At 38.8% G+C, this 67,509-nt stretch overlaps 2 protein-coding genes across 3 annotated transcripts in view; both read right to left on the bottom strand.

The window, feature by feature from the left end:
* Window positions 1-8,176: 8,176 nt before the first annotated feature.
* On the bottom strand, window positions 8,177-50,588 carry LOC121388265 (phosphoenolpyruvate carboxykinase [GTP]-like). The gene is made up of 13 exons (XM_041519539.1): window positions 50,495-50,588; window positions 45,611-45,754; window positions 44,231-44,352; window positions 37,416-37,600; window positions 36,419-36,622; window positions 27,331-27,518; window positions 26,618-26,744; window positions 24,134-24,345; window positions 22,064-22,244; window positions 20,637-20,732; window positions 16,193-16,296; window positions 12,788-12,950; window positions 8,177-11,231 (listed from the first exon to the last, which is right to left on the bottom strand). The coding sequence occupies exons 2-13, from the start codon at window positions 45,743-45,745 to the stop codon at window positions 11,017-11,019; spliced, it is 1,932 nt and encodes a 643-aa protein (XP_041375473.1). The 5' UTR covers window positions 45,746-45,754; window positions 50,495-50,588; the 3' UTR covers window positions 8,177-11,016.
* Window positions 50,589-65,919: 15,331 nt separating this feature from the next.
* LOC121388556 (phosphoenolpyruvate carboxykinase, cytosolic [GTP]-like) overlaps window positions 65,920-67,509 on the bottom strand; it is a 14,216-nt gene continuing 12,626 nt past the window's right edge. For both annotated transcript variants that reach the window (XM_041519938.1, XM_041519939.1), the window contains exon 9: window positions 65,920-67,509. This exon is cut by the window's right edge and continues 1,412 nt beyond it. The gene's annotated coding sequence lies outside the window, so the exon portion shown is untranslated.

Below are 67,509 nucleotides of genomic sequence, written 5' to 3'. Positions count from 1 at the left end.
AAACTTATTTGTATATTATTTTTATAGTCATTTTGTTTTTAAAATGAGCTTATAATGTGGTTACGTGTCATGTTTCCTTTAAAAACATTATTTACAAGGACTGAAGTAGGGTTTTTTTAAAAATAAAAAACAAAAATGAATAGAAAAAAATATATTGCAATTGTAATTAACGTTTTTATAGGTCAAAGAAGAAATATCTCAAATCCGTAAAATATGATTTAATAATCTTAAAAACACCATTTACAACGATTGAAGTCAGTTTTGTGAATAACAATAATGAATAGAAAAAAACGATTACAATAAGGGTTGTGACTGAACTGCAAGTGCTACGAATATATTGTAATTAACGTTTAAAAGTTTTATTTATTGTTCGTTTGTTCGTTAGGCCAAAGAAAATAAATGTTAGTCTCTGGTCAGCGCGATTATTATTATCAATTTATCCTTGTAAACTCTATATTTGATAGTACAGAGTTAGAAATCAGTTTTGCGAGTGAAGGATAAATATACATGTATATATCTATATCTCGAAATTGTTGGCGTCAGCCAATAAGTTTGAGATATTGTTACATTGGAGATAATTAAACATATGTATTTTGTGGGGGAAATAAAACAAAATAAAAATGACTGTAAATTGCAAGAACACATTTTTTTTTTTCAGACCTTGAACGTGTTGGTGAGCGAGACAGTTGTTAACGTGTTTTTCGTTTCTTTCCCTTTCGTTGTTCCAACATCTTGTCAAGGGCACGAGGCAGAACACCAATCACTGAACATTGCAGACGACATACACGCAGTCTCGTTATTGCTATATTGGATTTCATTTGCTTCAAACTCCTTGGTTTTGCAGACTGATAATTAGCAGCACCAACGTAATCTGTTCTGGTGTGGTTACAGCAGACGAAAGCAGTTTAATAGTTGTTGTTTGCTGATTTTACCAAATTACTACCATGACACACCTTCATAGAGTACGTTCTGGCATGACGCGATAGATTATAGGGCCTATTTAATTTTCTATTATGATCATTTTGTTCCCTGTACAAAACTGGTTTTTAATATTGACATTTTAAGTATGTAATCTCCCTGAAATGACTGCAAAACGGTATTTCAGAGCCTCTAGATTTTAAAATTTCCAGGGAGTATGCCTCCGGACTCCATAGTGTCTTGCGCCTTCCATGCTCGTTCCAAGAATTCCCTCTGCCCCCCCCCCCCCCCCAAAAAAAAACCACACAAAAAAAAAAAAAAAAAAACAAAAAACACACACAAAACAACAACAACACCAAAACACCCAAACAAAACACCCAAAACCCCAAAACAAACAACAACAACAAACAAACAAACAAAAACAACCCCAAACAAACAAACAAACAAAACAAAACAAACATTCCTAACTACGGCCCTGCTGTAGTTACTCATTTGTTGATCACTGAAAGCACACCTAAGTAATCCTATACAATGTTAGCTGTTTTTGACAAGTGCAGCAATTTCGGAGGCCGTCAGTTCATTAAGTTGATTGTAAGTTGATTAAACTATTAATACTTGGCAATACCAATTATAAAAACTAATTACTGTACCTTGTAACAATAAATGTTTTTATATGTTAATTTAAAGAAACAAGTTAAGGCACTACAAATATTGTGCTCAAGTAATTGGTATCTATGATCAAAGACAAAAATAATAAAACTAAAATATGGCCTTGGCTATTGTTTCTGGAACTAATTTTATTATATTTGTAAATTGTTATATTTTACTGGAAATATGTTTCAACTTCAAGAAATATATATAGCAAATATGTCATTTGGGACCACATACCGTAAGTCATTTGAGATAACGTGTATCTTTATGTCAAAGTTTAAGACAAACATACAAACCCTTAATTCGAGTTAATTCGAGATAGTATAAGTCTATGACGTTTGAGATACGTTTATTGTGCATGTCTATACAGCCCAGCATGCGCGGATCCAGTCTGGATCCGTGCCTACCCAGGAGAGTATCCAACACAGGCCAGAAGGAATATATGTTATAGTGTTGCTATTTCAATCTGTAACAGCAGTTTTACGTGATCTGGAACAATAATAAGATAGTCTCTTAAGACTTGCTCGGTAGTTGTTCATGTTGGCACCATATTTAGATGGGGGCGGGACGTAGCCCAGTTGTAAAGCGCTCGCTCGATGCGCGGTCGGTCTGGGATCGATCCCCGTCGGTGGGCCCACTGGGCTATTTCTCGTTCCAGCCAGTGCACCACGACTGGTATATCAAAGGCCGTGGTATGTACTACCCTGTCTGTGGGATGGTGCATATAAAAGATCCCTTGCTGCTAATCGAAAAGAGTAGCCCATGAAATGGCGACAGCGGGTTTCCTCTCTCAATATATCTGTGGTCCTTAACCATATGTCTGACGCCATATAACCGTAAATAAAATGTGTTGAGCATGTCGTTAAATAAAACATTTAATTCCATATTTAGATGTGAAAGAATGAGACAGTGTGGTCTTTCTAGACTAGGCCCTGCTTACTATATGCATGTCCGTTGTCATATGCATATGAATTAAAAACCTCTCCAGAATCATAAAAAAATATAATACAGTCAAAAATATGAATATCAAATTGCACTCTCTCTCTCTCTCTCTCTCTCTCTCTCTCTCTCTCTCTCTCTCTCTCTCTCTCTCTCTCTCTCTCTCTCTCTCTCTCTCTCTCTCTCCCCCCCCCGACACTTGGGTTTGGAGTAGATCTCTCAGAATTTCTGTTACCTGAAAACAAAGTTAACAATTCATAATTCTTAAAGAAGCTCTTTTTAATTATATCTGAGACCTGTTCACTGATTTATACTAGTCTGCTAACGTTAAATTGATTCTGAATGACATGTAACTATAGACTAAATAATGTTAAAACTCCTATTAAAAGATTATTTAGTTTTAAAACTATACCAACTCTTGTAATATTTTTTTTTTACTATACGTTTCATGAAAATTTTATGAAAAATGTTCATCAACTATAGATAAAATTTCATCTTTTTATTAAAGGGAGGGTCAACTCAAATATGAGCCTGATGTGTCGGAAAGATGCATACCCAGATGACCAACACATACGGACACTTTAAGAAATGAAAAATGCGTAATTTTAGAGTTAACTAAAAAACCGTGATTATTCCTGCTAACTGGGGGCAGCCATTTTGTTTCATTTTTGTGACGTCCGGTGGTATAGCTTGAGGCGAAGTGACGTCAGCTCCGTCCAACACCTCTATGCACAGTGTAAATAAATGCTCTAATTTACAAGGCGCTTCGCTTTCATCAACCTGACTTGTAAAACAACATAAATGATTTGATAGTATAATAAACTATTTAACTAAATATATTTCAATTTGCATCAATAGAACGAAATGGAGTTATAGTATTTTACTCTTTTAAAAAATCCAAAGAAAAAAAAAAGCATATTATTAGGCCTTTTTTTAGGGTACGTTTGAACAAAAACGACTACTCACGATACCCAAATGATAATAGTCTTTTATTTGGGACTACGTAATTAGTCAGTTTTGTGATTTTAAATGGGAAAGTTTACTTAATCAACGGTTTTACAGAATTACTTACAGTAATAAAGCAGGACGGCTGATAATGTTCATTACGATTTGAGGGGTGTCCGCGCGGTTATCACACAATACCCTGTGATATTAATAAAAGAGGCACGTCTTTTTAGTGTGTCTAGACACAGTGTCTGGGGACCGTCTAAATATATACCTGCCAATCAGGAACCACAGGTACAGGCCACGGAAAGAAAAGACCAATTAACAAAGAAAACACTCCGATTATTATTTCAATACGTGGGTTAATTTATGTACAAAACATAAGACAGTTATTTTGTATTTGAAAAATAATATATACTTAGTGCTGGCTTACCGGGATGGATATTATTACAGAACATTGCGATGCATCCGCAAAAATCAGGTATGTTTTGTTTCTTCAGTTCGAAGACTAATTCCTGACGTGACACGTTAGGTATTACGTAACCACCAGCTCGCCAGAGGGTGTATTCACTGAGATGGTACAAAATGGCTGCGCCCGTTATATATAATAGCCGTCACATTTAAGCATTTTATTAATTAACTATACGATTATACTTGTTGATATTAAGCAATAATGTGCATTATATATCGTTGAATATGCATACCAGGCCAAATACCTTAATTGTGCCTTCCGTTAACCGTATGTCCGACGCCATATAACCGTCAATAAAATGTGTTGAGTGCGTCGTTAAATAAAACATTTCCTTCTTCCTTCCTTCCTGATCCTATATGTAATTAAAAGAAGATATTAAAAAAAATAGCGATTGTAGGGTCTAGGCCTATCCCAGTGAACACAGATACATGCTCTAGTGGTGTTAAACAAAACAAACTTCAATACAATACTGAAGTCATGAAAGGAACACACAATTTATTCTCTTCAATTCGTATCAAAGGCCATGGTATGAGCTATCCTGTCTGTGGGATGGTGCATATAAAAGATCCCATGCTACTAATGGACACAAATGCAGCAGATTCCCTCTCTATGACTGTGTCAAAATGACCATAATATGTTTGACATCCAATAGCCGATGACTAATAAATCAATGTGCTCTAGTGGTGTCATTAAACAAAACAAACTTCTTCTCTTCAACTCATCTGTAATCACCACTTGGCATTTGACGCATACTGTTGATGAATACGAATGATTTTAGAGAGAGGAGGTAGTTCATTAAAAATTCTGCAGAATTAAATGTCTCGCCTACCATAAAACGTTTTAGTGCACTGTGATGAACATCCATAGGTGCAACTATAAACCAAGTTTCACTGACCAAAGTTTCTGAGAGACTGATCTAAATATGAAATGCAAAAGTTGATGTTGTCGCCATCAGAAAAGGTGAGACAATAATAGTGCCCATTTATCAATTTAAATTACATCAACCAAGAAGAAAAATCTTTGAAGGAAAAGACGGCCTGATGTAGCCCAGTGGTGAAGTGCTCAGCCGATGCGCGATTGGTCTAGAATTGATGACTAAGTGCTCGGCCGATGCGCGATTGGTCTAGAATTGATGACTAAGTGCTCGGCCGATGCGCGATTGGTCTAGAATTGATGACTTGTTTCCTGTTTCTATAAAATTAAACCTAGGTCCTCGGATTCTTAATGTCTACTACTCAAAAAAAGAAACGCAAGTTTGAATTAGGTATGTTACGTTTATGATCTTCCATTGGATGTAGAAATAACACTAGAGAACTGATATTGTTAAAATTTGGCAAGGACACCCACATTCACGTTAGCAATGACATGAATAAAGAAATAATGTCATACGTGGTGGCGTACAATGTCAAGGTCAGTTCAAATCAGTATCGGATATGGCCACCAAATGTGTCGATCACTGCTTGGCACCGCCTGCCCATGGACATTACCAAAGTCTGCATAACACGTTGGGGGTATTGCAGTCCATGTCTCTTGCAATGCCTGGACAAGCTCTTGTAGCGTCGGAGGTCGGTGTTGACGTAGTCGCAGCTGTCGATCCAAGTGGTCCCATATGTGTTCGATGGGGTTCAAATCTGGGGATCTAGAGGACCAAAGTAGTGTAACGACATTATTTCTTTGCAGGAATTCCATTGCTACTCTAGCCGTACAGGGTCGAGCATTGTCGTGTTGAAAAATGACGTTATTTGCGTTCACAAATGGAATCACATGTGGAGCTAAAATTTCGTCTCTGTCCCTAATGCCGTTTAAATTGCCTTGGATATACCTACCAGGTCAGTCCTTCCGTTGAAACAAATGGCCGCCCACACCACGACATTCCCATCGCCGAAGCGATCCGCTTCCTGAATGCAATTTTGCGCAAAACGTTCATTATGACGACGGTATACACTTACGCGTCCGTCGGATCTGTGCAGCGTAAAACGCGATTCATCACTATAAGCTATCCTCCGCCATTGGTCCCTGTGCAATACTCGACATCTACGGCATCACTGGAGTCTTAGGATACGATTACGTGGCGGCAAAACTATCCTTTGAGCGGGCCGTCTTGGACGTAAACCATCTTGTCTTAGGCGGTTCCTTACAGTCTGGTCCGATATTCTTCGCAACCCTGGTATGGCTGCAGTGGTAGGGGCTGCTGTCAAGAACCTATCCCGTAAATGGCGTAACCGGATGTAGCGATCTTGTGCAGCCGTCGTGACACGTGGTTTACCGGATCTGGGTCTATCACGGACATTTGCATTTTGGCTAAATCGATCCCAAAGGCGAGATATTGTGGTCAGGTGAACATTTAATAAACGTGCAACTGCTGAACGAGTCTCTCCTGCTTGCGATATTTCGCTGGTCATTAGTAAGATGTGGTATGACATATAGACAGCGTTTGACCAACAGCGAACGCATCAATAACGAAAACCCTTCCACTTGAAGGCAACGTGCATTTTGAGCACGATAAATTTGTGCAGTTTGTGCACGCAGGCCTCACGAACAAAAATGACTTTATTTAAACTCGACGTCGAAAGCTGCATTTCTTTTATGTTCCTTACGTTCTAATGATGTTTGGCATGCATGGAATAATGTGCCATAATTTATTTCATTTTAAACAAAGATGTAGTCGTACCATCAGAAATAAAAAGGTTGCGTTTCTTTTTTTGAGTAGTATATATACTTTTAATAAAAGACCATGCTTCATACCAGACCATATGCCCTTCTGATCCATCTCTTGACCCCAACCCCTCTACCAATCTCCCCATCCTTCTCTTCTAGTCAGTGCTTCACAGCTGGTTTAACACAGGTATGTACTACACAGTCTGTGGGATGGTGCCTATCAAAGAACCTTTGCTACCAAATGAAAAGCGTAGCCCATGAAAAGGAAGCAGGTTTTCTTTAATTGTGTGGTCCTTGACCATATGTCCAACATCATATAACCATAAATAAAACAGTTGAGTGTACATCATTAAATAAAGACTCCCATGGGTTGCTCCCTTTTTAGAGCAGAACTGAAAAAAATATCACCCAATCGATCAAGACCTCCGAAGGGCTAAAAATATTGGCCAATCACAACGGTCCCCAATAGATAAGGTTCCTGCAACAGCTAAATACCTCACGAAATTGCGCAAAACTATTTTAATTTTGGACCTAATCCTAATAGACCTAAACCAAAATACCACACCCGTCCATTACCGACCTTGGTTGGGCGGTTCGTGCTCACATGCACATGCCAACACGGCCGATCCACTCTCCTCCCCCCCCCCCCCCCCCCCCCCCTTCCAACCCATTTCCTGTTCTGGATGGAGGAGCCGGCGAAATCAATTTATCCACCTAATATATCAATTTGATTTTCATTCTATCCAATTAAGGTTCAAGCATGGTGTTATGGACACACCTCAGCTATATGGGCTGTCTGTCCAAAAAGGTTTGTTTTATTTAACACCATCACTAGAGCACACTGATTTTTTAATCATCGGCTATTGGTCGTCAAACATTTGGTTAGTAGCAAGGGATCTTTTATATGCACCATCCTACATACAGGGCAGCACATACCATGACCGTTGATATACCAGTCATGGTGTACTGGCTGGAACAAGAAATAGCCCAATGGGCCCGATGATGGGGATTGATCCGAAACTGACCATGTCTGCCGAGAACAGTGGATAAATGGTTAGTGATTAGTGAGTATATTGACACTGCACCTCCCCAATGAGGTGTTAATGGATGTTTAACGACACCCCAGCACAAAAAATACACATATGCTCTTTGATGTCAAACAAAGGTACTGTAAGTATATGAAAGAACACTTCGACTGGGTAGGAACTGGTACATGGACTTGAACACAGTACCTACCAGCCTTAAATACGACAGCTTAACCACTATGGCACCAACACTGGTCAAACAACTGGATTTTTGTTTCAGGCCCCGTGCTTATAAACCTTTAATAAAGTCCAGACTTTAATGTCATGGCAACGCCATTCAAATAACATTACGTTTAAGTCTGGACTTTATTAAAGTTTAGACTTAAAGTTTTATAAGCACGGGCCCTGATTTTATACATCACAGAAATAACAAAATGTTTGACATTCAATAGCTGATGATTAATAGATCAATGTGCTCTAGTGGTGTCATTAAACAAAACAAACCATCTAAAATCACATTCATATCCACTAACTCTTCCCTAAACACAAAATAATCCAGACTGTCAAAGTGATTTTATTCTTTTAATACAGATTGAAGATTAAACTACATACAGAATACGATTACAAAACATACACAGTATACCTAATGATATACAAGTAAATTTAATACCTAATGATATATAAGTAAATTTAATACCCAAAGTAAAAGTACTACTTAAAGCAAATAGTGTAACAAAATACTGAATACAACAATAAAAACAGAACGTATAGTGTACGATGTTGAGGACATCGACAAGGTAGATCTGCAATATCAGTTCTTGTTTCACACTGGCTCATCTGACTATCAGACAAAACATTATGAACGGATGACATTTTAAAGAGTAGGTCTTCTGAACTGAAATCATAGATTTCTCTAGGGAAAAAACCTGTTTCCAATAGTCTTCAATTGCAGCAAGCTGCCTGTTGTAAACAATGTTTAAAATGTTATCAAAACAGCACTAAGAAGAATTTTAACAAACAATTAACAAGTGAATAAAATGAAGGAGATTGTGTTATTATTAGCATGATACTTGTGTACAATTGGTATTTCTGATGTACAGTCAGTGATATCGATATACAAATGGGTCGATACTGGGGTATAACTAGCAATATTGATGTACAATCATTGCAATACTAATTAGGGGATTATGATGTACAGTTGGGAATACCTGAAGTATATTGGGAGTAAACCATCATGATGATACTGATGCACGTCCTCAATATTAATCTGTTTAATTTCCACTGGCTACAGACGAATACAGTACACACTCAATTTTTTTTTTAAATAACGAAGATATTTGTTGTTACAACCTGAGACTACTTTTACTGCTATGTAAGCAAGCTGTGCAAAAGCTCCAAAATTGACTCATGCATTCATTGTCAAACCAAAACATTCCAATAGCAATTTCAAACAAAATAGTCCAGCTTTACAAAACATGATAGAGAGCTTATTATTCTTGTGGGGGGTTTTGTATCGTCTGTATCATATATTAGGTATAAAAATAAGGTATTATGTCCTGCAGAGGATAAAAATAAGGTATTATGCCCGACTGAAGCTCATACAATACAATTTTCACAATACTGAAATGCACTGTGGTAGTGAATTCTCTGTATCAAATAGCATGTTTAAGTACATAAAGTCTGACACTAGTAAAACACAATGTCTTGTACCTCGGATGGGCGTATGTCTTCTGAACTGAAATCATAGATTTGCCCAGGAAAAACCAGTTTCCAATATTTTTCAACTGCAGCAAGCTGCCTGTTGTAAACAATATTTTAAATGTCAAAATAGCACTAAGAAGAATTTTAACAAACAATTAACAAATGGCACTGGAGAATTTCATGTTAAATGGTCACATTAATATTATACTTCTTCTGAATTTCAGCTGTCACAAACAACATTAAGAAACATTAGTAATCTGTTTTTGAACGACTGTGTGATGCTAATTTTTGAAGTGTTATGTCATTCAAGGAAAATGACAATAACAGAAGGCAGCTGAAATGTTGGAAGTAAAACTAATGTGGACAAGTGGCCCAGGGTTTATTAAATTACCAACATTATTATTTTGACTTTGAATTCATAAATCAACCACTAAACTATCCCTCAACTGAGTTCAGGGAATGCCAAGAAAAATACCATCTTTTAGATTGCATCAACAGTATTACAGTATAAAGTATTGCATATAATACAGCACCTATTTGGATCTTTTAGTAACACTAATGCTTGCAAATTGAGCAGAAAAATGGTCCTCAAAATTGTTTTAATGTTTTTAGTTCATTTGAGCAAAAATATGAAAACCCATCCATTAGACTGGGCAAATAAAGAACACACAAATACATGTTTTAATAGTGAATGATTAAACAACAATCTAAATACTGTTACAAACTGTTACATGATCCAAATGTCTCAAATTATGCTCACAATAGTTTTCAAATAGAAATAAAAGCCAAAAGGCTAAACTAATGGCAAGAGAGCATATTTAAATTTAAATTCTTAATTTGAGGAACGTTCTTATATTATACTTTAGAAAATACTCTTCCATGATTGAACACAAGTCATTTCTACATCACATTAAAGTCACAGGCCCTAGTTTCAACCAATGAAATGGTTATTCTACATGTACAAACCTTTAACACATTTGGATAAAGTTACAATAGAGAGAAAAATTTATGACTTTGAATAGGGAAATATCCTTGAAAAGTAGGCTAGATCTCGTCTCCATAATTGTTACTTCTCAGATGTATGTGCATTTAAAAAATATATGAAAAATGCATTTCGTGGTATTAAAAACACCAGGATGACCAAAAATCTAAGTAATGTCTGATTTTATTTATCAAAAATATGCCACAGTGTTTAAAAACTAGGGTCTGTCACTTTAAACTAGTAATATATCTATCAACAACTTCAAACAATTTTAAAAACATAATTCAGTTATTTCTACAGACTGCATTAAAGTGAGGGGAAAACACTCACCTATCAACATATACAGTAATATATATATATATATATATATATATGGATACATGTTCCAGCTACAAATGTATTTAACAATAACTAAATATTAGTTTAAAATATTTATCTAAAAAATCCTGAAGCAAAATTATTCAAAATGAAGAAAAATAAACTTCAAATAATAATGCAAAAAGTCCAGATCCAACCATCACTAGGTAATTTAAATGACACACAACAGCTGATACGTCTGGATAACCACGAGAGTCATGACAATAACCGTCAAACTGATACGACCTGCTGACAACAGCCGGTCTCTACGTCTGTGAACACAGTTAACTACTTGAAACACTTGCTAACAGGGCTTGTCACTGGACGTGAACATCAGTCTTGGATGAGTAACCCCGTTGACATTTCTCTCAGTCGGTCTCGCTGATCTGACGTCCCGGCATGCTACTGAACTCCTTCTCCTGCTTGGCCAGCAGCTCCCACATCTTCTTGGGCGTGTCCTGGCCGACCTGGTCCTCGAGGAAGCGGCGAGACTCGCGTGTGTCGTCCATCCAGTAGTGCTTCGGCAGACTGAACAGCTGGTCCCAGTCAACTGGCTCGCTCAGCCCAGACAGGTCAATGTCACCTGAACAAGGTAGAGAACAATGTTAATGTAACCCAGAGAGGTCAATGTCACCTGAACAACACAGAGAACAATGTTAATGTAACCCAGACAGGTCAATGTCACCTGAACAATGTAGAGAACAATGTTATGTAACCCAGACAGGTCAATATCAATGCAGTCCAGACAGGTCAATGTCACCTGAACAATGTTAATGTAACCCAGAAATGTCAATGTCACCTGAACAAGGTAGAGAACAATGTTAATGTAACCCAGACATGTCAATGTCACCTGAACAAGGTAGAGAACAATGTTAATGTAACCCAGACAGGTCAATGTCACCTGAACAACATAGATAACAATGTTAATGTAACCCAGACAGGTCAATGTCACCTGAACAAGGTAGAGAATAATGTTAATGTAACCCAGACAGGCCAATGTCACCTGAACAACATAGAGAACAATGTTAATGCAGTCCAGACAGGTCAATGTCACCTGAACAAGGTAGAGAATAATGTTAATGTAACCCAGACAGGTCAATGTCACCTGAACAATATAGAGAACAATGTTAATGCAGTCCAGACAGGTCAATGTCACCTGAACAAGGTAGAGAACAATGTTAATATAACCCAGACATGTAAATGTCACCTGAACAAGGTAGAGAACAATGTTAATGCAGTCCAGACAGATCAATGTCACCTGAACAAGGTAGAGAACAATGTTATGTAACCCATACAGGTCAATGTCACCTGAACATAGAGAACAATGTTAATGCAGTCCAGACAGGTCAATGTCACCTGAACAATGTAGAGATCAATGTTAATGTAACCCAGACATGTCAATGTCACCTGAACAAGGTAGAGAACAATGTTAATGTAACCCAGACAGGTCAATGTCACCTGAACAACATAGAAAACAATGTTAATGCAGTCCAGACAGGTCAATGTCACCTGAACAATGTAGAGAACAATGTTAATGCTGTCCAGACAGGTCAATATCACTTGAACAACGTAGAGAACAATGTTAGACATTGTTAATGCAGTCCAGACAGGTCAATGTCACTTGAACAACGTAGAGAACGATGTTAATGCATTCCAGACAGGTCAATGTCACTTGAACAATGCAGAAAACAGTGTTAATGCAGTCCAAACAGGTCAACGTCACCTGAACAACGTAGAAAACAATATTAATGTAGGCTATGTAAACATTTTGTTCCAGTGACCTTAATATAAAAGAAGCAAGCAGAAAGATTATTTTGTTTAATGACACCACTTGAGCACATTGATTTATTAATCATTGGCTATTGGATGTCAAAACATTTGGTAATTTTGACATTTAAGTCTTAGAGAGGAAACCCAGTACATTTATCCATTAGTGGCAAGTAATCTTTCATATGCACCATTTCACACAGGATAGCACATACTACGACCTTTGATATGCCAGTCATGGTGCATTGAGAAATAACCCAATGAGCCCACCGACTGGGATCGATCCCAAACCGACCATGCATCAAGCAAGTGCTTTACCACTGGATTACGTCCCGTCCCTTCTTGGTAATTAGTCATTCAAGCGTTGCTAACCTTTCTTTGGCAGATAACCCACGGGACTCTTGATGGCATCCACTGTTCCATCACAGCGCTTCAGAATCCAGTCGAGCACACGGATGTTGTCACCAAATCCAGGCCAGAGGAACTTTCCATCTTCGTCGACACGGAACCAGTTGACGTGGAAGATCTTGGGCATCTATCAGACAAGACAAAAAATAGATATGTTTCACACTGCCAAATGTTTCATGTGACACAGCATATTGCTGGATGTCAAACATTTGGTAATGCCGACATGTAGTTATCAGAGGTAACCTGCTATATTTTTTCATTAACAGCAAGGGATCTTTCATATGCATTTTCCCACAGACAGGAAAGTACATACCACGGCCTTTGACCAGTTGTGGCATACTGGTTGGAACTAGGAAAAAAAAATCAGTCGAATGGATCCACCGAGGTGGTTCGATCCTGTGATCCACGCGCACCTCATGCGAGCGCTCAACTGACTGAACTAAATCTTACTCCCACCATATTGTAGTTTGTCCTGTAAAATCAACAAACATCAATAGTTGGTTAATATATAAAAGATACGGTGTTATTAAACAAAACAAAAACAAAAACCCCTAAAAACCCCAACTTACCACCCTTACAAAATGACCAGCTATTTTAGAATTTCCCGTCTGGATTGAATTTCTTACTGGCCATATTTAGAAAATATAGTTATCATTTTAACAAGCATCAGACCCAACACATTTTCTCCTAAGTTCAAGGGCCATAACTCTGTGAATGGATAAATCGCCATAAAACTCAAACTTGATCTGTAATAGTACATAATAAAGGTATGCACACAATTTCAGCTAAATATCTTGAGGCATTGTGGGGGGGGGGAAAAAAAAAAAAAAAGAGTCCAAAAACATGTATTTGGGACAGTAAGTGAGACAGACAGACAGACAGACAGACAGACAGACAGAAGGCTGGTGACAAAACTATAGTCGCCTATGGTTGGACCAGAAGGGGACTACTGAGCAGGAAAGGCAAAGTAATACTTGTGTAACGACACCTCAGCAAATTTTAAACAATAGGGGCCAAATTTACCTGTTTACCAGAGCCTGTTTTTTAGACTGACATGCGTGTGACTACATAGGGCCTACATTTACAATGCTTAAACACCTGCGTTTGAGAAAAACGGGCTTCATAAATTTGGCCCTAGCTGTTTGCTATTTATTGTATAGTTATGCTGACACAATGTAAAGACAGGATTGTGACAATGAACTGCAAGAAGTGAAACAATATCTGCAGTTAAAAGGTACGGACAGAGTTTGTATGTATATACCGTATCTTTCGGCCTATAAGCTGCTACTTTTATTACTGTGAATTGCAAGGTGTGGCTTATTTATGAATTTTACGTTAACTGACATTCATATAAACCGCTTCTTTTTCACATATAAACCACACTTGTTTTTCTTAATTCTCATAACAATAATATAGCATACTTAATGGCGGTTTATTAAATATTATGATGAAATGGTCCTGTAAGTCAGGCCAGAAATAATACAACACTGGTGATTTGTTACACTTACAGTGTCAAAAATAGACTTGACTGCAAAGTTCCTTAGTTTGATTTCTCTAACATTTAGGCCTATTGTTAGTAGTGCATCAAATGTGTTTGATGTTTTAAAATGAAGTCATTCTCCTCATATTTCACAAAATAATATTGTTATAGTTTGTAGCAAACACACTTGCATGTTCAGTACTCCAGATAAAAAGCCAGTGGCAGCCTAAACAATGTCAAGTGACATAATTACAATGTCACGGCCACTTAAGGCTAATTGTAAAAGCCATCAAAACAGTTTCTTGATCTCTTTAATGCCTCTGTTTGATACCTGTTTGTAATGTATGTATTTAATGTAAGAATTTAAGTTCAGTACAAAGCTTGTGAATTAAAATCACATAATCCGAGCACCTGTAATGTTTTTATTACAAATCTACATTCCCAATCTAATTAGCCCGCTAATTTATGCAGAACATAATGTTGTGCATAAACATTTGTATAGACAATGATTTACAGTTATGGGAGGTCCCCATGTGAATAATTTGTTGTTGTAGTCTAGGCGTATCGCTAATTTAGATTGGGAAACTAATATACAATTGAACTATACACCCGTGTTCCGTTTATGCTTGTGCTGTACATGTTACACCACTTTAATGTTTTGTGCATATCCTGTTTTGTTTTATTTCATTAAATTACACATAATTATATATATTATAAATATGCATATAATTCTCAGCAAATATCTTGAAGAAAAGGCTGTCGTTTTTAAAAATGATAAAACAATGTCGAAACAGTAAACGATCGGCAGGACCGTGCTTAGTTTCGGTTCACTGCGACTGGCCTATATATCGAGCTTGACCCAACCGCATCTGAATATGTAATTTTTGCACACGGCATACTAGTTAGGTTACAGAGAAACACATGGTAATCGATTTTGAGTACTTACTAAGTAATTTTCACATGTACACTATTTTTTTCTTTTTTTTCTTTTGTTCATGCTTTGTAATCATACTGGAACAAATAAAATGTCATGTATTTTAATTTTTTGCAACTAATGCAAGATTACACAAAGTGCGGTTTGTGAACGTTGTGTTTTGTTTACCAAACTGGCTCATTTATATGGTATGAAACTAAAGCCACACAACCAACAATTATTTATTGTTTGCATTTTAGGGAGAATGGATCTCTTTATTATTATTAAATACAATCAATTATTAACTGTAATTAAGTTTGTGGTTTTGTTTTAACTGCAGCTTGTTTAGGTGCAGTTTATGTATGGACGGAGTTCAGAACTTTGCCTAAAAACAAGGGGTGCTGTTTATATACCAGTGCGTGTAACAGGCCGGAAAATATGGTATATACATAGCCTGGCAGTTTGCATTAATTTATTACACCACCAAAGATATTTTAGCAGTGTAACTGGTGAAATATTTTCGAAAGGATTATCACTGATAACATTAGGTTGGAAGTCTGGTCACTGAAAGCAAAAAATGTTTTCTTTTTTTAAATATCTCATAACAATATTGGCATATTAATGGTCAATATGAGTTAGGCAGAGGAATAGAATTAATTTTGTTTTTTAAATCATTATAGTCAACACTATCTGGCAACTCCAACTTTCAACTTCTTTCACTGTCCACCTACATATCCCTGTCCTTATCTCTCCAACCACGACATGCAGGTGCTCGTCTCTTGTGGCTATCCATGCACACCTCTGACATTCCCCATCAGCTTTTAGTTGTGAGCTTATGAACTTAGTCTAACCACTTCATGTTCATTAGTCATTTCAGGGATTGTTTAGAGGCACTTGTAACCACCTACTATGCACCCATACTACCAGCGGTATGATTAATGACTGTACTATGACATGACAACAAAAGCCCACAAACCTTGCGTCCTGGTTTCTCCAGATCCAGCCAGTGCTGCAGGTAGTGGCCGAAGTTGTAACCCATAAATGGTCGCATCGCCATCGGGTCGTGCATTATATTCTTGCCTGTCACAATCATGTAAAAAGGTCAGAGTAATTGTCAGTATTAAAATAACACAAACATGTCAAGAGTAACCGTCAGTATTAAAATAACACAAACATGTCAGAGTAATCGTCAGTATTAAAATAACACAAACATGTCACAGTAACTGTCAGTATTAAAATAACACAAACATGTCAGAGTAATCGTCAGTATTAAAATAACAAACATATCAAGAGTAATTATCAGTATTAAAAATAACACAAACATAGCAGAATAATTGTCAGCATTAAACATCAGGCATGGCGGAGGGGGTGGGGGAGATTGGGGGCTCTAACCCCTCCAATATTTCTGAATGAAACATATTATTGGTAGTAAATCTTAAGTAGTGTTTTGCCGGAGATTTCTAGTACGCTCCAAATAGAATTTCAAACCCCGCACCGGACAAAGAAGTCTATCAGAATTATCTGCAGAAAGCGTACAAGATAAACACTGAATGATGGCCGGAGGAAACTCTTCCCCTGGCACCTGGTTCTTAGCCACGAAAACAGGATCAGTACGTAATGTAACTGACCCGTCCGTATTGTAATCCACCAAAGCATGCAAAAAAGCATGAATCTCACTAATACGATGGCAAGCCGCTAGTGAGACCAGAAACAAAGTTTTCCACGTCAAATGAAGAAGACTGGCAAATTTCAAAGGCTCGTAGGGCTTGCCTTTGAGTGCATGCAGAACCAGAAAAACATTCCATTTAGGCAAAATGGAAGGCTTCTCAACCGTGTTTTGCAACGACTTAAGCAAGTCATGCAACATGAGATTCGTTGAGAAATCTTGACATCCACACTGCCTCAGAGTAGTGAAAATGGACGACCGGTGACTTCTCACTGTTTGAACCTTCAGCAGTCTTTCTTGGACAAGAGCCAGAAAGTACTCAGCTAAGTCATTAACAGTAGGCGACAAGGGATCCACGTCCCTCTCAGTCGCCCAACGAACCCAAGCGCGCCAGTGACACTGGTAGACCCTCTCCGTAGACTGGCGCTTCGAAGAGGAGACAAGCTCAGCAACCCGTTTAGAAAAGCCTCGGTTTCGGAGGGAAACCCCGACAACCGCCATGCGTGAAGTCGGAAAACCTCCGGCTTCGGATGCCACTCTGTCCGACGCAGTCTCTGACTGAGCAGATCGGGTATCAATGGCAACCGCACCGGCTCCTGCACTAAAAGTGACAGGAGCGGAGGAAACCAGGTTTGAGCTGCCCAACTCGGGGCTACAAGCGTGACACGACAAGGTTGCTGTCTGATCTTTGCCAGAACCTTGCCAAGCAGAACCGGAGGGGGAAAGGCGTAAAAATCCAGTCCCGTCCAGTCCATGTTCAACGCATCGTACTCCAGTGCCAGTGGGTCTGGTACCGGCGATACAAACACTGGCAACTGACTGTTCAGGCGAGTGGCAAACATATCAAGTTGAGGACTCCCCCACAACTGAAGAACTCGTCCGGTGCAACATCCACTCCGTCTGAACCGGGGAACGACGACTCAAAGCGTCCGCCAAGACGTTCACGGACGAAGGAATGTGTTTGGCCGATAACACCACTCCCCAATCATCGCACCATTCCAGAATCTCCAAAGCCGCAAGACTCAATAACAGGGATTTGGTGCCTCCCCACCGATTGAGGTACGCAACAACCGACGTGTTGTCCGACCTCCACAAAATTCGACGATGTTGAATAACAGTCCTGAAATGGAGACAAGCGCGACACACTGCTTCCATCTCCAACAGGTTGATTTGACGACTCCTCTCTGAAGGAGTCCACACCCCTGACAGATGTTGATCTAAAAGGTGTGCACCGAACCCCTCGAGGGAAGCATCGGTAAACAGGACCAACTCTGGAGAAAGTGGATGTAAAGGAACGGCCTGGGACATACACTTGTCCACAAGACACTCTTGGATCGGAAGAATGAACCAAGGCCCCAATGGTATCACCAAATCCCAACTGAGACCATCCCACACTCGGGACAAATGCCATTGAAGCGGTCTCTTGAACTGTCTGAACCGCACATTCAGCGCCGCTAGCGATTCGAGATGGCCTATCAACACATGGAGCGTGCCCACCGATGCACTTTGCTCCACCAACGTCGTGAAATTGTGAAGTCGCGAATCCGTTGGAAGAACAGACGCCTCCACAAGATTGAAAACCACCCCGAGATAAGTGAAAACCTGCGTTGGCACTAATTCCGACTTGACCCAATTGGGAATAAACCCCAATCTGAGAATCATGTCGATCACGAACTCCACGCCCACGAGACATGTCGTCTGTGACGCCGCCGGAATTAACCAATCGTCCAAGTAATTGTGCATCCGTATACCCGCAATCAAAGCATCAATCTCCGCAAGAGATTCATGCGCCTCGTGCGCTAACGGCAAGCCGAAATCCTGCCGTGGAGCATCCGTCGCTAAAGGCCGGTTTCCAAACGAAACACCCTTGTAAGACTGAACAGCCTCCTCCAATGGAATTGCATCCGCGCACACCAGTCGGACCTGTTCCCGTACAAAACCAAGAACCGCCTGGTAATCATAATCGCCGTCTGGCGTACCATCGGCAAGCACCGAACCTGGTGCCGACCCTTCCCCCGAACCACACTGATTCGGAGGGAAAATCCTCTTCCGAAGAAGAAATTTGTTCAAATGACGTGCCATGCGCTGACCGTAACGGAAATGAAACTGCGTGGGCAGGACGATGCGGACCGGCCGAATCTGCAAACTGGTCCAACCCCGGTCTCGCTGGAAACCCTGGCGGTGGAGGGACTGGTGGAGGCAATTCCTCTAGCCAGGCCATGAAATTCTCAAAAAGAGAAACATAGTCCCTCCGAGTCCGCCCCTGAGGGCGACCCGAAACCATCGGACCCTGAACGAAAGGTTTCGCCCACGCAGTCGAGGGATAACGCCTGGAACCTCTACCCCGATCTGACAGGTCCGGATTGACCACTGGTGTAGACACAGGCGCACCCAAGAAAGCTGCAGTTTCCCTGATCCCTGCCGAAGCAGACAACGGGACTGGTGGTGTCGGTTGAACCGGACCATCAGGAAATTTGTACACGTACGAATCCTGCGCCGAATTCTGAACCCAACGATTAGCCAACCCAGTTGACGTAGCCACATGCGAACAATCTAAAAGTTGATGACACTGTACAGGCGCCCCAACAACAAAAGGGACGCCCACTGGCGTCGCACCCGAAACAGCGCCACCCGGCTCCGTGACCGAGACAACGTTGTGAGACTTCGCGATTTCGCCAAGTGGCTCGATCACCGAAGTAGCGCCGAAAGACGCGTTGGTCGAAATGGCGCCCTCGGACGCCACGACCAACCCTGCACCAGAAATCTGGTGAGACAAACGGCGCCACGAAGCGGACTTCATTCTAGAGCTAATCGACCCCTCCACAGAAGGACCAATAACCCTGCCCCCATCAGCAAGATGGGAGTCGGAACTGAGAGACAGTCGTTCCTGCCATGATTGCACTCCCTCCGACTGACGCCCCCGTTACAACTGTAACCGGTGCTGCCTCCACCGACGGAGGCAAAAGCAAATCCCCAGGTGGAACGGAGCCCTTCAGGTTTACTGGTATCACCATGAAGATGGCAAACAGACGAGGAGGCGCCCTTGCGCCTACCACTTGTCTGCGAGCTCTTTGAACTGGACACCGACTTGCCGATTGACGGCAAATCGGTATGGAGCACGACCCCGGAGGTTGCCACTGTGCTCCACCCGTCGCGTTCACGTCTAATCATCCTCTTACGCTCGGCGTCTTTTGACAGCTTCTTAACCTTCCCCCACGTGGAGGGGGACCAATTTACACAGATATGACACTGGCGTTCAAAACAACAAGAACGACATAACAAATGCTGATCAAACTGGGGCAGTCGTTTAAGACAACCCCCCCTCGGCACACACAACCAGCTAGTTGGAGCCCGAGGAAGCCGTGTCAGACATTAACCCCCTGTGTAAATCACCCAAAAGACCTCGTATGACAGAGTAAAACAAAATTACAAATTATTAAACAATTTAACAATTTGACAAATTTTTTACTACAGAACTCGAACACGACTGCAATGGAGGACTGCAGAATCAAAAACGAGGATATACGGTCTACCCATGCGCGGGTGTAGGTTATACATCCGGCAAGGGGAGATAATTCTGCAGTGGAGGTTATAACTTAGGGTCGTATAGCATTGTTGTTGTGCTAGTACGGTAAGTTGAATAAGACTATTTGGAAACTGTTCTGTGACAACGATTGTTGTTTATAAAGCTGTTTGTAAAAGAGTTCAAAGCTTTTACTGCAAGGGGAGATAATTCAGTTGTATTTCGACATACCAACATGTTCAGCGGCAGCAGTGGCCTCCGACTTGACGCAGGCTCCGAGGAGAACACCATGCTCCCAGTTGAACGACTCTACAACCAGTGGAACTCCTAGGTATAAAAAAACAAACATTAGAGGAGAATATGGTTGCATGATAAATACATGTATATTTATTTTCTATGACTATAATTATTATTAATTGTTACTAAGAAAAGAACAATCGATATCTTCAGATTTTAACATCTCCCTCACATCTTGTGCATGCAGTCGAACAATGTTGTACGACAAATGAAAATCACTGTACAGTTTGTTTGGAGGTTAATATATATTTCTTTGCAATTCTACATTAGACTACCAATCTGACTTGTACTAAAGGTTCTTCACAATCATACATTAGACTACCAATCTGACTTGTACTAAAGGTTATTCGCAATCATACATTAGACCACCAATCTGACTTGTACTAAAGGTTCTTCGCAATCATACATTAGACCACCAATCTGACTTGTACTAAAGGTTCTTCGCAATCATACATTAGACCACCAATCTGACTCGCACTAAAGGGTCTTTGCAATCAACCACCAATCTGATTTGTTCTAAAGGTTCTTCACAATCATACATTAGACTACCAATCTGATTTGTACTAAAGGTTCTTCGCAATCATACATTAGACCACCAATCTGACTTGTACTAAACGTTCTTCGCAATCATACTAAAGACCACCAATCTGACTTGTACTAAAGGTTCTTCGCAATCATACATTAGACCACCAATCTGACTTGTACTAAACGTTCTTCGCAATCATACATTAGACCACCAATCTGATTTGTACTAAAGGTTCTTCGCAATCATACATTAGACCACCAATCTGACTTGTACTAAACGTTCTTCGCAATCATACTAAAGACCACCAATCTGACTTGTACTAAAGGTTCTTCGCAATCATACATTAGACCACCAATCTGATTTGTACTAAAGGTTCTTCGCAATCATACATTAGACCACGAATCTGATTTGTACTAAAGGTTCTTCGCAATCATACATTAGACCACCAATCTGATTTGTACTAAAGGTTCTTCGCAATCATACATTAGACCACCAATCTGATTTGTACCAAAGGTTCTTCGCAATCATACATTAGACCACCAATCTGATTTGTACCAAAGGTTCTTCGCAATCACACATTAGACCACCAATCTGATTTGTACCAAAGGTTCTTCGCAATCACACATTAGACCCCAATCTGACTTGTACCAAAGGTTCTTCGCAATCATACATTAGACCACCAATCTGACTTGTACCAAAGGTTCTTCGCAATCATACATTAGACCACCAATCTGATTTGTACTAAAGGTTCTTTGCAATCAATCGGACCTGTTCTAAAGGTTTTTTATAATCATACATTAGACTACAAATCTGACTTGTACAAGTTATTCCAAACCTGTGGGTCGCCGTCCACCGAATATGATAGCCGAGATTGGTACACCCTCTGGGTCCTCCCACTTGGGATGGATGATCGGACACTGACTGGCAGGAGTGGTGAACCGTGAGTTGGGGTGGGCGGCCTTTGAGTGCATGCCTCGTCGCCACTCGTTTCCCAGCCAGTCAGTAATGCCAATATGCTGTTGAGCAAGAAATTTTTTTAATCAAACATTAAAATAAACACAAACCCCACCTCATAATTTAAGTATTGTCTGTTATTTCTTTTACATTCATCAGAGTATGAACCAAATAAATCATCCGCAAAGATATTTTTCCCCATTAGTAGCAACGGATCTTTTATACGCACCATCCCACAGACAGGGTAACACATACCATAGCCTTTGATTTACCAGTCATGGTGCACTGGCTGGAACGAGAAATAGCCCAGTGGGCCCACCAACGGGGATCGATCCCAGACCGATCGTGCAACAAGCATGCGCTTTACCACTTGGCTACATCCCACCTCTAGTGATTATAGAGAGTAAACCTGCTACCTTCATAAAGGCTAACTGTATCAATAATGCAACAAGGAATCTTTCAGATGCACTTTTACACAGGACAATACATGGTCTTTCATATACCAGGCATGGAGCACTGCTTGGGATGGGGATAACTGAATTCAGTGCACACAATCGATTCGTGACCCTTTGCAAGTCAGACACTGGTTGGGATGAGAATAGCTGAATTTAGTGCACGCAATCGATTCAGTGACGTCAGACACTGGTTGGGATGAGAATAGCTGAATTTAGTGCACACAATCGATTCAGTGACCATTTGCAAGTCAGACACTGGTTGGGATGAGAATAGCTGAATTGAGTGCACGCAATCGATTCAGTGACCACTTGCAAGTCAGACACTGGTTGGGATGAGAATAGCTGAATTGAGTGCACACAATCGATTCAGTGACCATTTGCAAGTCAGACACTGGTTGGGATGAGAATAGCTGAATTCAGTGCACGCAATCGATTCGTGACCATTTGCAAGTCAGACACTGGTTGGGATGAGAATAGCTGAATTCAGTGCACGCAATCGATTCGTGACCATTTGCAAGTCAGACACTGGTTGGGATGAGAATAGCTGAATTCAGTGCACGCAATCGATTCATGACCCTTTGCAAGTCAGACAGGCATTTAACTACTGATCTACATCCCACCCCAAAAGCTGTATGATGGTGCTACACCAATAATGTTTCACCAAACGCATTAATACACTTTGAACTGAAGTGAATAGAACTGCAAGTTGATTATGATGCAGTTAACACACTGGCCATGAAAGTGCATCACGTGCTTCGTAAAAACGAATTTGGTGTAGAAACAACGGGAAGTAACCATATTCAAATTGCATCAATCCGCTTTGATTATTTGGTGTAGCACCAACATTAAAGTTTGTTTTGTTTAACACCACCACTAGAGCAGATATTTTTTTTTCATCAATGGTTATGGAATGTCAAACATTTCACAATTTTGACATAGTCTTAGAGAGGAAAGCCGCTACATTTTTACATCAGTAGCAAGGCATCTTTTATATGCACCATCCCACAGACAGGGCAGAACGTAGCCCAGTGGTAAAGTGCTCACTTGGTTGGTTTGGGATTGATCCTCGTCGGTGGGTCCAATAGGCCATTTCTCCATTTCAGCCAGTGCATGACTAGTATATCAAAGGCTGTGGTATGTGCTACCCTGTCTGTGGGATGGTGCATATAAAAGATCCTTTGCTACTAATGGAAAAATGTAGTGGGTTTCCTCTGTAAGACTAATGTCAAAATTACCAAATGTTTAACATCCAATAGCCAATGATTAATAAATCAATGCGCCCTAGTGGTGTCATTAAACAAAACAATCTTTAAGCATCCCACAGACATATCATGGCCTTTGGCTGGAACAAGAAAAAGCCTAATGGGTCCACCAATGGGGATCGATCTTAAACTGACAGTGCATCATGTGAGTGCTTTACCACTGGTCTACGTCCCGCAACCCCACCCCCCCATCTCCATGTCTTAAAAATGCACATCTATATGAATGAAACCAACCTCATCAACCTCGTCTTCCAAACCTTCCCAGTAGTACCCGCCATCGGCCGTCTCGGCCACGTTTGTGAAGATGCTGTTCTTCTGGAAAGTCAGCATGGCGTTGGGGTTCGTTTTGTAGTTTGTCCCCGGAGCGACGCCGAAAAAGCCAGCCTCAGGGTTAATACCATACAGTTCACCCTTGTCGTTAAACTTCATCCAGGCAATGTCATCACCTAGTTGTCAAGTATTACACAATTAGCTTAAACAGAACTTGCATAAATATTTGTTTAGTTAATGGGAAATGAGCCGTGTCAATAACATCTTTGTCAGTATATACTGGCCTCGGTGATGTAGTGGTTAAGCCATCGCACTACAGGCTGGAAGGTACAGGGTTCGCAGCCCAGAACCGGCTCCAACCCAGAGCAAATTCTTAAGGGCTCAATGGGTAGGTGTAAGGCCACTACACCCTCTTCTCTCTGACTAACCACTAACAATTAACAACTAAACCACTGTTCTGGACAGACAGCCCAGATAGACGAGGTGTGTGCCCAGGACAGCGTGCTTGAACCTTAGTTGGATATAAGCACGAAAATAAATTGAAATGAAATGAAGTCTCGTCGGGCTGACTTCATTAAAATCATACTACAAACAGTGATTCAAAGATGAAGTCTCGTCGGGCTGACTTCATAAAAATCAGATTACAAACAGTGATTTAAAGATAACTCTCGTCGGGCTGACTTCATTAAAACCAGACTACAAACAGTTATTTAAAGGCATACTGTCACGGACTTAAGGACCTTATTTCTGTAAAAATGGATAATAAATAAAAATTACATTAATTGTTGGAAACCAAATCCAGCTATCGCATCACCATAACTGAACCATGAAGGAGTGAAATCTATGCCAACCCTCTCGGCAATTTTAGTTTTTGAATTATGGACCAATGCCATAATTCAAATATTTTTACAAAATACCATTAATAAATGGAGTATGGTGGTTTGTGAAGATGGTTGAATAAAGTACATTTAGGGACAAATCAAATTATTTTTGTTCAGGTAATACTTTGTTAGGCCATTAAATAGGTCAGTGGTCTGTGACAATATGCCTTTAAAGATGAAGTCTTGTTGGGTTGACTTCATTAAAATCAGACTACAAACAGTGATTTAAAGATGAAGTACCAGCCTCAGTGGTGTCGTGGTTAAGCCATCAGACTATAGGCTAGTAGGTACAGGGTTCGCAGCCCGGTACCGGCTCCAACCCAGAGCGATTTCTTAAGGGCTCAATGGGTAGGTGTAAGGCCACTACACCCTCTTCTCTCTCACTAACCACTAACCAACTAACAACTAACCCACTGTCCTGGACAGACAGCCCAGATAGCTGTGCCCAGTAGAGCGTGCTTGAACCTTGATTGGACATAAGCACAAAAATAAGATGGAATGAAATGTCAGTACATAATTAAGATATGGCATATTAAATACAAAATGCAATTTTAAAGTACTTATCACAGGTAAATATATTACAGAAAAACTAGATACTTCAATTGAGTTTCACCATAAAGATCAAATTTCAAGTTTCATGTGTATTAATTTTGTGTGATGTTTTAAATTCAAATTATAAAGTAGTGATAGCAAGTGTTAATGATAGAATATATGTATATGGTTATTAAACAAATGTTATGACATAACACTGAACTAAAATTAAAGTTTGTTTTGTTTAATGACACCACTAGATCACCTTGATTTATTAAATATCTGCTATTGGATGTCAAACATTTGGTAACTGATGTATAATCTTAGACAGGAAACCCGCTACTTTTTCCCATTAGTAGCAAGGGACACATATCACAGCCCAATGAGCAAACCGGGGATCAATCCAAGACCAATTGTGTATCAGGCGAGTGCAATACCAGTGGGCTGAAGTCAAAAGTTTGTTTTGTTTAATGACACCGCGAGTGCACATTGATTAATTAATCATAGGCCATTTGATGTCAAACATTTGGTAATTCGGACCCATAGTCATGAGAAGATACCCGATAATTTTTCCTAATGCAGCAAGGGATGTTTTATATGCACTTTCCCACAGACAGGCAAGCACATACCATTTTTCCCCAGTTGTACACTGGTTGGAACAAGAAAAACCCCAATCAGTTGAATGGATCCACCGAGGTGGTTTGATCCTGTGACACAAGCACCTCAAGCGAAGGAAGGAAATGGTTTATTTAACGACACTCAACACATTTTATTTACAGTTATATGGCGTCAGACATATGGGTAAGGACCACAGATATTGAGGGAGGAAACCCAGTTGCCACTTTATGAGCTACACTTTTTGATTAGCAGCAAGGGATATTTTATATGCACCATCCCATAGACAGGGTAGTACATACCATGGCCTTTGATGTACCAGTCGTAGAGTGAGAAATATCACCTCAAGTGAGCACTCAACCGATTTAGCTTACGTCCTGCCCCTCACACTGAACTAATAATATGGGTAACTGTTACCTACCGACACATTGAATTTTGAATCCCGGCAGGTTAGGGTTCAACATCGCCAGGTTAGTCTTGCCACAAGCACTTGGGAAAGCAGCAGACACAAAATATTCCTTTCCTTTTGGAGTCGTAATGCTCATGATCTAAAATAAAACAATTAAAAACCTGCTAAACACAAATCAAACGACACTTTAAAAAGGTAAAATATGACCATTAAATCTGCTCACATGGTATTAAACTTAACTATACCTCTGAAAAGAGAATCACAGATAGTGGATTTATCATAAACACTTGGTTTGGTTGAAATCTGTACAGTGGAATTCGAGAATAAGTTGAAAATGTTTTGGCCAAGAGAGTCCAGGGTGGCCATCTTGAATTTTGAATATGTCAATTATGTCTCAGCAGATCAAAGGCTAGGAACGGCATCTTGGATTTCAAATCTGATCGAAAAATAACAAAACTTGGTCAGGACCATAAATGGATTATTTGAACCAAGTTTGGTTGAAACCTGCCTGGTGGAATTTGAGAAAAGTAGAAAATTCCTTGGTTAATCAGAGGTCAGGGCGCCATCTTGGATTTTGAATCAGCCCGATAATTAACACATGGTCAGGGCCAAATATATGTAAAAATAGTGAAATATTGTACTTTTAACTATGATATAGCCGTATGGTGTAACCATGACACCACCAAGGCTGGTATTTAACGTATACTTTAGCTTCTTTCTCTTACCAACATGTGTTCAGCCATCCAGCCTTCATCCCGAGCAATAACACTGGCAATTCTCAGAGCAAAGCACTTCTTGCCCAACAACGAATTGCCACCATACCCACTGCCATACGACTTCACCTTGCGCTCTTCAGGCACGTGGGCTATGAGCACGTTTTCTGGGTTACACGGCCAGTGGTTTACCACCTTGCCTGCAAGTGAAGAAAATATATTGTGTTATTATTTCTTACTATTTATTCTCAGCCCATTTCCTTTCTGTATAACCCGTTATAGCCATGTGAATGGTGCTAGAAATTTTACTTGAAAAAACCCATAGTTTAAGCAAAATTAGATTTGCATGAGCAACGCACAAACGAAACAATTGTTCTAGCAATTTTCAGAGGCCTGCTATTTAATATTAAAACGTAAAGGAACATTTTATTTAATCAATTTTGAATCTTTTTACCATATAGTGTATGGAGATGTACATCCACAGGTATAGCTACACATATGACTCACTCGCAGTTTGTCAGAAATGGAATTAAGCACAAAGTAGGTTACCTTTATAATACAATAATGAACTAGATGTATGAGCTAGATGACTTAATTTATTTTACTCTGTACTGTAAATCATAAAATATTAGCATCTTAAAATACATGACATATTAGCGACAAAGAACTTTAGCGAGGTTATCATATCGGAAACTAAAAAATGAATTAGGTTAAGTTGTATGGTCAGCTGAAATAATGTTTTTGATGTTATGCAGCTTACAGACATCTTGAATTTAGTAGAAAATGGCAGTAATGTGCATGCTAACTAACTACTGTGTTATCCTTTTGGTTTAATCAATATAACATGTAACCATTGTTGTGCCTTCAGTTAATCACAGAACAGTGTGTTGTATGTCTTTTTAAATTTAGCGTCATGAAATATTAGCATCTGTATGACCTCGCTAAATTTGCTAACATTTTATGCTTGTTACTATTTCCTGATTTACAGTATTCCCAAAAATGAGTAAAAGGTGAAAGGCTATTCTTACATTTGCCTTCATACAAGTGCTGCAAAGCATCTTACAAAATACAATGCTGAACATTACAAACTTTATCCAAAAACAAGGAAAGAAAATGTTTTATTTAATGACGCACTGAACACATTTTATTTACGGTTATATGCCATGGCGTCAGACATTTATCAAAAACGTAATTCACTATTTTTTGGTATCTACGTATACCTTTTACAATATATCCTGGCGTCATATGTTTTTGATACGATAAGCAAAAAATTAAAATATAATAAAAACAATACTTCGTACATACAATACTACTTTACCTTTCTCAAGTCACATTAGTTTATTGTGAAAAACAGTGATAATTTGCCATGAACGCCAAGTTTTCCTCCAAAAACACTAGCTGCTATGTTGTACAAGCGTTTCCGCTATATTTTCACAAACGTCATATGTTTTCAATAGTTTCATTGGCTGTCTATTTTTGTCCTTGTTATGGCAGTGAAGGGTCTATACTCTGTGCAATAATTTACATCAAAATCTTCATTTGAAAATAAAATCATAAAATGTTTAACTTCTAAAAGATATTTAATAATCTTCAGACCAATAGACAGTATTCACTGAAAACATATTTACATTAGGCTTTCGTCATATGCTAATGTCTAATCCTCTTGTTATACATATCAACGACACCAAAATACAGATTGTTTCCTTAAGTACTCTGACAGAACTATATATTTTCAAAAAATCTAATTCCACCAAACCACCATTATTTGTAGTAAATGTAAATGCACATGTAAACATAGCCCCTCCAGAAATTACCGAAAAGAACTTTGCTGTGAATGACATGGGTAACCCAACCAGCCTTCCATAAATTTTATTGTTCAGTGTAATAATCAGGTGGTATATTGTCTAACTTTGGCAGGTCAGATGTCAGTGTTGCAGACAATAACTTTGCAGAGATTTGTGATACCTGGATTTCGCTATGTGAGGCATTTCATTAGTACCAAAATATTGCATTACGAAAAACTGATAACATGCAAACTATTTATGGTATTATAATTAAAACAAAGTTGGCAGCTTGACTTAGTATTTTTAATATTGTGAGGAAAAAGACACTTCGATATTTATGTTCAGGCTGATAGTGACGTAATATCGCATAATCTCGCGATACATGCAGTTACAAACAAAATATCGAAAACATGTATCGATCGAAATTGTATGACGGTACGATATATGAAGTATCAATAAAATAAATTTTTAAAAATTTACCAGTTTTTAATATATTTGCAATAAAAAGTTGATCAGGTGGTATATTGAAAAGTTTTTCCCATCGCTTGCCAAAACGCCTGTCGACTCGAAGAGCCAAGCCATGTGACCCTGTGGCGCGCTAACCGGCATAACATAAAAGTGAAATTCGCAGCCTTTCAAACATTTTACTGCGAAGGTGGAACATGTGTATTTTTAAAATGCAAAAATTTTGTTATATTGAATTGAATTGTATGGATGGAATATTCTTTTGGAGATAGTTTTCAAATGTAAAATATGGTGAACCATTGTTTAGTGTTTGGAAGTATCAAATCAGCAGTTTTTCCGAACTTTAAACAAACCGACAATCACAGGGTTTGCATGGAAGTGGTTCTTAAACAGAACCCGTGTGTAATGGAAAGGACCATCACGGGATAGGATCTACAGTGACCAATTCATCCCTGGGGATTACGACAATTATTTAAGGTGGTCGATAAATATTACCCTTTTTTTTTCTTTTTTTTTAAAAACAACAACAAACATATCTGTTCCAAACCTGTATCCCCACCGGCACATGTTCTACGATTGCGCATGATACAACAAACAAGAAACCACAACGAGCACGAGCTAAACTAGAGCTGAAAAGGGTGAGGAGGCAGGGAGGGTACCAGAGATGGGGCAGCAGTGTATAATATAGTGGTACGACTCTTCTTTCAAATTCAATTGAGGACATTTTCACAGATACAACAAATATAACCCACAAAAGTGGCTCTTTGAAAAGTGTTAGACCATGTGCCGTCCCTGCAGTGGCGTAGGGAGGGGGCCTACGGAAGCCACCCCACATTTCTTTAAAACTATTAAATTTTATAAAATCATACATTTGTATATACACATGTATATAGTGTCGGTCCCCCCCCCCACCCCCCCCCCCCACCCACCCCCCCATCCCAATATAAAACCCTGCCTACGCCACTGGAGGGTACCAAGCCTAGAACGATAAAAAAATATGGGGCTTGTATTTCATAATTAAATACAAACATTTTGTGCGTGTGTGTGTGTGTGTGTTTGTGCGTGCGTACGTGTGTGCGTGCGTGCGTATATATATATATATATCGTTAAAAAGTGTATGTTTTTCTCTACATGACAGGCTTGTTTCGTGAGAGTTGAATTATTGCTCTCACTCATCAGATGTAGATTTAATTACACCGTCAACGGAAAGCTGATGACGTAATGGACTCTGTGACGTCGAGGTTACGTCACTATGCAGGTCTATAATAGGTGATGTGTGGTATGCGCACAGAAGGTATTTGCGTCTGTGTCGACATGCTGATACGAGTTCATTCTTGGAGTTTAGTGTGCTGGTTTCAGGTTTATACATTATGAACAGTTTTTCCTTCAGGCAGAGGTTACATCTTTTGCTCGCTGGAGAGTATGATTTTGCTTTGGATAAAATTTTCCACTTAATGGTGTATGGGGTGAATCTATCCTTCAGTGTCCAAATGTACTGACTTAGCGCTGTTGCGTTCTTCTGTGTTGCGTTTTGAAAACTGCTCGTGTGCGCAGTATATCTCGTCTTAAATGTGTTCTCGGTCAAACCAACGTATGTTTCTTGCTTGTTGTTATCGAGTGTATTAACGGTAGCTTGATATATTACTCCTTTCTGCAAGCATTTGCCCTCAAGTGGACATTCAGCTCTTCGTCTACAGTTGCATTCTCTGGGGGAACGGCGTCTTTGTCTCTGTGTTGTTGAAGTAGAGTTTTGTTATGCGCTGAAATTATTTTCCCAACATTAGGCATGCAGCTATAGCTAATTTTAACGGTGTTTCGATTTATAATTTTGTGGAGAGGGTTGCTTTTGGGAAAGCACTCATCGAGTAATCTGAGGAACTGGTGACCTACGTTGGTTTTCACGTTGGAGCTATATGGTGGGTTGTACCAGGTGATGTTTCTATTGCGGTTGTTTCTGCGTCTGTTGTTTTTCTGCTGTTGGGGTGTATTTGAGGTTATAGTTATATCCGCTCTTGAGTAAGGCTTCCTTATATGGGCGTTTCGCTTCTTCAAAGATGCACTCATTCGAAGATATATCAGAAAGCCTTTTATTTATTGTTTTTTGGTATACTGCGGATGATATTTGGAGGGTGGTTGCTCTTGTTGTGGATGTATAAAGGTGTGTTGTTTGGTTTCATATAGGGTTTGACTCTTTTCAAGATCTAGAGTTACGTCTAAGTAATCTACAGATTTTTTGTTGGCGACTATGGTGATCTTGAGTTTATGGTTTGCAAATATTCTGCAAATATCTTTTTTGATTATCTCTATGGTTCTCGGTGACTCATTGAATGCAGCTAGGCCATCGTCGCGATATAGTCCATATATTGTTGCCGTATTTGGCGTGTATCTGAAAGAAGAAAGAGCCCGACTATTTCGCAAATTTCTGCTCCATCGTAACTACCCATAGTTACATCAAACCGTGATTGTTTGCCTCTTTTGCACCACGCCTTGCTGTTGTTAAATAGCAGTGAATTTCTTGCTTGTAATATTATTTCCATCTCATCGCTAGAAATATCATCGAATTTGGATGCGAACTGTAGGGCTTGTTTCACGAGATTTTCTGTTATGGACGGATAAAAATCGCATATGTCGAAACATATGAAAGAATAGTTGGATTTATTGGATATTGCTTTAAACCACTTAATCACGTCTGACGTGTTCCTCCACTGGTTTGTTCTGGTTGTGTTCAGAATCTTTCTGTTGATTCTAAGATTTTTTTGCTTATTATGCCAATTTCCGGTTTAGATGGGTTTATTAGTCTACAGGTGGGTTTATTGGAGAAGTTTGGTTTGTGGTCTTTTAACGTAATAAATGCTTCACTTTTTGCTGTTGTACTATGCGGTCTGCTAGATTTAGTTTTTTTCTGCAATGTGTTTTGTCTTTAGTGGTTATCTCTTGTTCTGAGTTCTGTTGCGCTGTTTTATATGCTTTGGTTGTGTTGCTATCTAGTAGTATGTTGTAAGTGGTGGTGTCTAGCTTGTAAAAGTTTGTGGTTTTATCGGCAGGTACGAGTAGTTTCTTGTCATGTTTTATAGTGTTTATGTCCTTAGCGAGTTTTCGCTGTAGTTGGTTGCTTGATGTGTTGTTAAATTGTAGATTTTTAGCTAGTCTTACCATTTTTTCTTCGAAGTTCTTATATATATACTACTCAAAAGAATTTAAGGGTCAAAAATTTATAACCAAATAAGTTTCAGAGTGTATTGGATTGATGATGTAAACTACACCAAAAATTTAATTTATTGTTCCATATTTACAAAAACCCACAAATAAACGTCACTGTATACAAGAAAGTCACATGACATTCTGTCAAAGTTGAAGGTTGTCAAACATGGATTTTACACATTAGAACATTCGTTTAATAGTGTGTGAATCCACCCCTGGCGCGAATACACTCGACACATCGTTGCCTCATGCTGTTGATCAGACGTCTGAAGAACTCTTGGGGAATGGCCTGCCACTCTGCCATAAGAAGTTGACCCAGATCATGAAGGTTGGCCGGAGGGGCATGGTTATCCCGAACTCTCCTGCCTAATTCGTCCCAGGCGTTCTCTATTGGGGCCAAGTCAGGTGAATATGCTGGCCAATCCATCCTGGCGATACCTTGTTGTCTGAGAAGGTCCGTTACCACCCTGGCGAGGTGGGATCTGGCATTGTCATCCTGCAGAACTGCCCCGCCGCCAATCTGCTGAAGGCCTGGGAGAACCAATGGCCGGATAATCTCATTCAGATAGCGGATTCCATTCAGATTGCCATCCACCACATAGAGGGGGGTCCTGTGGTGGATAGAGATGCCGCCCCACACCATGACGCTGCCACCACCGAAACGGTGACGTTGTCTAACGTTAACATCAGCAAAGCGCTCCCCAGGACGTCTGTAGACACGAACCCGACCGTCGTTGAACTGGAGACTAAACCTGGACTCATCAGTGAACATCACTCGACCCCACTGCACACGTTGCCACCGCAGATGAAGTGTGCACCAGTGACGTCTGGCCGTTCTGTGACGTGGTAGGAGTGGTGGTCGAACAGCCTGGCGACGGCAGCGTAGATTATTGGCTCTCAGACGATTGCGTATGGTTTGATCAGACACTCGAGTTCCAGTCGCAGTCAGCAGATTGTCACGTAATCGGCGTGCAGTGGTTGTGCGTTGACATAGAGCCATATTGGTGATGTAGCGGTCCTCTCTATTTGTAGTGCTTCGGGGTCTTCCTGAACATGGACGATTTCAAACAGAATTCGTTGCTTGGTACCGTTGCCACAGTCGGCCAACGACACTCTGACTGACACCAAGTCTCAGAGCAACATTTCTTCGCATATTGCCATCCTGAAGCCAAGCAATAGCCCTTCCTCGATCTTCGATAGTCAGTTGACGTCGTACCATTGTAGAATTTGGAGTATGCACCGTACACGAACGCAAGCTCCAATTATACGGAAATTCAGCATTGGGAACATGGAATACACATGCAAAGCGTGCAAATGAAGCGCTTTGTGAAAAAGCAAGTTATGGGCACTTAGCAGACCTTTCGCTTTCGCCCTAATTTACGTGCAAATGTAAGCATGTTTTCGCCATTAGAACTAGTCGACAGTGTCAATGACAGTGGATTTTAATTCATTTATGGGTTGCTTAGACCCACTTTCGTCAAAATGGAACAATACCATGCGTGACATTATGGTCTAGCTAATATAATTGACATTCAGAAAATAATGTCGAAAATATCGTCTGACCCTTAAATTCTTTTGAGTAGTATATATATATATACATATATATATATATATACACATACACACATATATACACATACACATACACACACACACACACACACACACACACACACACACACACACACACACACACACACACACACACACACACACACACACACACACATATATATATACACATAAACACAGTTCGTATATACACGCACATCACACACACAGAGTGGACTCTGTCCAAACCGGCATCTGTCTAAACCGGCATTATGTGCAAACCGGCACAGTTTTCAAGTCCCGTTCAGCTACTGTTAATTTATTAGGAAACAAAATATTTGTCAACACCGGATGCCTTCTATTCCGGACTTCGGATGCAAATTCAAGAACAAAAGAACTTGCATGTAGTAATTAGCTCTATCTACACCGGCGCGCGATCTTGCCCCTATACTGTGTACACCTGCATGCAATCATACCAACTGTCTGCCATTGGTCACCTTTTAACAATGACGGCAGGTGCCCGGTAATTAGGACAAAGTGTTACAAAATAATCGCACCTCTTTGAAAACAATGAACAACACCTGTAGTAACCGGTGATGGTAGCAAGATAAATCGTATTATTATTTATGTGTTCATACCTGCATTGCATCATACTGATCTGTCTAAGACAATAAATTCAGATCCCTATTTTAGATAATATTAATCAATAAAATAATGTTATTTATTCTACTTATTGTTTTAAATGCATTCTGATCTGAACACATATTTTTAATACAGTCAAATGTTAATATCCCACTTTCAAAAGTCGGGACTGAACTTGTGGCCTGTTTTTCACAGGTAGGTAGGTAACTAGGTTAACATGCTTATACATGTACCACTTCCTCATCAACCGAGGTGCCATTAGAGTAGATCTACAAATGTGTTAAGATCAAAATGTCCAAAGTAGCGTCTGTTAAGAATCAGCTGTTTTTCAAACAATCATTCTCTGCTGTCGGCATGCTGACCTACTAACAGAACACCTGATGCTACGTCACAGGTCTGATGTGGGTCAAATCGACTGAGAAGTGGGTTTTTTCCCCAAGCATTTTACAAAAAGTCACTTTATTAATAACTGGAATAGTATTTTTTTTTTTGTTTTTTAATACTGTAATGTTTATGTATTTGTTTTATATACTGTGTATGAATAATGTGCCATGACTGTGGACTTTTAAGGACCACACAGATGTTGAGGGAGGAAACCCGCTGTTGCCACTTCATGGGCTACTCTTTTTAATTAGCAGCATATAGTCTTAGAGAAGAAACCCACTAAAGTCATGGTGCACTGGCTGGAACAAGAAATAGCCCAATGGGGTCACCGACAGGGATTGATCCTAAACCACTTTACCACTGGCCTAAGTCCCACTCCCCAAAAACAAGGATGCCTTATATGTGACATTCTACATTGCTTTCAATATGTTCACCGTACAGCAGATGGGGGGGGGGGGGGGGGGGGGGGGGGGGGGAAACCATACTGCCAAAACGATAACCCCTATGTATTACCCCAGCAGTATTTTTCATATGTTCTCAGTGGGAAATATTCTGCATTGGTTTAATGTGCATTACCAATGAATGATTTGACACTTACAAACCAATCACCGTGTCGGTATTAAATATGACATCATCACAATTTGGAAAAGTGCACAAAATGACATCACATAGTTTAAAGCGTTGCTGTTTACATCTTTCTGTTTTCAGTGTTAAGCTAGTAATAAAATGGTAGTTTAATGCAATTCATTATAGATTTTTTTTTACAGAATATATAGAACTTTGGGTTTTGAAAATTATCTGTGAACTGTGATTAAAATACAAAGTTAATGCAATACCCAGAATAGTGTAAAGCGGTTTACATCATTTCTATATACATGGACGTGTAGCCGATATAAAGGCTTAAAAAAAAACATATACATGTAGCTAGGGTAATAAATAGAATAACAAACTCGGTACCAATAATTACAAAATTTATGTCTTCACTCGGGATATAAATCTGATAATAACTGGTAGCTTGTTTATTATCTTCTATATCCTGCCTCTCAACTTAAGCCAAAAAAAGAAAATCTTACGCGTAACAGGCCTGGGACAGCCTACAGAGTGTAGACACTTGACAAAGTCTTTGTCACCGAGGATCTCCCAGATACGTGGCGACACGCGGGTCATCATTCTCATGCACAACAGCACGTAGTTCGAATCGGTCACCTCAACTCCAATCTTACTTAGGGGGGAGCCGAGAGGTCCCATGCTGAATGGAATGACATACATCGTCCGACCTGCAGAAACGATACTTGATAATATAGTTAACAGTTTTATACATCAGACTATCTACAGAAACAATACTTGATAATATAGTTAACAGTTTTATACATCAGGCAATCTATAGAAAGAAGTTTGTTTTGTTCAAGACACCACTAGAGCACATTGATTTATTAATCATCGGCTATTGGATGTCAAATATTGAGTAATTTTGACATAGTCTTAGAGAGAAAACCCACTACATGTTTCATTAGTAGCAAGCAATATTTTATATGCACCATCCCACAGCCTTTGATACACCAGTCAAGGTGCACTGGCTGGAACGAGAAATAGCCCAATGGGCCCACTGACAGTGATCGATCCCAAACCGATCGCGCATGAAGCGAGCGCTTTACCACTGGGCTACGTTCCATTCCTGAACCTGCGAAGAGTTAAAAAAATAAAATTAAAAAAAAATTAGTTTTTGTTTAACGACACAATGGAGCACACTGAATAATTAATCATTGGCTATTGGATGTCAAACATTTGATAATTCTGACTCATAGTCATTAGAGGAAACACGCTACATTTTTCATAATGCGGCAAGGGATCTTGTATATGCACTTTCCCATAGACAGGAAAACACATACCACGGGCTTTGACCAGTGGTGCACTGGTTGGAATGAGAGAAAAAAACAATCAGTTGAATGGATCCACTGAAGTGGTTCAATCCTGCGATGCAAGCACCTCAGGTGAGTACTCAACCGACAGAGCTAAATCCCACCCCGAATCTGCAAAGAGATGCTTCTCATTATATAGTGAAACTCTTACCGGCCATACAGCCAGGAAATCGTTTATCCATTTCCTTGTTGAGGTCTTCCATAGACATCCATGATCCAAGGATGCCCTTGACACCCTCGCGCACATGAGGAACAGTGGTGTATTTATCATGTGAAGCAATCACCGTCTTCGACTCCACTCGAGCCACATCCTTCGGGTCAGTTCGGCACAGGTAGCTGAAAGAGAGAGAAATGTTTTATTTAATGACGCGCCCAACACATTTTATTTACGTTATATGGCGTCAGACATATGGTTAAGGACCACACAGATATTGAGAGAGGAAACCCGCTGTCGCCACTTCATGGGCTACTCTTTTTGATTAGCAGCAAGTGATCTTTTATATGCACCATCCCACAGACAGGGTGGTACATACCACGGCCGTTGATATACCAGTCATAGTGCACTGGCTGGAACGGGAAATAGCCCAATGGGCCCGACAGGGATCGATCTCACACCAACCGCGAATTGAGCGAGCATGGTACCACTAAGCTACGTCTCTCGCCCCAGGTAGCTGAAAGATGCCAAAAATGACATGTTCAAACATGTTCAAATGTCATTGTCAATAGTACCAAATTTAGAAAAACCTGCAAAATTTTTCTATTAACAGCAAGGTAAAAAACACAGGATAGCACATAATAGAAGTTTTGTACTTTGCCCCCAAAAAATTACACATTTAATGAATACCACTAGAGCAGATTGATTAATCAATAATCATCAGCTACTGGACTGTCGGTAAAAACATTTGGTAAATTCTGACATGTAGTCTTAGAGAGGAAACCTGCAAAATTTTTTCTATTGGAACACAGCAAGGACAGATGATGATGAAAAAGGTCGTGGAGACAACTTACCACTAATTTACAACTTTTATTCTTGTTTTGTTCTTTATCTTTTTATATGCACTTGTGATGTGATAGAAAAGACATCCTACACAGACAGGATAAGCACATACCAAGGCCGTAAAAAAAAAAGAGTAAAAGTGTTTTGATATACCAGTTGTGGTGTCCCATCCACTGAATAATTTCAGTTTAGTTTGCAATGACGAAAGATGCACCCCCTGTGGGAAGGTATAGTAAAAAAAATTACACATTTAGGAAAAATATCAGTAATAATCACGAACTGTAAAGAAAAATCTCACAAATGAACGAGATGCAAACGACAACAAATCGGAATTGCACGAACTGTGCATTAATAGGCAATTTGGGGAAAGCAAATGTTTTTATTTCATGATGCACTCAACACATTTTATTTATACCGGTATATAATTTTTTTACATTTTTTTTTATAATTTTCTAATCATATTAAATAATATCTTGATTGATATAGCTCAATACATCATACATCACACATGTTTTATTTCATGATGCACTCAACACATTTTATTTACTGTAATATGGTGTCAGACATATGGTTAAGGACCACACAGATATTGAGAGAGGAAACCTGCTGTCGCCACTTCATGGGCTACTCTTTTTGATTAGCAGCAAGGGATCTTTTATATGCACCATCCCAGACACGACATACCAGGAGCACTGCCAAGAACGAGAAATAGCTCAATGGGCCCACCCAACAGGGATCGATCTAGCATGCAACAGGCGAGCGCTTAACACTGAATTACGTGCCACCCCTTTAGCTTAATAGAGTCAAAGTCTCTAATCATCTAATATTTAGGGGCGTCACAATACATTGATGCATCACGATACTACTGCTGACGATACCTTACACAATACCCTTGCTTGTGTATCGATTCCTATTTTGATCATGTATTAATTATTAGTTATTTCCTTCAGAAAAAGACAAACAGTGGACAGAGAATTTGTGCCTGATTATGTCAATATGTCTAAGATATGGTATTTCTACATTAAAACTGTGTTTAATCAATGTTTTACTTCTATCAAGTTTATTTCTTATTTTTAATCACTTCATCTAAGCTTCAATTTCTTGTTTTATGGAAAAAAACATGGTGAATCAGGTATTGCGATATATACAGGGGGGGGGGGGAGGTGGGGGGGAATCAGTTATAGTTTTGTTACTCGCACAACCAATCAAAATCTGTGAACAGCTTTGTGGCCATGGCCAAGCTTTGAAATGACGGATGAAGCTTGCTGCAGACTACAGAATTAAAAAAATTTCAAGTGTACAAAAGAGTTCAAAGAGGAAATTGTATTTGGAAATTTCGGTTGCCCGACAACTAATTGTAAATTGCCCGACAACTAATTGTAAATTTTACTTGTCCGAGCAAATTTGTACCAGTCTGGGGCGAGCGGACTAGCACTTTTGGCCAGCCCTGAGAGACCATGTTTATAGGCTATACAGGCATCGAAATAAGTCGAGAACAGTTGTTCAGGTTACCGGGAGGTTATCACATGCAACAAAAATTTCAACATTAACGGTAGTTTCATTTCCGAACGTAAAACAGGCAATAAAATTCCGGACTTCAACGTTTCATTTTCTCGTAAGGAATTGCATCAATGTTCACGAACATTTGTGCAATTGCTAGCAATTATAGTTATTCCGCGTTTAAGCAGCGTCCACTAGATGAATTTACTTCCGCATTTTGTTTTCGCGTACGAAATTGCACTGATGTTCATGCACACTTGTGCAATTGCAAGCAATTTCGGCAATTCCTGTTTCAGCAGCGCCTACTAAATAAATTTACTTCCTGATTTCATTTCTGATACTGATGTTCGCGTGCACCAAATTATTATTATCTTTCATTGTTGCATGATAAAATAAGAGAAAATAAAAAACAGAACACCTTTATTTGCATCAATTTATTTATTCATTTGTTCAGTCATTAAATATGAGTCACATACTTGTAAAGAATTACATGTAATGCATTAAGAACAGTGATTAGATATGGAATAAATCATAAATACATGTATGTATACTAAAATAATCATCTGGCACACATGTAAGGGTGTCAAAAGTAGTACAGTAACAGGAATTCAATTCTAACTTACATTTTGTATAGGTTACCAGGCTATATTTTGTGGTAACCTGTAAATGGGCTACCAGACAATACTTATTTCGATGCCTGCTATATTGAATGGAAAACTAAGAGGACTCACCTGAATTGGGGTTTTTTTCACATTGCATTTATCAATGTAACATAGGGCTAGCTCTGGCACTTGCCAAATTAGCCAATTGCGAATTTTGAAAGCAGTTGGCAAAGTTTATTTTAACTTGGCAAAATAATTTCATATAATAACTGATATTCTGTTATAAGTTAACTGGTGTTTTTATTCCAAATATGATTATGGGATGCCATAATAAAGATAATCTAAATAAACATAATTTTAGACACCATCATAAATGTCTAACAAGTTGTCAAGTAGACCAGCGTGTGCGTGCAGCCAGAGTTCCAAGAGTAAAAATAATCTGACCCCGATAGCTATGATTGGTCAATATGCCACAGAGTACTGCGCATCAAATCATGTTCAAGTCACATGGTCTGTGACTTTCTAACAAACGTATTGAAATAAACAAAAATTAAATAGTCACCTATGATTATTAATTACTGTTACTATATAAATAACAGTGTACGTTCATTAACCTATGGTTGAAATACAAATATTTAAACGAAATTTCATTTGATTTTTTTTTAAAGATAAAAAAAGAAAAATAATAGATGTAAAAAAAAAAGAAGATTTGTTTGTAAACGAGGCCTATAGGGCCAGGCCTATTCCTACATACCTATTATCATTTCTTTTCCTTCTTTTTATTATTCCGTCTACTTTTGAATTCTCTGTCTAAATTTCATTTCTTTTTTAAAGAAAGTAAAAAGTTATATGCTTGCTATTTTCGGGACCTCACGTAAGCTTTGTAGGCTAATAGTCAGGGCTTCTAGATTATGGTAGCCCTACTCCCATGACTAGTGATATTCAGTGTTGGGCTAGTAAATAATTACTATAACTAGCCCGACAGCTAGAGGAAACAAAACCTTGTCAAATGCTGCATTTACATATTTTGTAAATGTGAATATCCTGACCCCTCTTTCCACCCCAATCTAAGGATTTTTAAGCTCAAGCTTCCTCATAAGGCGACATATCTGATTATTACTATTAGTAAAATTGTATTTATTTAAAGTAGGGATAGTGAATTTTTAATCATGGCTAGTACATTTTTAAAATCACTGATCCCATGGCTAGTGAATTTTTATAAAATTCTAGAAGCCCTGCTAATAGTTATGAACTAATCGAGACAATTTTACCAACTTCGCTGATTTCCATAACGAGTTCATTTGTGTAGGCTACAAAAGCCATTATTTAATTTCTCTTTTTTTTCATAACTATATGAACAAGGTAATTATAATTTTCAACACATTATTGTTTTAAGCAGGATTGAACATCAGCAGTCACCTGTGGCGACCTTTATTCGCTACGGGCGACTAAGAATTTTTGAAAGGTAGTCCGTTGGGCGACCATCGATTTTAGTGTCCAGCGAGTATTGTACTAGTTAAAAAAGAAACACACTGATATTAAATCGAATGTGACAAAAGACACCACGTCTATATTGGCACAAACTATAAATCTGGCAGCAGAAGACCTAGAACATGTTCTGCATTTTGACCGTACCAACATAATAAATAAAAATAAAATTCATATAAGAACGTATTAAATTAAGTTTTAAACCCATACCGTCTCAAATAGCATTTTATTGAGGGTAAAAGTACAGTGTAAAATTAAAACAAATTTTTTTTCACGAATTACCATCAAACTGCATAGGTTAACACACTTTTTTGTGATACAAGTTTCAAGGCAATTGATGAAACATCCAAGGTAATCTGAATGATACAACCATAATAAAATGTCATGTTCAGGACTGTATCTCTGCATAAAGCATAGTCGAATGGGCATTTGGCAAAATAGTGGATGATTCCATGGATTTCTATCCAGAGGAAATCATTTACTGGGAATTTCACCCATCTTGAATCACCACAAAATTTATTCCATCCCTCTTGCATCGCCACAAATAGGACTGCCACTCCCAGACTAGTTTATCAAAGTACGCCCCGTTCTATCTTTATTCTGTTTGTACTGTATTATCTTTTACCATGTATTAAAAATGAGATTTAATATGTTTAATTTAATGGTACTTTGTAAAGAAACATGTTTGTTTATACTAGATTTCTTTTTGAAATTTTTTTTGAGTTGGTATGGGTTTAAAACTTAATGACATGTTTTAATAAGGAAGTTTTACTTTATTCATTATGAAGTTAAACGTCAATTCATCTGGGGTTTTTTTTAACGCAAACGGTTATTATTCAACAGAAAAAACACTCTAGTTTTAATTTTAGCTGTGCAGTTAAATTCCAATGTGATAATTGGAGGGCTAGTTGAATTTGAGAAGGGCCAGTAAGATTTTTCTTTAACTGGCCCTGCTGGTGACCTTGGTTTTCATGTTAATTTTCAACCATGTTTAAGTGCTTTAAAAAATTTGCTTTTCGTCCATGTATATAAGGAAGGAAATGTTTTATTTAACAATGCACTCAACACATTTTATTTACGGTTACTGTAAAACGGGTATTATTCGCGAATGTGTAATTTTCGAGTTTTTCGCGTTTTTAATTTAGCCGCGAAAATTACACTTACGCAAATAATAAAATCCATTAGAACCAAAAAAAAAAAAAAAACAAAAACAAACAACAAACAAACAGTTTAGCAATTTTGGCATGCTGTTCTGCATCATACAGTCTATATTCGCCGTGTTTTTGTTTACGATTTGTAGAAGTGTTTAATTTATCAACGGCATCATTGGCAGTCTGTGTCGATTGAACTTCTTCGATCGTTAAACACGTTGAAGGGTCAGGTAAACCAACGGTTTCAGGTTTGTCCGAGCTGTTTTTTAACCACGGCAAAACTGAACCTGCCATAACGCTAAATGTAGTTGATTTTTGGAACAGACATTCTTACTGGTATTGTTCAGCTATGAATAAACATTTAGAAATTAGTATAATGAGCCATTTTTAATTGGCCAATCAAAATAAGGGACACAAATGGTTTTGTAAACTTCCGGAAAAACGTCATCGACAAGTGACAAAAACAAAAGAGGTGAGACGTTTTTAAAAAACCGGTGTTTAAACATTAAAACAAGATTACTAGTACAATTGTTTGTCTTTATTTCAAACTTTCTGGAGATTTGATTCAACCACATCCTGGATTAATTTCATTAATTGTATACCCAGTGTGGTCGCCGCTGGACATGTGGCTGTAGCACTTAGTGGAGTCGCTCAGAAAGGGATAATATTACATATACCTCTGTTGACCACTCTAGTATCAATTTAATGTTATGTACCAAAGTATAGTTTTGTACGTGTTAGTAATTTAAAAAACAAACGAACAAAAACCAAAAACCATGACACCGCGAAAATTAAAAACCGCGAACTGCCTGTATTTTTCATATCGCGAAAATTTATTGCCACGAATAATACCCGTTTTACAGTATATGGCATCAGACATATGGTTAAGGACCACACAGATATTAAGAGAGGAAGCCTGCTGTCACCACTGAATTATTGGGCTGCTCTTTTCGATTAGCAGCAAGGGATCTTTTATATGCACCATCCCACAGTTAGGGTAGTACATACCACGGCCTTTGATATGCCAGTCGTGATGCTCTGGCGGGAACGGGAACTAGCCCAATGGGCCCACCAACGGGGATCGATGCCCGACTGACTGTGCATCAAACAGGCGCTTTCAGTCAATGTATCTAAAGACTAAAAGATTGTAAGTTGAACTGAATCTTTAAAAGCTCTGGGTCATACAGTCAAAATGTGATGTGATGATGTATTCTGAAATCATGCTTACCAGTTTTCCAATTTTTTCAGTTTTGTCAAAGTTCCTCTTTCCATTAGCTTGTTAATAATTTCATCAGCTTCTGATTGAGACCCATCACAGATGTAGAGGCAACGTGGTCGAAACCACTCAACCTGGAAAGAAGAAAAAGTAGGTAGGGATTTATTTATGTCATCAGGGTTTCAGATGAAACAGCATTCTGAGAATACTGCTAAAGCAATACATGTCCCCCCTACCAGACCCAACATTTTTTTCTTATCTCCTAAATTCAAGGGCCATACTTCTGAATTGTTGGGTAAATCACTATAAAAGTTAAACTTGATCTGTAGCAGTACATGATAAGGCTATATACAAAATTTCAGCTCAATATAGATCTAAAGAAATTCTAAAAAAAATTAAAATCCGGACAATTATGTATGTGGCACATACGGACGGAGATGAAACCAGTAGTCCCCTCTGGTTGACCGGTAGGGGACTAAAACACATTCAGGGGATAAACAGATTACCATGCAATAAAATATTAATTAATTATATTTGAAACTTCATGTGATTGCTCGCCTAGCACCATTTATAGAGTGCTCTTCAACTCACCTTGATTTTGCTCATGGTGAAGACTGAGGCATTGGGGTGGACTCCTACAGTTAAATTTAGATAACAAAAACACAAACAATTCAGGGCTAGCTCTGGGTGAACACAAAGTTTTGCCAAATTATCTATTAAACTTCAAAAATGTCAGAAAACAAGTTACTTTATAATAAAATGTAATAAAATTATTTCGAAAACTCAAAATAAAATTTGCCAGTTTTAAAAATTTGCAATTGGCGAATTTGGCGACTACCAAAGCTAGTCCTGCAATTATGTAACTTGTAATCAGGAACAGTTACAAATAACAATGGGCACAATTTTAAAATGCTGGTCAACAGAAGAAAAAAATTACACAAAAATATTCAGGTGCTTGCCATCATCTCGATATGTTAAATCCAAGGGAGGAGTTAGAACAATGAGTAAGAAGAAGAAGTAGTTTGTTTTGTTTAAACAACACCAATGGAGCACACTGATTTATTAACCATCGGCTATTGGATGTCAGACATTTGATAATTTTGACAAATAGGCTTAGAGAGGAAACCTGCTACATTTTTTCCATCAGTAGCAAGGGATCTTTTACATGCACCGTCCCACAGACAGGATAGCATATACCACAGCTTTTGATACACCCGTCGTGGTGCAGACTGAAACGAGAAATAGCCCTATAGTCCCACCGATGGTTATCAATCCTAGACAGACTGCTTTACCACTGGGCTACATTCTGTCCCTAACAGTGAGCAAGTACTATTTATATATTTGCTACATTTCAACATGAATTAATATCACACAAAGAGAACTTGAACTTACAGTGAATGCTAGCCACCGTTTAACCTTGCTGGGCAGGTAGTGGAAATCTCCCTTTGTTATTGGCACCCGGCCAATATGTGGCACGACAATTTCATGAACTTCAAAAAATTTATCTTCTGCTTCTGTGTCATCCATACTGTGATGCTAAAAAGAAAACAAGACCTTAAATGAATTTAGGGAATTAATCATATTAATGGATTAACTTACTGATCTAGTAAAATGGAAAAATTTATAATCAAAATATACCTATTCATTAGTCAACTTACTTTGAATTCGCCGTCCTGACACCACTTTTAGTTTTACATAAAATAACCATGTCACATTTATTGACTTTGCTGAGATCGCCTAGAACAAAAAGCATGTGATTTTTTGCTGGCTGCCAATTTGTTTTTTTTATGGAATACTCTTCAAGAGGGTTAGAAGGATGTGACAATCTAATGTCATGACATGTGCTAAGGTATAAAGAAATCATGACCTCAGATTAATTAGGCCAAAAAAAATAATAGGTGTGTTTTCGGTCGACCGACCGTCCCTAGTTTTACCCCCCCCCCCCCCGACCCTAATTTTTTTTCTCTCTTAAACTGAAAAAAATAAGAAGAAAAAAACAAGAGGACAACATCACCAGACAAGAGTATTTCCTTCCTTGCACATTGTTTACGTACTATTATACGAGACATTTTGTAATTCCCTTCCGAAAAACATCGAGAAATTATGGAAAAGCGTTTATAATAGAGTTCCTTCCCCTGATTAGCTACCACAGAACAGCTTGGTCGGTCACGGAAGTAACCGAATGTACGAACATAGCCTTGGTACAGGTTATTTCGATTAAATATAATCGTATCAATTCAGCTTAATTCTCGTCTTCACTTAAATCAACAGGTCTCATTATTAATGCATCTCAAATGTTTGCATAAAGTATTTAAATTAAGAACAACGAAATTAATACAAATGTCCCATTAATTTAAGGAAATACACAAACAGTGCATACCAATACTACTACTACAACGATGACAACAACAATAACAATAATGATAATGATGATAAATAATAATAATAAACCTTGATAGTCTCGTGGAGTAACTCGGGAGGCAGTCTATTTAACGTCTATGGGCATGGCGTCAATAATTGCCAACGCTGGCAACGTTTCAGTTTTGGCACTTGTATTCTCCAAGTGACTATGCCTTGTGACTGTGCAGATATGATTTTTGAACACTCATATTGTTTTGTCATTCAGATTTAAAATTATTTCAAGATATATACCGGTAAGCTCCATATCAGTCCGACAGTTCTGTTAAGATTTGTGAAAATAAAATAAATCAGGGGTATGATGCATATAATTTGTCTGCTATCTTTTGCACCTACATTTACAAGGACTCTTTCCAAACTCTACATAAACAACATTATAAACATCTGTTTATGCCACAAATCCATATATATTATTTATAGATAATGTTATATAAGTACACACACATTAAGGAAGAAAGAGAAGGGAAGAAAAAAAATATAATAAAAAAATAAAAAAATACCTACTTACCCTAATTTTTGGGGGAATGCAATCGGAAACACACCTATTTATTTTTTTGGCCTTATGTCACATACTTCAAAGGCTTCTACCCCTCTTTATAGAGTATTCCATTAAAAGAGCAAAATAGCAGAGGGTGAAAAATGACATTTTCTTTGTCCTAGAGATCTCAGCAAATTGATATGGTTACAATCTTAGCCTAGTAACTGGAATCTTGTGCAAAATGTAATGATTTTTTTTCTCTCGATTTTTTCTTGAACACAATGTGGAGCAAATCTATCGATAACTTGTAAATCTTTTCCTCCCATTCTTGACGTAAAAACCCATTCTCGACTGTAATTGAGACGCAACCAGTTTTCCTAAACATAGCTGTCAACATTGACTGTAAATGCTAGAACATAACAGATTTACAATTGAACACATCCAGTATGTGTATTTTGTTGACTGGTACTCATATTTAAGTTGTTATTGTAATATCGAAAAGAAAACGAAAAACTGTCTAAACTGTGTAAATGTTGTTAATGACGTAACATGCACAATGTTTGATTTCTTAATATTTGTAAAATGTTTCTTTAAACACACACCCCGGAAAAATCAAAGTAATATATTAACTGCCCCTACCCCCCATTGCTGTCTTTGATTTTGATCAGGTAATACGGTTTTGTTATTCAGATTTATTTCAGTTTGTACACAATTAGCTGAAAAAGATGCATTTTCATGTTCATATATAAATACTCTATACAGTACTGCATAAAACAATTTTGGCTAAAGCATTTTCAATATGGCTAATAAAAATCCCAAACTGACCGTGCATCAAGCGAGTGCTTTATCACTGGGCTGCGTCTCGCCCCCATATCATAAATAATGGTGTCAATGATCGTGATCATTGGGTTTTTAAGACAGTGTTATATTAATTGTTTGCCGACAATTTAAGGTTGAAAAATCAGGAACACTATCAATGGAAAATGATATATACATGTGTTAAAAGTGTTGTGTTAGTTACTAACTGAGGTGTTACATCAGTTACCAATTTTTTTTAATTCTTGGTGTGCCTACTTTGATTAAAAATTACGTTGCCATGTGGTGTACCCATGACCCGACTAAGAGAATATACAAAAAAATATAATATGTGGTAGCACTGAAGGAGGGCAATAATAAAAATATGCTTCAAAAGGTAACTGGCACAACAACGTCATGCTATACGTTCACGTTTTTATTCATAAAAATCTATTCCAAATTTATTAATTTGTGTTGTTTGGGAAGTACCATTAGGATCTTAGAAACAAATGTATTTACCTTTATCATATTCATCCAAATTTAATGACATTTTTTAACAAAAAATACAGTTCAGTGCAATTTGGGTTCTCTTCTCACAAGCAAATAGCACAAATTAAAGATGGCCACCAGGTCACATAACACAGTTTTTAAATAAAATCTGAGTATTTTACAGTTTGTTGACTATTAACAAATAGGGGGCGGGACGTGGCCAAGTGGTACAGTGCTCGCTTGATGCACGGCCGGTGTGGGATCAATCCCTGTCAGTGGGCTATTTTTCATTCCAGCCAGTGCACCACGACTGGTATATCAAAGGTTGTGGTATGTGCTACCCTGTCTGTGAGATGGTGCATATAAAAGATCCCTTGCTGCTTATCGAAAAGAGTAGCCCATGAAGTAGCTACAGGAGGTTTCCCATCTCAATATTTTTTGGTCCTTAACCATATGTTTGATGCCATATAACCGTAAATAAAATGTGTTGAGCAAAACAAATATGCAATTTTATTTCATCTAGTACAATGTGTCAAGTAGCCTTGTGCTTGAAATATGTATGGGGTACCTGTAAAAAAAAGTACTCGAATTTTGTGCGGAACTAGGGTAGTCATAGACGCTACCCGTTTTCTCAGAAACAAGCAGCTTGACCCCCAATTTTTTCTGATTCACTTTAAGTGTGAGGGGTAGTAGTATTTATATCCGTGGCGTTTATGTCGATTGATACGCTGCAGGTAGGCGTTTTAGCCACATGTTACTATTATCGTCTATGGGATTTGATTTGGTAGTATACACCCTAGAGGTCTGAGCACATTTCTTTAAAACTTTTGGCTCGACTCTATACTGAACATTTACTTTAGACTGGTTGCAAATTACAACTGTTGCAATATAACGTTGTTTACTGGTTTGCTGCGCATCAAGTATCTAAAATTCAGCCTAAAACATTTGTCGAAATACTAGTAGTATGTCTGCGTGAATAAACGTCCTGTAATCGTGAAGTTTGCAAGTTTTAATTTCTTAACGTTTACAGGTCATGATGTAACCAATTTACAGTTCGCGTAAATTTAATTTTGCGGTCCGGCACTTCACGTGAAATATTGTGCCCTGGGGGGGGGGGGGGGGGGGGGGGGTATTTTGATTCCTGTACAAGTCTTATGGATGTCATGTAATAAAACAATTATTGACCATATTTCAAGCAATATCAGGTTTTATGGACCGAATAAATTAATATTTCTTTAGTCAAGAAAACCTGATATTGCCCTCAATGAAGGTCACTAATTGATAAATACAGTGTATAAAAAAAATTAAAGTTAGATATGTTATATAGTATATTGAATGCTTACAAAGCCAAGGTTGCAGAAAGTGACTGTTGACTTTAGGTGTGACCCATATGCAGTGAAAATGAAAGCCTGATTGCGAATTATTTTAGCCGCGAAAACATTTACATATATGGTATGTTGGTACCAATGGGTCACACCGAACTGTTGCTATCCTACATTGTGGCCTAACAATAATCATGATTTGGTCACTTTATTGTATTTATAAAATAAAAAAAAAATAAAAAAGCTTAGTGAAGCATTCTGACAGTTGTTATATTAATTAAAACCCCAAATGTTATAGCTTAATATTACTTTTTTAAATTATAAAGGGTGAATCTCTCATTTGACCGAGTCAATGTCAATAATAATCAAGACAGAACAGGTCAAGGACAAAGTTGACGTGCGACCTTGACTGAGCAGTAAACAGGTAAACTACAAGAAAAGGCAATGTCAAACTGCAAATACTGACGAATAAACAACATTGGTCACACTGACTATTACGCCTTAAATGTGGAAATATCTGCTTTAGTTTAACCGTTTGACCAACGGCGGCTTTATGCGGCACCTTTTATGGTCTCTAAAGTAGTCCAAAAATAAGGACAAGGTGAAGGTTAAACAAAAATATTGAAAATGACATTCTGCGATATTTCAGCTTTTTTTTTGCACTTCAAAGTATTATCGTGACATAGCTGTACAGTAATGCATTAACAATTATCATAAGCGCTTTGTAGCAATACAGAAAGACAGCTTTTCAGAGAAAGACAATTAAAAACATACCTAGATTGCTGACTTGAGACGATTTCCAAAACTAGACTGCTTGCACCGAATGAAAGCGTAAGGACGTTTGAATGTCAGTTCGACTGGTTCTCTGTAGCGCACTGTAATGAAATAGCGAAGCGAATAACAACCCCTGTTGAGTTGCAGCGGCAGGGGCGAATCCAGGAAATGTTTTGTGTGGGGGTCTATCGGGGAAATAGAACATAGGCTCTTCAAAAGGGTAACCCATTGGGGGGGGGGGATTAAAAGAGATACAAAGAAAGGGGCACTTGAATATTTTAGGGGGCGAGTCCTCTCCCCTCCCCCTTGTATCTGCCTCTGAAGGGAGAGTGCGTTGGGGTGCCTGGCCCTAAAAAGTAACTGTTTAGCAAATATTACAGTTTATTTTATTTAGTTAGTTATTGTAGGGGACGTATATTTTGGTGATAATGGCATTATATTGCATATAGATTTTCGAATAAGGACTATACTGTGCAGTACAATTAGTACCTCTCCCTTGTTTCCGCCTCGGGAGATTCGTAATTCAACAAGTATTATTATGTATAAAATGTTTTGTATTGATTCAAACTTGTAAATTTGTTGTTGTTGCTTTGTTGCTTGTTTGTTTTTTGTATTTTGTTTAACGACACCACTAGATCGCATTTATTTATTAATCATCGCTATTGGATGTCAAACATTTGGTAATTTTGACATATAGTCTTAGAGAGGAAACCCGCTACATATATTCATTACTAGCAAGGGATCTTTTATGTGCACCATTCCATAGATAGGATAACACATACCACGGCCTTAGATATGCCAGTCATGGTGCACTGGCTGGAACGAAAAATAGCTCAATGGGTCCAACGACGGGGATCGATCCCAAACCAACCGTTTTATCACTGCGCTACGTCCCGCTCGCTGTTTGCTTTATTGTTTTATTATTTTATTACCCATGCACCCATAATATGCATCTGTCTGTACGTCCATCTTTCTTTCTTTCTATTTATCTATATATCTATAGTCTATCAATGCCTGCCTATGTGTTTTGTAAAAAAAAAAAATGTATCGTTAAATAAAACATTTCCTTAATTTGGACTTCAATGACAGTCGTGTACGGGTTTGACGCAAGCTAGGTGAAAGAAAGAAAGAAATGTTTTATTTAACGACGCACTCAACACATTTTATTTACGGATATATGGCGTCAAACATATGGTTAAGGACCACACAGATTTTGAGAGGAAACCCGCTGTCGCCACTACATGGGCTACTCTTTCCGATTAGCAGCAAGGGATCTTTTATTTGCACTTCCCACAGGCAGGATAGCACAAACCATGGCCTTTGTTGAACCAGTTATGGATCGCTGGTCGGTGCAAGTGGTTAACACCTACCCATTGAGCCTTGCGGAGCACTCACTCAGGGTTTGGAGTCGGTATCTGGATTAAAAATCCCATGCCTCGACTGGGATCCGAACCTACCAGCCTGTAGACCGATGGCCTAACCACTACGCCACCGAGGTCGGTCTAAGCTAGGTGAATGCTACCAAGAGTTTGCTCTGGTACGTCACGCTTGGTATGGAAGTGGGTCAGTTATAATATTGGGTGGCATCGCCATGACATGCATAATAGATCTCTAAATTTGTCAAGGGAGAGTCACATGTCTGCACTGGAGAGATGACATCATCAATCGTCATGTTCTACCATTTCCTTATCGTCACGGCGCAGATTTGTGTTCCAGGATGACAAAAAAAGAAGTGTTTTATTTAACGACGCACTAAACACATTTTATTTACGGTTATATGGCGTCAAACATATGGTTAAGGACCACACATATAATGAGAAAGGAAACCCGCTGTCGCCACTTGATGGGCTACTCTTTTCGATTAGTAGCAAGGGATATTTTTTATGCACAATCCCACAGACAGGACAGCACATACCACTGTCTTTCATATACCAGTCGTGGTGCACTGGCTGGAACGAGAAATAGCCCAATGGGCCCATCGACGGGGATCGACCCTAGACCGACAGCGCATGGGTGCGTTGTACCACTAGGCTACGTCCCGCCTGGTTTAGTTGAATGCTAAGTGATGCCTTTCTTCTTCGGCCACATGTCATTGGGGTCCCCCCTAAATGGATCCGTCACTGGCCCCATAGTGTGGAATATCCTGAAAATGTAGTGCAAGAACGATTCCTCAACAAAACGAGGGAGGGTAATGTAACAGATTGGTATCGTGTTTTCCCGAGTTACGATGAGTCGTAGGATTAGATTTTCCATCCCTGCCAGTGCTTCAGGATGTCGCGGACATTTATAAATTAAAATTACAAACAAAGGTATAGGTAGTGTTATAAGTTAAATAAAAACCTTTTTTAAGAAAGAAAAAGTAAAAAGAATGAGAGTTATAAGTGCACGTAGCGTATTCCACGACGATCACATTGTTATATACTCTTCAAAAAAAGTAGGGGAATTCTAAAATTGTAAGGTATATTAGATGTGAGGAATGGTTATATGATAATAGTGAATCAATTGGGCAAACATTACAACCGGTAGTTCGGTATTACAGTAGGTTTTATGACCACCAAAGATCTTGAAGGACGATTGGGGTCAGAAGTGAAATTTCAAAGTTGACGTTTTGTTATCATAGTCCGGGATCCAAGGGCTTAAAATTTTGATGGACCTGACTCCGCACAACATACTTTTGCTTTGCTATTTATTTGTTAGAACAGACCTTCAGGGTAAACAATTGTGTGGTCTGGTTTGCTGGAAACATTACAAACAAAAAATATGACCATATGTTCATGTATACTGCTTTTTATTGAATCGCGGGCTCTATTGAATCGGAGCATTTGAGATTTCATCAATTGTTTTAGCAATTAACCACCTATAATTTTAATTACTTTCCCTGATGGATAAGCAGAAGTACAGACAGCAACCAGCCACGAAAATTGAAGTATATCCATATTGTTTTTTAATTTTACTTTTGAAATTAATATGTTTTATACCCAAACCTAAACTGGTTATAAGCACACTAACTGTATGCATATTAAAACAACTGTAGTTTTAGTATTTTATAACTATTAAACCCTAAACCCTAAACATATGGCAACTGTCATATGTATGTGCATGTTTATATTTACATGCTAGTGAGTAATGTCAGTGAAACTGTAAAATTACACGTCGATCATTTTATGGAAGCAAATAAAAGCTGTAAAAATTAAAACCGTAATAGAAGGCAGATCAGTAATGAACTTCACATCAAAACACTGTCTATTAATACAGCATATAATTTGAGTGTTTTATTTAAATAAATATTAGATGGTTATTTAGATTTTAAAATACGAATAATAATAAATATCAAATTTATTGAAAAAGCAAATGAAGTTTGTACCACCTTATCTTGGAGGTAGTATTTAAACACCTTGCAGCAATGTGTAGACTGCTAAATTTATAGGAATAATTGATGAAACGGTTCCTTTTTTATCATTTGCTTTATAAGATACATTCAACTGTGTGAATGTCAGCTATTTTTTTTAATTGATATGTTCTTATGCTTCCATACTTGAAAATATAAATAACGAGAAACAATAGAGTTGCCATTTTTCGTTCAGTGTGCCGTCATCGGCCAATTCTCGGGATCTCTTTTGACCTTGTTAGTCCATTTACGAGTTTAGAAAGTATTTTTAATTAATTAATAATAATATATTTGCCAGTCAGTTTTAATATTAATGCTGCAAACATAAACTGGTATACCGCGATATTTCAACTCGATACGAATCGCGCTACAGTTTTGCATATCGCGATTTTTATACGTTGTTGTTTCCAAGTTGTAATAAGTTTGACCAGAATTAAGCTGATATCTTTGAATAAGCCTCTCACTTTCTAGTGAATTTATAAGAAAATAGCAACACCTCTCCAGTAAAAATAAATAACTACATGTACTATACACAGCGAATCTAGAAATAGTAGCCATGCTGACTTCTGTGAAGAAAGGTATGGACTAAATGATTTAGCATATCCGCTGTAGCTAATAAACAAAGTTCATAAAATATTTATTCCTTCTGCTTTCATTTGAATATATAAATGTAAATAATATCAAATATATATTGCAATACAGTTTTGACCATTCTGTGGCACTTTATTGAATATATAGTAATATAATCATTAAGAATCATGATCCAACGAAGTTCCATGCAACTGTGTATTATTATTATTTTTAATTATTGTCATAAATGTGTGTGCGAGAAAAAACAAAATCTGCAAGTTTGCACTATGCCCTATAGAATTAGTTTGGTGTATCACAGTTCAGTAGAAAATATGAGAATCAATAAATTAAATTGTGCCTCTCAAGAAAAGCGGCAAGACTTTGGTATCAAATTAACACATTATGTTTCGATCCAGGATTTAAGCGTTGTTCTTGTTTTCGGTTACTGCAATTCTTTTAATTAAAAAGGTAGATTGTCTACCCTTACCCATAGTCACATATTGAATGGCTTTTCTTTTAACATACTGATACAATTCCACAATACTTTATTGTGTAGAAGCTGCCATCCCTGCTATTGGTAATGCTTTACAATATTATTTTAATAACATCTGTTATTATTCCAAAAGATAGGAATTTAGAAGTATTATTTGAAATATGGAAACTGGTACAATGAAGTTTACTTACTGCTTATGAAAACTATCCAGCAAGTTTATCATTCCTGTCAATAGTTAATTATTCACTGCTGTCTAATTTCCTTAGATCACCAGTGCAAAGACAAGCCATCATACATTTCACATTAGCCTTTGTTTATGTACAGCCTCGCAGGTTTTAGCTTATATTTTGCATCGCCAGTACTTGGGACATCTTGCAGTGATCAGACTCATTCAGCATCACTGTTGCACATCTCATTAAAACACAGTCTTGGCAGAAGAATGTAAAGCATATTTTCCTTGGTGATAAAATAATACATCGAGGTTGTCATCAGTCATCTCGTCCATACATACATTTGAACAGGTGTCTTTTAACCAACAAAACATTTCACGAACAAGATTTAAGGGTACATTGCCAGTATTTTCAACATTCTTTCCTCGCGTGTAGGAACAGATCATAGGATCACACCCAGTTAGGATGTATTGAGAAGAGATGGCAACCATGTTATACTTTGCTTCATTCTGCCATAACTACGGTCTAGTTATTGCCCAGATTGTAGACATAGTATTCACAGTTTGCATAATAGTATGACTGCTATAGCAGCATATTGGAGTACAGTATATAATTATGTGAATCATCGTTGAGCTGGAGTAGGAGAAAAGACTGAGCTGGCTTGAGGTAGGGTCCGTATCTAACACAATCGGCAGAACGCATGCTTGTGGTGATTTGGTTCTATGTTTAGTGCCAGTCAGTGGACCCATTCTCTGCTTGCATTTTCCTTTTGGATTATGGCTTGATGCCTGTACTTCTGGTTGCATAACATTTACAGGCAATGTTTTAATTGTGGCCACATGACGCAGGTACATGTATACCAATTTGGGATTAATTTTAGGATGTCATAGACGTACGGATTCCCATTTTTGTAGGGTTGGAGGGGGGGGGGGGGGGGGGCAGGCTGGCTTTTGCCCAAATGAAAGAAAATGCCAGAATCTGGATAACAACATTTATTAATCTTAGTATTACTACCAAACAGCCGTACAGGGTTGCAAATGAATGCAGATTTTTACATGGATTATAACTAATTATGAGGGTAGAATGATGGAAATATATGGTAAAAGGTCTCAGGTTAGCACATTTTCCCAGAATATCTGTATCATTTCTGCCCGAATTTGAGGTTTCGCTCCAGCACTAGGGGGCAGTTATTCCCCCTCTCCTATCTCGTATGCTTATGTAGGTTGTTGCTGCCGATGCTAGACAGGTAACAGGTTAATAGAGGTCACTTATCAATCAAGAATTCAGTGAAATTAAATGTCTACTATAACTTTATTCAACATTCAGTGTAGCTGATGGTTTCATCCATAGATGTTTTTCTCTATGTACATGTATGTGAAAAAACAAACATTATCAAAAAACACCATCAGTTAATATTTTATTTAATAAATTTGATTTTTTGTTAACTGTCATTGAAACTTTACAAATGATGCCATTACCACAAATACCGCCGCCATTGTAAAGGTAATACATGTACCTATGTCTCGTCTTTTTACTTCGTAAAGGCAATACAAATCATCCACGGGGAACAGAACAATCGACTAAGACAGGTGGCCATTGACTATGGTTAGCGACTCGTTTAGATTTGACTGTACTTCCATTTCTCATTGCATAGTCATTGTTTCTTCTCATAGGTGTTTAAACATTACTTTCGTCTTCATAGATCCAAAGTAGAAAGGGGAACACACAAGGTTGGTCAAAATATCCATACACATATACTCACACCGATACAGATTTGTGTTTAGTTCAGGTAGGAAGTGATCCTTCAAGCTTAGATAGTTTCCATTGGTATGGAATTGATCAGCATCATTAATAACAGTTTAGCATTGGGATTGAGGGGTGGGATGGGGGGTGGGGTGGGGGTGGGGTAGATTGACAATGGGCGGGCCACATGGTTGTTCACAATCTTCCTGGTACATGTATTTATAACACGTCTATGAATCCATGCGTCAGAACGCATAGCATCTGTTGAACTGATTTTTTATTTCTTTTCTTTACGTTTAATTTGATTTTCGTGCATATGTCCAATTAATGTTCAAGCACGCTATCCTGGGCACTTACTTCAGTTATCTGGGCTGTATGTCCAGGTCAGTGGGTTAATAGTTAATTGTTTGCCATTATTAGAATGCATTTAATGAGCTACAGTAACAAGAGGTTTTGTAGGGAAGAACATAATAAAACAAATTATTTTATTATTATTTTTATTTTTTTGCTACAAAAATATTGCATAGTATATGTATAAATGCAGCCATAATTTTTAGCAAAGCAGACCACCCAATTCTATCACACGAAGGCCTATTCAAACAAATAAAACACAAAATAAAAGTGTGTTAGGTGAAGTCAGGTTCAACACATTTTTGAGGGCTTTGAGACCTGTGGATCCCGGACTATCAGTAAATCGCAAATTCAAACAATAAAAATGACTAAAACAAAACAATAACAACTGTATGATCAACAGAATGGAAAAGATTGACAGAAATAATGTTCCATGGTGTTTAATGGACCTTTCTGGAAATTGTCAAAATCGAGATGACACCCCACGCACGTGTACGGGGCAGCTGCGTGATGCATGTGCAAACTATGGAATGTGTTTCGGTATGTTGATAAACAGACCTGAACGTTCTTTACTAGGATGTCTGTGGTCAAAACGTATGTTCGGTCTAATAGCTGATATTAACATTAATATTTCAGGTTTCCCTACTTTTTTTGAAGAGTATATTTATGTAGGCCTACATACATGTACATGTGTGTTAAGGTTGTTCACTTAGAACATAGGTCGAATATCAAAAGTCAGCTATTATCTAATCCGCTAAAGGGTCATCGGCCAACAGATACTGGTTAACCACACCTGACTGGTTATCTATCATTTCTGACTAGCCTAGTTTGGTCGACTGTGTGCTTCTTCAGCCCATCGCCAGTTAAGAGAAAAGTTGCCACCCTAATAGTTACTGATCGGAAACACAAACTTAGAAAGTAAAACACAACTTTACTTGACAAATACAAAAGGAGAAGGAAGAGTGAAAAACAAGGGCGATTACTTTCACCCAAAACACCTAGGGAGATAACTCCAACCAAGGTTGCCAACATAATATCTGGCGTAACCACTTTTTTTCTTCTTTTTGTTTTTGTACTGTTAATGTTACGGTTAGAACTTACTGTCTGTAAGTATAATAAATGTATGGTTACTATTAAAACAAAACACAAAATCGTCAAAATCGACGCGGTAGATGTTCTTGTCATTGGGGTCTGGAATAAAACATGGTAAACGATAGTTAAATGCAGATTCATGACACTGACACAGTATATTTCTATGTCGTGGCTAGAACAAAAACATGGTGAATGTTAGTTCAACACAAAATCCTTAAATCGACCTGGTAGATTTATTCGTCGTCGAGGTCTGGAGGGGAGTAGCGGGTCCTCCGTTGTTGTGTCCAGGATGTTGTCCAGTGATTGTGAAGATATGTCTGGTAGAGGCGAGGCGATCTCAGTTGGAATTGGAGGAAGATCATAACTTGTATCAACATCAGGATCTGGGGGTGTTTCATCATCATTATCTGTGTCACCGGAAGTACACTGTGGAATTTGACATGTCTTGTTTGGTACTAGGTAACACTCAGAATGTTTAACACGATAACAGTTATTTCTAAGTTGTGATCCAACAAATTTGCGGATGTCGCACCATGGCCCGTCAATGTTCACAACAAGATATCGATTACGTGCACAGGTCTTATTTCTGTCACAATACAGATACACTAAATCTCCAATGTGTACTGAAGGCATGGTTGATTGGATTCCTTTAGGAGTTTTGGATAATTCACTGTGTGGGTGGTTTGATAATCTGGCGGAGTGTTGGTCTGTAATAAATTGTTGGTCAGAAAGGGGTAATTGGCTGCTTGTGAATTGGTCTCTCTGAGTCCACATTTCACGAGATGATATGCCACGGTTTCGAATGCGGGAATTGAGACTAGCGACTGCTATGGCTAACTCGGTAGGAGTAACAGGACCACGAGTAGGATCTTGATGACGGAGTTCATTTTCCAATTCTTGTATTGCTCTTTCAGCAACTGGGTTTTTGTTTATGTTCTTGACCCTACCGATTTCAAGAGTGATTCTGTGTTTTGTGTAGGAAACTGTCATTTGCCAGCGCGAGAAAGCCTGGAGCAGGATCTGTGCGGATGACTGCTGGGGGTCCGTCAAGAGGGCGTAATTCTATGCACAAACGAATCAATGCCTGTCGGATGACGTCACTACGTTCATTATCAATCAGACAGGCGACTGTAAAGGCTGTAACACATTCCCTCACAACTATGATGACTTGGCGTTCTCGTTTAAGTATATCCGCAGCAAAGAGACTGCCTACAGTCTCAGGTGGATTACTTGAACTTTGTTCGACAATGGTAGATGGAGTCTTGCGCAGAGCAGCACACTGATGGCAGTTGTTGGATACAGAGTCAATGGAACGATCCATGTCAAGCGCAAAGAAGTATCTTTGAACTACCTTCTTTAGTTGAAATGCTGATGGGTGATTCAACTGAATATGTAAAGCATTGAGGAGACCTTCTAGAACTTGTCGAGGGAACAACAATACATTCTCGTGTGGGGAATAGTGGATCAGTTCGCTTTACGACGAGGAGACCATCTTTGGCAATGGTTACCGTATTGATGTAACGTTTAACATCTTTGATGTTGGTGAGCTTCTTCGAAGGGCGAGTACCTTGAATCAGGTGAGAATGGGTCCGCCGTAAATCCTTGCACTCTTCTTGTAGTGAGTGCCAAGTTGATCTTGTGGTGAAGGGTATCCGAGTCTTACCTGATAGTATGTCATCTATGAGAATGTGTCGAACCACAGAATTTTCAGTTTCTTGGATGAAAGTACATATTTGACACGATTCATTGTGACACTCTGGAGCATTTCGGCTAGCAAAGTCTGATGGGATATTTGCATTACCAGCTAGATGACGGACGGAGGCTTGAAATCTGCTGACTGTAGATAGAAAAGTTGAAACCCGAGGACTTGCTGAAAATTCGCCACGGCATAACTTCTCAAAAGCAAGGACGCAAGGTTTGTTGTCAGTGAGGATGATAGGTTTCAGACTGGACTGGATGATATAAGGACTGAAGTGTTTTGTGGCAGCGGCAATCGGCAGCGCTTCAATTTCACATGGTAACCATGTGACTTGACGTGGTCTGAGTTTTGCGCTGAAGAATCCTGCAACGCGAGGTTGATTGTGGCGAGTTACATACAAGGTTGCTCCTATGCCTGGATCCTTAACAGCTCCATCTGTAACAATCCAAAGTTGGTCTTTTGGGTTTGGGAGAACGATTGCTTTGTTTGACGAGAGCATTGTCTGGGCATGAGAAAAGGCATCATGAAGGTCATTGCTCCAAACTATTTCATCTTTTGACTGACGACCTGCGACAATATCATCAAAAGGGGCAAGGATCTTCGAACAGCCGGGTATAACGCGGGCGAGAATTTTGTATGCACCAATGAATGAGCGCAAACCATAGACTGTGTTGGGAGGCGAACACGACGCTAAAGTAGCGATGCGGTGAGGACTAGCCTGAATACAGCCTTGTTGCCAATTCCATCCTAAGATTGTGGTTGATTGTGGAGTGATTATTGTTTTGTGTGCTGACAGTCTTAAGTTGTTGTGTCGAAGGGCTGTCAACAACCGACGCCAAGTGTTGATTAATTCTTCAGGTGTATTTCCGCCACAATACAAGTCATCAGCGAGTTTAGTGACAACCCCTTCCGTCAATAAATCTCCCAGAACTCTACACATAAGTTCCTCTAGTGCAGTTTCTGAACCTGGCATACCCATTGCCGATCGGGTGTATACACGGATACCGCGAAACGGAGTAGCGACGCCACAATACTTCATGGAATTCTTGTCAAGTGGTATTTGATAGAAAGCGCTGGACAGATCAGTGGTAATAATATATTTCCATTGACCGATTTGTCTCAATGTTGAATCTACATCGGGTAACAGGGACGGCTGAGGTTTGGTGTAACGACCAACATCACCGAATGATGTGACCAGGCGATGGCCGCCTGATGGCTTTCTGACAAGGAAGGAAGGGTTAACGTACTCAACCTTGATACCTGCATCTTCAGGACGTTTGAAAACTCCCTTGTCCTCGAGGTCGTCGAACATCTGTTGAAGTTCTCCGAGTTGCTTTCTGGAGTACTGGGGTACTCTTCCCTTCCTCTGAGGAGGTTGTACTGGACCCATGTTAACTACTGCTTGGAATGGACCACTGGCACCATTATAGCATTCTATGGAAGGGTCAAATACATCATCATATTCCTGAACTAGAGCACTGAATTCCTTTCTGATTTCTGGAGCGAGAATACGGTGAGGGTCTATTTGAATTTGGTCTGAGAACTTGCCATATGACTGTGATTTGATATTTGTTCTGGGGAGATGTGGTTTGTCACTGACATTGTCAACTTCTGGGATGAATACTGGTCGAATCTGGCAAAAATGTTCATTTTTCCTCAGGAGTTGTGGACTGTCGGTTGTGTTTGGTATGCGAATTCTCCCCGAAACACTTTGGAGCAGACTGTGTGGAGGCCATGTTTTGGCTTGTGTAGCATGAATATTATCGGTTCGTGGTTCTACAGCATATAAATCATCTTGAAGTGCATAGTCATCAGGCACTGGTATTTCAACATAGTTACCGGGCCACACTGTGGTAGTAGTGGGTAGTGCTCTGAGTACACAAGCTCGGCGAATGGTGTGTTGATCCTTTGTTTCGGATGTAGAGCCATAGTGAACAAGTGTACCATCTTTAAGACTTATCTGACACCTTGCAGGTCGAATGCCGATGTCGTTACTTTCCATAAATGGTGTCCCAGCAAGTATGTCTACGTCTAGTTGTTCCACGATCAAGCCTTCAAAATGGAATTCCTTATCTCCCCGAGAGAAAGTGGCAGTAGTTTCTCCAATCACATGCAAGGGAGATGAGCCATCTGCTTGATGAGCTGATTGTGATGTTTTCTTGATGTGAAATCCCAATGCTTGTGCAGTTGATAACCTGACCATGTTTCCAGTGGCGCCGGTGTCAAGAGTTACTCGAACATTGTTATGTTTGTAAAACACATTTATGTAGGGTGACTGTCTGATCTGTACTCTCAGTGTAGAAGCACTAGAAGACTGGTGAGATTCAGATGGCGATTCATTTTGTTCGTCGTCATCAGTGTCTGCAGAGTCCTGGTTGTCAGCTATATTGATTATTTGTCGAGCTTTTAGAAGGAATTTGCGATCACTTTCAGGAAGGTGTTTGCACCGGCTCAGGAAATGATCATAGGAACGGTCTGCTGCTTTGCATATGGGGCATACTTTGGATGGCATCCGAGAGGTAAAATGCTTAGCCTGTTGGTATCTGGGTATTTGTTGCGACCGCCATGCTGAAGAGCGCATGACCTTTGCATCTTCAGATATGCGTAATTCATCGATTAATGACGGCAAAGCTTGTGATATTTCTGGCTTAATTGATGCTAAAGTTCTTGATCTAAGTTCTGTGCCATACCTTTGTTTGATAAGTCTAGGTAGGTCTTTATTGATAAGTCTCAGCCACTGAAGAACAATGAAGTTCTCAAGAGATGGAGACATTTCCTCATCTTCAGCAATCTGGTCACCATGGTGACTGATGCCACTGTCATGTTTGAGTAGATTGTCTTCTACAAATGCAGTTAGGCGCTGAAAGAGATCTTCCGGTCTTTCCTCTGGCTGTAGTTGAATTTCATCAAAATCCAGAAAATGACCCCCGGTGGATTGGAAGCCAAAATGTAGGCGTATTGACTGCCAGATGCAAGGCAGAGATGTGGATGTTTTGATTATGGTGTTGCGAGATATGATGGGGCAATAATTTGCAATTTGTCCCAACATCAAGTCTAAGTAGTTGCTTTTTTGTTGAGCTGTAAGACGTTGTCTTGCTGGGATATGTTCACCATCGTCAGCGAAACCTCTTGTGGGTTCTGCACGGGACTTCTTATCCCACGTATATCCATCGGCCAGGAAACGGCTGAATTTGGGATCGAGTGACAACGTGTACACTATATTTTGACGCCAGTTTTCGAATGAATTTACTGTTTCTACTTTTGTTAGAGACCATTGTTTTGGAGCGTGGTGTGTCTGTGCCATGGTGTGTTGGTGTTGTAGAATTACGATGAAAGAATGTGTGTTACAGGCGAGCTAAACGTCGAACCGATCAGCTACGTGACGTAGTAAAACTATACAGGACAGCTTACGAGAAAGTCTGCTTGTGTTCAGACGCGTGGTTTCGATACCTGCTGCCACCACGCCAGTTAAGAGAAAAGTTGCCACCCTAATAGTTACTGATCGGAAACACAAACTTAGAAAGTAAAACACAACTTTACTTGACAAATACAAAAGGAGAAGGAAGAGTGAAAAACAAGGGCGATTACTTTCACCCAAAACACCTAGGGAGATAACTCCAACCAAGGTTGCCAACATAATATCTGGCGCATTATTTCAACTTATTTTCGTGCTCATATCCAATTAAGGTTCAAGCACGCTATCCTTGACACACGCCTCAGCTATCCGGGCTGTCTGTTCAGGACAACTTAGTGGTTAGTGAAAGAGAAGAGGGTGTAGTGGCCTTACACCTACCCATTGAGCCCTTAAAAACTCGCTCGCTCTGGGTTGGTGCCGGTACCGGGCTGCGAACCCTGTTCCTACCAGCCTGTAGTCCGATGGCTTAACCATTGCGCCACCGTGGCCGGTAGCACAATATGATTAAAAATAGCTCCAGTAGAGCATTCTCAAAGTAACTACATGTATGCACTCGTAAAGCCTGTTTTATACAGTTTTCTACATGATTAAAAATTGTCTATCATGTCAAGTTATCTTATTTTGGGAGATATTAAAGTGAAACTTTAGACAGCCTACTCGCCCTCCTAACTGATATATGATGCGCGGTCAGTTTTGGATCGATCCCCGTCGGTGGGCCCATTGGGTTATTTCTCGCTCCATCCAGTGCACCGCGACTGGTGTATCAAAGGCCGTGGTATGTGCCATCCTGTCTGTGGACTGGTACATATATAAGATCACTTGCTACTAATGGAAAACATGTAGCGGGTCTCCTCTCTAAGACTATATGTCGAAGTTACCAAATATTTGACATCCAATAGCCGATGATTAATAAATCAATGTGCTCTAGTGGTGTCGTTAAACAAAACAAACTTTAAACTTTTCCTCACTGATACTGATCATTCATAATCACTTCCTCGACATAAGATGTGTTGAGGTCAGGCGCGGATCCAGGGGTTTGTGAATGAGGGGGCACCGGGCATTTGTAAGAGGTGTTTGAACAGGAAAAAAAAAGAGAGAGAAAAAAAAAAAAAGAGAAAAAAAAAAAAGAAAAAAAAAAAAAAAATCCCCCTCAATCCTCTCCTGGGTCTGCGACTGGATGTGTCGTTAAATTAACATAATATTTGTGCGCTGTGTGCCGTGTTATCTCCCGTTTTGTTATCAATTTAATATCACCAAAAAACCGCATCTTAAAGGACGCTGTCAACACCACGGTTATACTTCTAGCATAATGCTAACTAGAAATTCCCCACATAGGCTATAGGCGTATGAGCTCCCATTTTGGTTGGAGGGCTGATTTTGTCCGAATTAAACGAAAATGTCCGAATCTGGATAACAACGTTTATTCGTATTAGCATTGTTATAGTATGATCAAACCCGAATTTGAAAGTTTGCTCCAGAACGGGGGGGGGGGTTGTTTCGTACGCTTATGATTTCCCACCCAGTTTATTTAATAAGTGTATGGTGTGTGCGTGTGTATATGTGTGTGTGTGGGGGGGGGGGGGGAGGGTTGAGCCTGATGTGCGATAGGTCTTGGGGTCGATCGTCCTTGGTGGGCACCCCAGCCGCAGTCCCAAGCCTGTGGCCTACGACTGGTATAGCACATGGTCGTGATATGGGAAAGGCTCTCTCTCGATCTACTACCAAGTCAAAGCATTTTAGTTTGATACATATTGTGGATTAATAATAATTATTAAAAAATTATTACTACTAATAAAAATAAAGTCCTTGAAAGCGAACAGTAGCCCGTGACACTAGATCCGTCAATGCATGGCACGATAACTAGTTATTTTTCCATTTCAACTTATTTTCATGCTTATGTCCAATTAAGGTTCAAGCACGCTGCCCATGGCACACACCTCAGCTATCTGGGCTGTCTGTCGAGGACACTGGGTTAGTGGTTAGTGAGAAAGAAAAGGGTGTAGTGGCCTTACACCTACACATTGAACCCTTAAGAACTCGATCTCAGTTGGAGTCGGTACCGGGCTGCGAACCCTGTGCCTTCCAGCCTGTAGTCAGATGTCTTAACCACGACGCCACCGATAACTAAAAAACACGCTTCTCAATAAAGGGAGACAACTCCAATATTTTAGGGCGCGTTACGTAGCCTATTGGTATACCACTCGTCTGGTGCGCGGTCAGGCTATATGATAGATCAGCGTCATTTGGTTATTTCTCATTCCAGCCTGTGCTCCACAACTGGTATATCAAAAACCGTGGTAGGCTTTGTACTATCTTTGCTCTAGTTATCTTGGAAGTCCTTTAACCATATAACCATAGATAAAATGTGTAGATTTTATCATTAAATAATCTTCCTCCTTCCCACCCCCCCCCTCTCTTTTTCTCTCATATACATGTACATGTATATTATATCATCATACATACATGTACACATAAATCATATGTACATATTCAAAACACACAAGTTTAATTTTTAAACTTTTATTCTCTTTAATAGCATTTTCATAGAAAACATTTCATATCTTTTTCAAATTGCTCCCTACTCCCCAGCCCAGCCCACCCCACCTTTCGATACAAACAAATGATACTCTGATCAGAATACACGTGCACACATTCGAGATCAACAACATAAAAATATAGTCATAACACTAATTTACAAATACAATCAAACACGTCTATAATGACCACTAAGTTGTCTAGCAAATCAACAGGTCAATATTTGCAAATATTATATTTCTCAAGTGTCTGTTATATACAGGCGGTTGTTATTCAGTCATGTTCATAAATGGTTCAAATTTCTTTGGACACACAGTTTAAGATAAGAAAACCACCAAAACATATTACATAAAAACACACACACTGCCATATAACAACAATCTAGTCCCTTTAGATATATATGCATTAATATTTCCATAAACTAAAACCCAATGGTGAATCCAGAAGTCATAACTATACACATATACATGGGTATCATCATAAAATATATGTACACAGTACACACACAAATACACATATGGGAGAAATGTATAAATATTTAAATTTCACGATGCTAAGAATAGAATTATGTTTCTTAGGCGTATCACAGTTGAACATGATTGCAAAATTCAAAATGTCTAGTCCTTCTCTTTTAGAGATTAAGTTAAACCAATTCGCATTTAACAACTTTTATAATTATGCAAGTCACAACAATAAAGCATGTGTGTTATTTACTCAGCAGAAGAGAACCATGTATGTTATTTACTCAACCTTCCACACACATATTAACTAGTTATAGAACCAATCTGTATGGCCAGCATAGAGCTTTAACATTGGTTAGTTCGGTCCTAGATGGATCTGGTTTTATGTGCAAGGCTTAAACACACTGCTATAAACAGCTGTGTGGTACAGGCCGGTATTTCACATCCATTTGCATTGGAAGAAGAATGATAAACCACGTCTATAACTTTAAGTCAAACAGTCATACATTTTAAAGTAAGAAGATGACTAGATAATGTTAACTCAACACCCTGTAGCTGGATGACCCAATTTTCTGACACCAGGTTAAATTATTTCATATGATAATTGTAACTAACAATGCATTTCTAATTAAATTAAATTGTAGAATGCATGAAATAAATAGCTAACTTATTGGTTTTGTGTTATTGTATTGTGGCATGTCTTCACAATATTTAAAATCACATTTGTTTTTTAACTGACAAAAACTGATAGTAACCCTTTGAGTAAACATTATCATCAGAAAACAAGTTAACTTATCATTTTACATCATGATCCTAAATAAGTGCTAAATAGTTTACAAGCCAAGTGTGCTTCAGTGTTATTAGTAACATATATTTAGTGAGACATCGTGGGGGTGGGGTGGGGGAGATATTTCCTCCTTTGCTTTCAACTAAATTACAAGATAACTTATGTATTATTGTTTATTTTTATGTGCAAGTCCCACAATTAAAATATCTAATATAACAGCATAAATTATAGATTATTACTGCAAGCGCTCTTCAGAACAAATGGAAAAAACGTCCCGAGTTTAGGGGCTCCCTTCACACTGAAGTCTGCAT

Source organism: Gigantopelta aegis, chromosome 14, assembly GCF_016097555.1.
Source record: "Gigantopelta aegis isolate Gae_Host chromosome 14, Gae_host_genome, whole genome shotgun sequence".
NCBI lineage: Eukaryota > Metazoa > Mollusca > Gastropoda > Neomphalida > Peltospiridae > Gigantopelta > Gigantopelta aegis.
This window is presented reverse-complemented; position numbering and strand designations above follow the sequence as displayed.

Excerpts from the sequence above, each read along its gene's own strand:
- LOC121388265 (XM_041519539.1), bottom strand. The coding sequence starts at position 45,745 with ATGGATGACACAGAAGCAGAAGATAAATTTTTTGAAGTTCATGAAATT. Across the intron at positions 27,519-36,418 it reads CTGTCCCAGGCCTGTTACGC|GCAAGGTGGTAAACCACTGG; the intron begins GTAAGATTTTCT and ends CTTCACTTGCAG. Across the intron at positions 16,297-20,636 it reads TGCTGCCGCTGAACATGTTG|GCAAGAATATAATGCACGAC; the intron begins GTATGTCGAAAT and ends TGATTGTGACAG.